The 58,864-nt window shown below is 55.7% G+C and overlaps 1 protein-coding gene across 1 annotated transcript; it reads right to left on the bottom strand.

Annotated features, from left to right (window-relative positions):
- Positions 1 to 314: 314 nt before the first annotated feature.
- CACNG4 (calcium voltage-gated channel auxiliary subunit gamma 4) lies at positions 315 to 58,579 on the bottom strand. Its single transcript, XM_044250210.1, has 4 exons — positions 58,360 to 58,579; positions 10,833 to 10,916; positions 5,344 to 5,484; positions 315 to 1,406 (listed from the first exon to the last, which is right to left on the bottom strand). The coding sequence occupies exons 1-4, from the start codon at positions 58,577 to 58,579 to the stop codon at positions 868 to 870; spliced, it is 984 nt and encodes a 327-aa protein (XP_044106145.1). The 3' UTR covers positions 315 to 867.
- Positions 58,580 to 58,864: the final 285 nt, after the last annotated feature.

Genomic DNA, 58,864 nt, shown 5'->3' with positions numbered 1-58,864 from the left:
GGGAGCAACCTATGGCCACCTTTCCTCAGACCCGTGGAATCTTCCAAACTCTCAAGTACCATCATTGTGTTCTGCCCTTTCCGTGTGAGGCAGAAACTTCTACAAGCGGATAGGAATGCCAGCGACAGGCTCCGGCTTTTACCTCACCACCACCCCCCAGCCGGCGAAGGCCTCCCCCTCTGCAGATTCTTCCACAGGCCTTGGTCTCCTCAGGTTGAGGGAAGCTGGCCCCAGGACAGCACAAAGGCCAAAGCACCAGCTGGCCACAGGGCTTTCTCCTCAGGATTACTGTTATTTCAACAACTGGCCACTGCCAGAGAGAGAGAGAGAGCGAGAGAGAGAGAGAGAGAGAGAGAAAGGGCACTCGATAGACAGGAAGGGGGCAAGCTCTGGCTTCCTTGTTTTCCGCTCACGGACTCGGAAACCTCAGATCAGAAAGCAGCAGACCAATGTCCAAAGGTCCCCGTGTGTCCGGTGAGGCCCTCCCAGTGGCCCAGCACCCAGGCAGGCAGGGCGGTGCAGGGGGGGGGACCCCAAAAGCCCATTCTTCTGGCAAAATTTGTTTCCGAGAGGAGATAATGGCTCAATTTTGTCTTCCCCGGGGGTCGCTCCAGGCCGTGCAGCCTCAGGAGATTTCAGAATCCCGGGGCATCAAACACGCTCTCCGGGGACAAAGTGAGCCTTCCGCCTCCACTTCCCATCTCCCGGGTGGCTTGGCGCCAAACCAGCCCGCGACACCTGCTGGAGACCAGGGAGGGGTGGGTTTGGCTTCCGTCCATCGTTGGTCCGTCTTAAGGGGCAGGTGCCCTCGTGTGGGATCCACACGGCGGTTCTGGGGACAGGCCGGCGCTGAGAGGAAGGGGCAGCTCACACAGGGGTCGTCCGCCGGTTCAGCATGCTGACGTGCAAGCCTTCCTTCAGGTCCTGCTGGAAGAAGTCGTGCACCTGCAGGAAGCTGGCCTCCTGGTCGGGGCTGTAGCTGGCGGCCGTGGTCACCTTCAGGGGCTCCCTGGACAGCGTGTACATGGACAGCTCGCCCATGGGGATGGCCCCGGTGATCTTCAGGCCCACCGGGGACGCCGCCCTGGAGGGAGAGGCCTCGGTGGACCTGGAGCTGGACCTCGAGCGCCGTCGCCGGTACCTGTAGCTCGGCATCCGGGCGTACGGCGACGAGGAGGGAGCCTTGAGGAACTCCCGTCTGGTCTTAAACCTCAACTCCTTATTTTTCTCAATGTAAATGTTCACAGCCAGGACTCCCACGGTCTCGGCCACAATGAAGGACAGGGCTCCAAAGTAAAAAGACCAACCGTAGTTGTAATGGTTTTTTTTGTCTTCGTCGCGCTTGTCGCTCGGGTCGCCGGTGTTGCTGGAAATGTAGACGATGATGCCTATGATGTTGCTGAGGCCTGGAAGAGAAGCAGAAGAGGGGGTGGGAGGGAGGGAGGCAGAGGTTAGACCTGCAGCTGGACCAGCGGAGGAGGAGGGGCTGGTGGCCCCACTTCCCCGGACGGGCGCTGCTTTGTTCCGGTCGGGAACATTTCTTTTAAGTTGTTTGTTTTGAAGGGGTAGTACAGCAAGAGCTCGGAGGAGGGGTGCAAAAAACCAGAGGCACTTAGTGGCCCGGGTCCCCTCCTGAAGGTGGCTACTATTTGTTCGTTCTTTTTTTAAAGATTTTTATTTATTTATTGGAGAGAGAGAGAGTATGAGCAGGGGAAGGGGGAGAGGGAGAAGCAGACTCCGCACTGAGCAGGGAGCCCGATGTGGGGCTCGATCTCAGGACCCTGAAGACTATGAACCGAGCCGAAGGCAGACGCTTAACCGACTGAGCCACCCAGGGGTCCCTGTTTTTCTTTCTTTCTTTCTTTTTTTTTTTTTTAAGATTTTATTTATTTATTTGACAGAGAGAAATCACAAGTAGATGGAGAGGCAGGCAGAGAGAGAGAGAGGGAAGCAGGCTCCCTGCTGAGCAGAGAGCCTGATGCGGGACACGATCCCAGGACCCTGAGATCATGACCTGAGCCAAAGGCAGCGGCTTAACCCACTGAGCCACCCAGGCGCCCGGTCCCTGTTTTTCTATCATTGTTATGTCTAGTCTCTCTTCCTCCTTCCCCCTCTCTTTTACACACACACACACACACATCCATTGTTTCTTTGAACAATACTCTTTGTCCCTTTGCCTTTTTCTGGAACAGTCTACCTGGCAGACTGTTCCACGTCAAGACAGAGAGAGCCGTCCATCTTTCTAAGAGCCCGTGGCAGCCTCTGCACAGACATGTAACCGGGGCTCTGCCACGGATGTCCAGGAAGCGCCTAGTCCTCTGCTGTGACAGAGCTGTCACAGACATCCTTGTGTCCACACACGCACGACTACAACCGTGGGATGTTAAACCTCTGCCTCATCGGATATGTGCTTTTCAAAGCTTAAAAATAAACTTTGGGGACATTAGGCATAGTGAAAAGTTGTGAAGAGAATACAGAGAGGCCCCTTTCTACCTCCTCGCCGGTTTCCCCCGTGAACGGCTGATGTTACCGTGTACGTTTATCACAATCAGGAAACTCCCCGGTATGTTACTACTCACTATTTACTTATTTGAGAGAGAGAGAGAGGGAGAGGGAGAAGCAGATCCCCACTGAGCCCCCCTGTTGGCTGTCTCTGTTTGACTTGATCTTCCGAGAAGAGAGGTTCGGTAGAGCCAGGCTGCCTGGGTTTGAATCCGGTTCTACCAACGACCAGCCATGGAACTTTGGGCAAATAACTCAGCTTCCTGTGTCTCCATATTCTCACGTGCCAGACGGGAGTCCCCGTGGTACGCGCTTCCCGGGGCAGATGTGAGGACTGAAGGGGCTGGTACATGCCCAGTACTTAGCACAGCAGCTGGCACATGGTGAGGCGGCTTTTCTGTTCTCTCATCATCCGCTGTGTTTCACTGGGCAGTGACGTGTCGTCTGGTCTAGGCACCACCGTGCCCTTTGCCTTCCCGCCTCCCGCAGAGATCTGAGTGTGGACAGTGCGCTCCAGGCCCTCCCGGCCTCTGGACCATACCTCTCTCTGGGCTCTGATCACTTCCCGCCTCAAATGGCTTCTGGTCTAAATCACCTCACTGCTGGGGCTGGAGAGGCCTCGAGCTGGGGGCCCCATGTGTGACCCCTGGCCTGCCGTGGCCTTGGTCCATGATCAGAGCTTCCATAAACCAGGGAAAAAACGGGAACGAGTGGAATCATCTTGCTCGTCTGCTGGGACTGCTCTTGTCCCTGCTTCCTCTCCCCTCTGGACCCATGTTTTTAGATGAGTGTCCCCGGGCTCCAGTGACCTGGAGCACTGGGTATGGTTCCTCCTGGGGAGATGGGCAGCTGCAGAGGGCCCCTGACATGGGAGGCTGACAGCGCTGGGCACAGCCTGTGTCTCTACCACCAGATGACCTCAGGGAAGCCACCTGGGCCACCTGATGGCCTCCTCAGAATCTGGGATGCTGTGGTTGTGCTCCCTGGGCACCGGGTACCATGGCCCTACTACTTGGTAGTGGGGGTTGGTGCAATTCTTCTTTCCCTTCCTCGGGGAGAGGAAAGGGGGACAGGACTCAAACCTTATGGCAAGGATTTCTTTAATGGTTCATGCCTTCAAAAAGCTGGGGACTCAAAGGAGGAGAGAGAATTCTTCTCCCATCTCTGCCCGTGGAGGGGACAAGAAGGAAAAGCAGGGGGGCCGGGCCAAGGAGGCTCTACACTCGGGCTCTCCATGCCAACACACACACACGCACACCTGCCCCCTTGACACACACACACAGACACACACACATAGTATCAATTGCCTTGGAAGGACACAGAAGTGGAAGGGATGTCGAGACAGGAGCATTAGAAGCTGGCCGAAAGACTTTAAGCCAGTCTTGACTGCTTTGGCCCGAAGTCACCTTCCTTCTCCCAGAGAAACCACAAGGAGAGGACAAGATGAGGTCAGGCACCGTGAGGCCCTTCCACACCTGTCCCCGCAGCCCCCCCCCACCGTCCTCAGCGAAGGAGACTCGACCACCAAAGACCACCAGCGACCACCGCCATTGCTGGGATTCTCACTGTCCCCCCTCATGGGACTACTGGGCTGTTTCAAGATGCAGAGCCCAGGCCAAGCTAGGGCTGCCTCACCAGAGCGAGGGAAGAAATAAGATGCTTTGAAAGCAAGAACCCTGTTACGGCCTAGCATAGGGAGCTATGATAACCATTTAGGAAAGAACCACTGAATTCAGGGCCACCTGGGCGGTTCAGGTAAGCACCTGCCTTTGGCTCAGGTCATGATCCGAGAGTCCTGGGATCGAGCCCCATGTCGGGTTTTCTGCTCAGTGGGGAGCCTGCGTCTCCTTCTGTTCCCCATTCCTCGTGCTCTCTTTTGTTCTCTCTCAAATAAATAAATAAATAAATAAATAAATAAATAATAAAATCTCTATTAGAAAAAAAAGAATCACTGAGCTTTGTAACACATTTCAAACTTACGTACTAGAAGGCCTAAGACATTAGGCAGGTCCTGGGTCTCCTGACAGGGACCCTTGTTGCAAGTTTATCTGAATCCCACAGGGGCTGCCTGGAGCCTTCAGGATGCCACCGGCCAGTTTCGGCCCCGGCAGGAGCCCCCTCGAGACTTCCCCTGGAGACTAGGGCCAGAAAACCCAGGGTTTGGTCCTGGACTGTGTATGGGCTCCCACTTGCGGTCCAGACTTCTGCCAGGTCTGCCGTGGTAAGACATGAGTCGTGGTGTTCTCCATCAAGAGGAGGGACAGTGTGAAGTCATTTGGGACCAGGTAGGCTGGGGGAGCGTGGCGGTCACCCACGGCTCTGTGGGTTGGTTTTCACTGGGTCGTGGAGGGCGGCTCCGAGGTGCACCCTTACCAGTAACGCACCCCCTTCACCCTGTCCTCACCTGGGCGGCTCCTTCAGGTCCTGGCTTCTGTTGAGCCCCTCTTGGTGCCCCCCGGTCCCCCCCACCAACTCAGCCGGGCTTCCCCATCACAGGCTTCTGAGGCTCCAGCCCTGCCCCTCTGGGGCACTTTGCACACTTGAGCTTATTAATCTTTCTGGTCGAGGTGAAATTCACAGAACATAAATTAACCCTTTAAAGTGCACACATTCATGGCTTAGAATGCCTCTGGTCCAGAACATTGTTCATCACGCCAAGCAGAGACCCCGTGCCCCTTGAGTGAGCAGTTGCTGCCCACTCTCCGCTCCAACCCCCTCCCACTTGGATGCCTGAAATCAATTTCGAGAAATAACTTTACACCTGCCCCCCACATCCCTCCCAGGCCCATGCATGCACCAGGACGCAGACCCGGTGCGGGGAGGACAGAGCTGGCGACTCACCCGCGGCCACAAAGAGGATGCCTGCGCTGAGGACGATGTTGTTCTTGTGGCTGTAGAACCTTCCAGCGCCGATGCAGAGCCCGCCGAGGAGCAGCAGGATGGTACTGAGGATAGGGAAGACGCTGGAGGCGCGCACGATGCCTGGGTCGGGCAGGAGACAGAGGGGAGGGCAGTGAGAGGGGCTGCTGTCCTGGGTGTCGCCATGGGCACCGGCCAGGAGCCCTGAAGCTTGGAGACCTTCCCCTGACCTTGAAGGTTCCCATCAGGCCCTGGAGACCACGGTGGGCTGGGAGCTGGCCGGGTGGGTGCCGCTGGACCAGACTCAAGGGATTGCCCAGGCTTGCTGGTTACTCCCTGCAAGACGCCAGGTGACCTGGAGTCATGTCTGCCTGTGGCTCACTTAGGCTCTCCCTGGGTGTGGGTCACACGTCTGCCAGCCTGCAGGCAGGAGAGCCCCTCAGGGACATCTGGGAGCTGCAATGACATGAAAAGGCTGGTCTGCCTTCCGTTCAGATGAGACCTCACAGTCCACGGAGCCTTTCACGGGCAGCATCTCTAAGAAGCCTCTGGAAGGCTGGGAAGTGGTGTCCACAAGCGGCCGCTCTGATGGGTAGCTGAGAACACAGGCTTTGGCATCAGACGGTCCTGAGTCTGCTGTGCGACATGCTGGCTGTGTGGCTTGGGTCAAATCACTTCACCTAAAACGGAGCTCACCCATTTCCAGAAAGCAGCTCACAGTGGTACCTACACCTGACGGTTGGTTTTGTACGAATAAGGGGCTTAGCACAGGGCCTGGCCGTAGCACACCCTTCCTAGGGGAGCTTCTCTCTCTGGCCTCTTCATCACTGTCCTCAACCCCAGGTGACATGCAGAAGCACGGGACCTCCCGAGGTCACAGAGGATGAGGTAGCTACACAGAGTGGGACACGAGCGGACCCTGCCACCCAGCGGAGCTTGGTCTGCACATTTGCTCTGCCCCCAGTGAGGGGGATGGCCAGGGCCGTGGACTTCTGACAACAGCAGTCCCCTCCTTTATAACCCGGGGAGAGTAGTCATACCTATCTGTGCGGGTTGAATCCTTCCCGCCCCCAGATATGACCACGTCCCACCCACGGGAACCTACAAATGTGACTTTTATTTGGATACAAGCTCTTCGAGGCTGTGATTAAATTAGGGATCTCAAGATGACACCATCCTAGATGAGGGGGTCCCAAATCCAAGGACAAGTACCCTTGTAAGAGGAGGGGGAGAGACAAGCAGAAGACAAGGCGCCTAGGGGAGAAGCCCCGTGAAGATAGAGACAGAAAGGGGTAAAGTGGCCCCAGGTCAAGGACAGCTGGGCGCCGTAGACGCTGGAGAGGCAAGGACAGCTTCTCCCCCAGGGCCCGTGGAGGGAGTGCAGCCAGGCCACCACCCCTTGAAGTCTTCAGCCTCCACACCCATAAGAGTAAATTCCTGTCCTTTGAGGCCACCCAGCTCATGGCACTTTATCCTTGTGGCCCTAGGCAAAGAATGCACTCCCTCCATTTTGGAAGGGCTCTGGGGACCTGGGTCCCTCTTCCTTAGTGTCTGGCTAGGAGGAAGGACAGGAGGAGCCCCGAGCTCAGCCTGCCTGATGCACCTGCCTGATGCACCTCCCAGCCCAGGAGAAATCCTGGCTACAGGGACACTTGGTGGCCCCAGCAGGGGACAGTGAGCCCGGGAGCCCTGGCAGGCATCAACTCCTGAGCCAGCTGAGGGAGTTTGTGGCCTCTCAGCCTCTGAAGGCAGCATTTGTCCCCTTCCTTGTAAGCCCACCAGTGTGTGCCCTGCTTCACAGAGGGGGCTTTGTTGGGGGCATTAAATAAAGCTCTTCTCTCCAGGACCTCCTCCTCCTCCTCCTCTGCTTTCTTGCAGCCACAGGCTCTGGGAGGAGGTTTCCCGTAGGCTTGGGAAACATGCCTCTGAGCCGTGCTGACCAGAAAAATCTGATTTCAGCTCCCCCTAGACATCCTCGTTCTGCAGACAGGTTGGAGGCTGGAGAGGAGGAAGCCTGGTTCCTCCAAGGTCCCTGAGGTCAGACTTGGCTCCGAGCCATCCACCCTGCCCAGGTAAGTCATGTGTATAACTATCCTTTGCCGCATAGGCTCATCCCTGAGTTCTGGCTGTGCGGACACCAGCTGGGGTCGCTGTGGACGGCGGTATGAGTTGGGTCTTGCACAGAGCTGAGGGACAAGTGGGGCTGAGGTCCCGCCCACGCGTCACAGCCAAATCTAGCCAAATCTAGCCCTGTCTGTCTAGAGGATGGCCACCTCCTTCTAACTCCCCCACAGGCACACCATGGCCTCCCAACAGCCCTGTTACCCGCTCTTAAGGCCTGACATGGGTTTAGTACAGAAATCAGCTGCCTGTTGGGAAAATGGGGAGCCTGGAGAAAGGGCACCAGGCACACGGCAGGGTGGATGGGAATCTCTAGGGTTGGTCTAGTGGAGCCGGTGGAAGAGACATGGCAGACAGGGTATGGGGTGGTGACCCACTCCACACCTGCCTATGGGCCTGCCAACCAGTGGGGACACTGCCAGAGCCCCAAGGCTGGGAGGAAGCCCTCTGACGGTTATGCAACTCAATGCACGAGCCCAGTTTCTCTGGAAGACCTCAGAGCACACGGCCTGAAGGTTGACCTTGTTCTTGACTTGTTGAAGACACGGTGTGAGGAGCACATCCTCGGACCTGCTGGGGCTGACACCCCACGCCTGGACAGCTAAGCTGCACCCCAACAGGCTCTCCCACAGGCAGACATCATGGTACCTTCTGTGACCTTCTCAGACCCCCCCTGTTCTCCACTGGAATGTTAGCACCAGGATGACAGAGCTCTGTTGTGTTCACTGCAGTATCCCAAGTGCCTAATACAGTGCCTGGCACATAGGCCCATAACCACTTTTTGTTAAATGGGTGATGAAATGAGCTCTCGTGACCCTTGTCTCTCTCTCTCTCTCCTGTGCGTCTATATGTTTTTGGGATCACAATAGTCTGGGAACCAGAGGACCAAATATTGGGAATCGGGGGGGATGGTCACAGTGACCATAACCTTGGCTTGTCCCCAGGGGTTGCCTCCTTCCTCTGGCTGAAGCTCCCAGGTACCTGCACTCTGAACCTTGTTTCAAGGCCGCTTCCTTGTTTCCGCAGCCTGTTTCCAACAAGGAGGAAAAACACCTTAGGTCCGCCCTCCGCCCCAGTTCCAGCAGCAGCTAGAGCTGCCGGCCCAAAGCCATCACTTCTTCTTGTCCTTGGGCATCTCTGGGCTTGTTAATGAACCCGCTGCTCCCTGCACCGTGTACACCTGAGGAACGCTTTTCCTTCCCAAATGAGCTTTTGTTGACGTTCCATCACCATCAATCTGGGAAAATCACTGCTAGGCCCCTCCTAGTCCTTTCGACCCCCAACCTCAGGTACCCTGGCCGAGTATGAGGACTGCAGGAGCCTGAAGCTGGACGGGAGAGTGGGCAGCACATTCCTGATCTACCCCTTCACATCCTTGTTCCAACCTTTGGCATCCTGCCCTGGGCCCTGGGAAGCACAAGCCATGCACGGAATATGCGGGCTCCCTTGCCTCTGGCTTTGGGAGGAGAGTGCAGGGGAGTGTTCCCCCCTTAGCTTCTTTCCTGCGGACTGCGACGAGGTGGCTGCCTTCCTTCCTAAAAGCCACAACTCCTGCCAGGCAGCCCTGTCTTCAAGCGTCCCCCTTCCTAGCTCCCATACCTGCTTTCCTCACCTGCTCTGCCCAGGAGGGGAAGGGCTTCCCCTAGCTGCTATGCTGGTGGTCTCACCATCCCCGCCAGTTTCCTTTAACCCCGCCCACCCCTTTGTAAACAGTCCCTCACCAGCTCTCCTTCCTCCACCCCATCAGAGCAAACCAGTCTGCTTCCTGCTGGGACCTCAAGCAGCTACATTGTCTGGTCTCTGGGTCCAAAGAGATTGCAGGAGAGGAGACAGGGGCAGGGAAGTAAAGAGAAGAGCCAGCGCCAACGGCCATAACCTCAAGTAAGCTCAAGCGGGAAACAGGAGAGGGGATGCTTTGTTTCTCCAGGCCTCACTCCTCACACCCCCAGTGGGGGCAAATCTGCTCTCAGAGCCTTAAGAACCGCCTGAGTGTCCTAAGTAGGGCAGAGAATGGCAGGTTCTGAGTCGGGCTTGATTTCCAGTTGAGCCATCCCCACCGGGCTGAGCACCAGGGGTCGCCCTGGATGGCTGTGCAGGCCACGCACTGTACAACTCGAAGGGTGTCATTTATGCTACAGTCGATGTACGTGGCATTCCTTGAGCAGTGCGTCAGCTGCACAGCCATTTGCGGCGGCCCTGTGGACTATCATTTGCTTGCTTCCGCGTTTTCCCCCCAAAAGCAGAAAGAAAGGACCGGCAAGAGGAAGAAGAGAAGGTGACAGAGGGAGGTTGGGAGGCAGATCTAGCCCCCAATTTTTTCAGGTTCTGGGCCCGGCCAGAGCCGCCCAGCACTTCCCCAGACCCCATGGGAACCGCACGCTGGACTGTTTCACCGGATGACTCAGAACCCAAATCCTTTCTCTTAGGAAAAACAAAAACCAAAAACGATCCATAAGCAGGTGCAGAGTAGACTGAGCTCTCTCAGAGGACGCTGGTATCGATTCTCCATAACTGAAGCCGGGCCCCGGCCCCCGAGGGGGATGCTGCTGTGAGCCGCTCTGTGTGTGTCTTAGCTAATGGGAAAGGGAAAGTGGCTTCAAAGCGGGCATTTCTTCCATTTCTGGGCCCTTCCCTGGCTGCAGCCTCATCCTTCCTCCCAGGGAGGTATTCATAGGCCCGGCGGGGAGATCCAGCTTTAGGGTGTGGAACGGGGTTTGTCCTTGTCCAACATATGCTGTGACTTCCCATCAGGGGACCAACCCGGCCACAGGGCCTGGGCATAGGCGGGGGCTCCCCCAGCTGGTGTCGTGAGCGTGGACATCAGAGCCGGCTCAGCCACCCCTCCTTGCCTTCTCCCCCAAGCAGCCTGAGGGTGCCGCTTCCTCTGAATTTTCCAGAATAGAATGCTGGGTGTGTGGGGCGGGGGTGGGCAGGCCCAAGGCTGGCAGTGCAATGTATTTAGGCTATCATCCCCCCCCACCCCCGCCCCGGGATGCTTGGCATGGGCAAGCCTTTGTCTAACCTCCTTGCCCCGGGCCCAGCAGCAGCAATTGGTGACTCTGGAACTAGTCATGACCAGCCGCCCTGGGGAGGGGGACGCCCACACCATTACCGGCCTCAGTCTCCCCAGATGTGGGCCTACCCACCAAGGAAGCCCACTGGGAGACTCAGCCCATCACGGCAGTGTCGGACCAAAGTCCATCCTCCGGACTAAGAATTCTGATTCAGAAAGGGAGAGAAAGAGCCTTCGGAGGATGTACCCTCTTTACGCGCACGGGGCCAGGCTTTCCGCCCGTAGCACTCCCCTCTCCCTACACACACCAAGGAAGCGAAAGATTCCGGACACTTACGAAGGAGATACTCGGAGCTGTCGTGGTCATAATCATTGTCCTCTGGGAAGTGATTGATCCGGAAGCAGTGGCCTTTATAGATCCCTGGGGAGAGCAAGAGGGAAAGATCATGGTAAATGTTGCATGGGGCACGGGTTCACGCCGCCGCTCCCTCCAGCCTCGTATACGGCGTGTCTGCCAGGCTCTGGGCAGGCCCGGGGCATGGAGAGAGGAGAGAGGCCCGCTCTGGCATCCCTGGTCTGTGCGGGAGCGGGCACACACACAGAAGGACCACGCAGAGGGACGAGCGCCCGGGACGGGACCCTCTCGGTCATGGTCCACGTCTGGGCACCTGCAAGTGTGAAAGGCCCACCATCAATGACTATGCGGGGACAAGAGCTGAGCTGCTCAGGGCAAGCAGGACGTTCGATCCACCGGATCCCCTGGCCCGTCTGGTCCAAGGTGACTGCAGAGCCATCCCGAAAAATGATAAAGAATTTGCCCCTGGGAACCGTGAGAGGGGTCGTTCCGGGTGGAGGAGGAAGCCGAGAAAAGCAAGGGCTGCGGTCTGAGCCCAGCAAGTGGTGGGAAGTTCCGTGGCTGGACTCTGTAGGACCCCTGTGGGGGAGGGGCTGGGCCATAGTGGGGCAAGGTCTGGGTCTGGGTCTGGGTCTGGGTCTAGCTCAGGGTCCGATGAGTCGGGATGAAATCTTGCCCTGAGATGTCTATGTCTTTCCTCTCTCCTAAACACTCATAAATCCCTCCTAACGTACACTCCGAATCTGCAGTGAGCCGCGTGATTCCGATCCCCTCACTCAGTGTGATGGCGGGAAGATAACACGGAGCTGGAGAACATTCCAGAAAGGCCGAGACCACCTCCTGCCTGCTTTCCCTTCCCGGCTCCAAGAGGGGGCCTCCGCAGAGGGGGAGACAGGACACCCAGGGTAACTGCAGAAGGAGAGGTCAGGCCTTCCTTCCAGAAGCTTCTGCCCTGCTCTCCTGGCCCCTGCTCCCCTGTAGTCTGGGAACGGCCAGCACAGAAGTGGACACGGGTGGAGAGCGGGGCCCCCAGGGTGTCAGGCCCTGCCCTGCCCTGCCCTGCCAGCCCAGCCCCTCATGCCCAGCTCGGCCTCCCTGCTTCGGCAAGGAGCTCGTCTTGACAGCGCCGCTTGGTTGGGGCTGGGGCCATTTCCACCCCGAGGCCAGTTCTTGTTTTGCAGCTGCTGCCAAGCATCCCGCGGGCCTCGCACAGCCCAGCCTGACCTCTCAGTCGGAGGCAGAGTCAGAAGCAGGGCGTGCGCCAGCCCAGCATCCGTCTCTCGGTGCTTCCAATCAAGAGCCGCCCCTGACGCGCTCGGGGCCCGCTGCCCTTCCACCTGTCCCCCAATTAGCCGGCTCGCCGGCGGCCCCCCCACGCTGTCCCCTCTGCCTTAGCTGCTGCTTCCAGAAAGCCGGGGAGCTGGGGGAGGACCCCCGCTTCCCGAAGGCCCTGGGCCCTCGAGGACCCACTGGTAGGTGGGCCGGATTTGGTCAGGGAGCGGTAGGAGGACAGACTGTGGGTCTCAGAGGTCATGCCCTGAGTGGGACAGGGGTTGACAGTGTCCGCTGTGCCGGGCCAAGCAAGAAGGACTCCACGTCCTCATCTGTAGAATGGGAACAACTTCACGCTTTGTCTGCTAGGGAAGTCAGAAGAATCACGAAGGGCAACACTTGAACGGCCCTCAGATGTTCCTGGGTCCCGGCGATGGCTCGGGAAAGGCTCGCTGCCGCGGGCCCCAGAAACCTTCCACCCTTTACTCCGCGGGTCCTGACCCCTCCCTGAGCCCCTGGGTCGGTGGAGAAGCACGAGAGGTCGTGAGTGAGAGGAGAGAGCACAAGGGTGGGCACCCACGGGTCCCACGGAGGCTGGAGGGGACCACCCACACCTTCCCCTCAGGCCGGGCTCTGGGAGCCCAGAGCAGGGGTGTTTGTGGAAACACAGGGTGTTTTCCAGATGGGCGAGGAGGGCCAAACCCTCTACCATTTTTCCCTCTCCCCACTCACCTTGTTTGGGTCATTTTATGGGCCTCAACCAAATCACCAAATCACATGTGCTTGTTGGAAACAAGTCCAATAGTCAGAGGTTGACAACGAAAAAGTAAATAATGTCTCTTCAGACTCGTTTTCTAGAGGCCAACGAGGTGTGTGTCCCCACGTCTTCCTCTCTGTGTGCCCCGGCACGTGTCCACCTACGCGAGTTTCCCCCATTGTTTTTTTTTTTTTTTCCTTTTTTCTTTTTCTTTTTTTATTTTTTCCAATTTATTTATTTTCAGAAAAACAGTATTCATTATTTTTTCACCATACCCAGTGCTCCATGCAAGCCGTGCCCTCTATAATACCCACCACCTGGTACCCCAACCTCCCCCCATTGTTTTTTTTAATTGAACTTTTTGCTTGGAGGTAATGGTAGATTTGCGGGCAGTTGTGAGAGATAATAATACATGTACCCTCCGCCCAGTCTCCCTCAACGGTCACATCTTGCAAAATCGTAGTCTCACAACCAAAATCCTGACATGGCCACAGTCGAGAGAGAGAGAGAGAGAGGGAGGGAGAGAGCGAGCAAGCCAGAGAGAACGTTTCCAGCACCACCTTCCTTCTGCCTTCCCGGCGTCTCCTTGACCCACAGCACCTGCCAAGCTGTTCATTTGCACAGAATTGTCATTTCAAGAACATCCTTTGGTTCTTTTCTCCCAGCATTGTTCTCTTAAGGTTCATCCACATTGTGGATAAACACTTTGTGTATAAATATGTGTATAAACACTTTCTTTTTATTGGCCAGCGCTATGCCACGGTATGGAGGTAACAAGGTTTGGGACATCTGACTGTTCAAAGCGATTACAGCTGTGACGTCCTGCTATTTTAATAATGTTGCCGCAAATGTTCACAGGCGAGTTCTTAGGTGAGCCTAAGTTTTCATTTCTCTGGGATAAATGCCCAGGAGTATGACTGCTGAGTCACATGATAGGTTAGTTTTATTAGGGACTCCTAAAAGTGATTTCGAAGATGCCTATTTTTTTTTTAATTTTATTTTATTTTCTTGACAGACAGAGATCACAAGTAGGCAGAGAGGCAGAGAGAGAGGAGGAAGCAGGTTCCTTGTGGAGCAGAGAGCCTGACGTGGGGCTCGATCCCAGGACCCTGAGCCAAAGGCAGAGGCTTAACCCACTGAGCCACCCAGGTCCCCCTCCTATTTTTTAAAAAAAGATTTTATTTACTTATTTCACAGAGAGATCACAAGTAGGAAGAGAAACATGCAGAGAGAGAGAGAGCAAGGGGGGAAGCAGGCTCCCCGCTGAGCAGAGAGCCTGATGTGGGGCTCGATCCCAGGACCCTGAGATTACGACCTGAGCTGAAGGCAGAGGCTTTAACTTACTGAGCCACCCAGGTGCCCTGAAGATGCCTATTTTTTGGGTGGAATTATGCTTTATGCATCTATCCATAACCTGCATTTCTCATTTAACATATGTACAAACATCCTTCCAGGCCAGTACCTATAGATTTTAACTTCTAGAAAAAACTTTTGTCTATTTTTCATAAAAAATAACAAGTTGATACGAATCCAACAGTTGCTGGAAATCCTAGCCAGAAACCCTAGCATCTAGGCCAGGAAGCTCGCTCCGGCACTGACAGCGTGAAAGGAAAACATGCCCTTGGTAGAAACGAGGAAAGAAATATATTTATATATTCAACCTGAAAACAACACTCGGGTTTTGACCTGTTAGCTTGCATACGGATATCTTTGCTCCAAATGCTCCTGTAGTACGTCTTGCTGCCCTCAACTCTAGATTTAGGAGAGAGAATTAATATTTGATAGAATCTGTACATAGAACTCACACTGTCCAATGTATCAACTTTTTTTTTTAAGATTTTAAAATTTATTTATTTGACAGACAGACATCACAAGCAGGCAGAGAGGCAGGCAGAGAGAGGGAGGAAGCAGGCTCCCTGCTGAGCAAAGAGCCCAATGCGGGGCTTGATACCAGGACCCTGAGATCATGACCTGAGCTGAAGGCAGAGGCTTTAACCCACTGAGCCACCCAGGCGCCCCGTAGCGACGGTTTTTAAAAGCCATTCTTTTTCGTGGTTGCATAGCCACTCACAGTCATGTTTTGTCATTTCAGTTGGCCCACAGAATCCCTTTCTTGGGGCCATGTGCACACACTGGGAATCCTACCATGTCCTATTACGCTCCGAGGGACGTTGAATCCACACGTGCATTGTGCATTGACTCCTTTCTCTTTCCTTTCTTCCTTCCTTCCCTCCTTCCACTTTGAGCCCTTATCCACAGACAGAAGGGATGGGCATTGTTGAGGGTTGAATTATGTCCCCCTGAAAGATGGACTAAAGTCCTAACCCCTGGTACCTGTGAATGTGACTCTGTTTAGAAATAGGATACTTGGGTGGCTCAGTGGGTTAAAGCCTCTGCCTTCGGCTCAGGTCATGATCTCAGGGTCCTGGGATCGATCCCCACATCGGGCTCTCTGCTCAGCGGGGAGCCTGCTTCCTCCTCTCTCTCTCTCTGCCTGCCTCTCTGCCTGCTTGTGATGTCTGTCTGTCAAATAAATAAATAAAATCTTAAAAACAAATAAAAAGAAATAGGGTCTTAAAGACCTAAGCAAGTTAAGATGAGGTCACCCTGAATTCGGGTGGGCCCTAAATTTGGGGACCAGTGTCCTTATTAAAAAAAGAGGGGGGACTGTGGAAAGAGATACATACAAGGGAGAAGGTCATGGGGAGAAAGAGACAGATCCTGGAGTGACATGTCTGTACACCGAGGGATGCCAAGGATTATCCGCCACCACCAAAAGCTAGGGAGAGGCAAGGAAAGATCCTCCCAATGTCTCAGAGGGGCCACGGCCCTGCTGACACCTTGCTTTTAGACTTCCGGCCTGCACCACTGGGAGACAAGACATTTCTGTTGTTCCCAGCCACCCACTTTGTGACAATTCGTCACGCTGGCTCTAGGAGGCTCATACAGGTGTTGTGCTGTGTGGGAGAAAATGCAGCGTGCCTCCCTACAGAAAGGTGAAGGCGCCCTGCTCAAGGTCGTGTTCCATCTTCCTGCTCCTCAGTCAGCTGTGGGAGCCCGAGGGCAAAACTAAGAAGTCAGGTTCCCTGGACACCTCCTTGTTAATTGTGCTGGAATGAAACTCCTGTGGTCTCTCAGGCCCAGGCTTCCAAAGCAACTTGGCCAGTCCCCATCGGGGTCCCAGATCCTCTCCTGATTCTCTTGCTTTTTGGTACCTGCCGGCCATGGGGACCTCATCACCTCCCCAAGGCAATCCATTTTTAAGCAGTTTTAACGTTGAACTTCCTGAAGTTCCTGCCTCCCTCCACTGGTGCTACTCACAAGCTCTAGGAATGAAAGAATCCCTTTGCCATGTTCGGACCTTCGAATCACTGAATGTGTCTGACAGGTTGGAAGTCAAAGCTACTTTTCCAGCTGCCCAGGATTTGCAGGTGAGGCAAAGGATAAGGAGGGCTGTGGAGAAGAAGGCGCCACTTGTCATTGGTGTATGGAGAGTGAAAGAGACTGCTCCCTTCCCCTAGAGTCAAGGATTTGCGTATTTCCCTTAAATGAATGTGACCTCTAGGTCAGACATCTTCAGTTCCTTCAGTCATTTCTTTATTGATGGTTCCAAGAGACATCTCCAGCCTAGCTCCCTTCTTTGGGGCAGCTTCCATCTCTCGGCTCCCACCACCAAACCCAATGTTTCAGAGCACACCAGAGCTGTCCCCTCCTCTCCTTTGGACTCTATGCTTCTGTTAATGGGACCTGGTGTCAACTCGGGCTCTCAGAAGTTTTTCTCAAGAACTGAAACACCTCCCCCACCCCCAACTTGTTTTTGTTGAATGGGATGTTTATTCCTAGGGCCTTCGCATTTATTCCTGTCAAGTTTAATTTTGTTAGTGTTGGCCCAGTGCATCCAATAGGGAGAAAATGAATGGCTGATACAAGAGGTAAGAGAAGACCATTTCCAATCCACTTCACATGTGCTCTCTCTTCATGAACAGATTATTCGCCAAGTTATCTATTAAGTGGGAGGTAAATGACGAGATCCTGGCCAGGTAAATGTCGGGTGGTAAATGATGAGATCCTGGCCAGGCCACATTGCAGGAGCACTGAAACATTCCTGGGGATCCTCTCCTTCCTGGGGTCAGGAAACTACATTGTCACATGGCCCCAGAAGAGTTATTTCTTCATCTACAAAACTCAGGAACTGGGCCAGAGGGAGCCTCTCCTGCTCAAAGATTCTAGAACTGTTTTGTGTAGAAAAAATAGGAGTTCAAGCTCCCTGCTCAGCGGCGAGTCTGCGTCTCCCTCTGCCTGCTGCTCCCTCTGCTTGTGTGCGCTCGGTCTCGTCAAATAAATAAATAAAATCTTTAAAAAAAAAGAAAAGATAAAATTGTGTGCCCAGGTTAACACAGTCATTCATCTACAGACATCTAGACCACTTTTGTTAAAGCACTTTCTAAAGGCATAGGAAACATTTGGAAAGAAATATCCTTGAAAGGTGCAGTGTTTTATCTCTGGGTGATAGAGTTATGAGCGAATTAAAGTTTTCTTTTTTACATTTTTTTTTTTCCCCTGAATTTCCTACAGTGCCAAAACATGAACCGGTAGGGGTTACGGAAAGAAAGAAAAGAAACAGAATCTTTGATTCTTAGTGATGACGGGAGGTTCCTTCCGGAATGACCACAGATCCGATCAGATGTGACCACGAGTGAGTTCGGTGTGGACCGCGGGTGGTGGGACTATGTGGGAGGCATTGAAGCCTCTCCTGGGGGAGCGTCCCCAGCACCGCCCCCCCCACACTGTGCTGATCATCCCGGTGATGCCCCCCCACCAGGCAACCAGGGGATGCAGCCCCCATGACGTGGTGGGGTTGATTATGGGGATGTAGGATTTTCAGTGCAAACCGGGAGGAGACGGTCACTGGACATGTCCTTTCTAGAAGGCCAGCGTCCGACACAAGCTCCGCAACGGGCCACTTCGGAGCTCTGTGGTCACGGGGGAATCCTGGAGTAAAAGACTGGTGAAGGGTGACCACACCGAAGGGGATCATTCCGTACTCCTCCGCCCCGTGCAAAGCATTTCTGTAAGTATGACTTCCTCGAGCCTCACAAACACTGGCAGCAGCCATCACACCCACTGGGTACAGACACCTGTTAACCACCCCCCCCCCAATACTTCTCTTCTGGCTTCTCACTCCAGCCCTTCGTCCATGCAGCAGCCAGCTCCACGTACGGGTCACCTGCAGACACCTCGATTCGGCCGCACTCATCATTTCTGGCTTTTCTCCCAGGGTGCTGGGTAGGTTGTGGGGGTGGGGTGGGGTGGGGAGCTGGACTTCACGCCCATGCATGGAGCTGGAAGACTGACATGGAGGGATGATGACAATCCTTCCCCCTCCCCACCTCGTAACCTTTGTGTAGGAGGATGAGGGTTGCTGGTGGCTAAAATGCCCATCCCCCATCCTGGGGGTCCATGCTGCCTGCTTCTGGGGGCAGGTTCCAAGAGGACCGAGTCTAGTGTTGGTCAACTCAGGGATGCCCCCGGCACTGGCTTGCTTTCCCTCTAATCTGGGTTTTGCTCTCACCGGCGCCCCTGCCCTCCCCATCACCATGCCCATCCCCTTGGACCGCCTCCCAAGAAACACCCCCTGCCTCCAAGCCCCGGGCTCAGGCTATGGTGAAAAAGGTGATGTGCTGAGCATGTGCCATGCACCGGCTCATTTCATCTTTGCAAAACACTCTCTTGAAGATGGAAGAAAGGAGCTAAGAGACACTGGAAGGTCTGCTCCCCAGGCTGCACTGCAGAGGTCCAATTAGGAAAGCCTGGGCGTTCTCCCTTAGCTGCAAAGTCTCCTTTGCTCCATTTTAAAGCAGAGGCTCGGGAAACGCCCGGAGTGCATGCGGCAGAGCGGCAGCGCCTGGAATCCATCTTCTTGACTTCTCATCGCGTGTTCCTCCCTGGCGTGATGTTCTCGAGACCCCTCGGCAAACGTGAGGGGCTTCTCATGGGCTGCTGGTCCTCCTCCCCAGGACGGGTCAGGATGTGCAACCTCATAGCTGCCAAGAGCACCGGGTTAGCCTCCAGGAAACGGTCTCCTGACATTGAAGCCAGAGGCAAAGTCATGTCCAGGCCTTGGAAAAGGCAGTTGTGGGTGAGCGGGGATGGCTGGAGGCTCAGAGAAGGCGGCCGGACACAGCAGCGCCCCTTTGGCTCGAGGACAGGATGAGTGTGAGCATAGAGTGCAAAGGGCCCAGTGGAAGGAGGTGCTGAGCTGGGTTTTTCCTGCCTCGGTCATCCCCCAACAGGATTTTCACTCTCATGTGCCAAGCGTGGCCCAGGTGCTGGAGCTTCGGGTCTGAGTGAGGCCCCGTCCTCGCCCTCACGGAGCGAGCTCTCGGCTGGGGGCACCCACAACACGAGACACTCAGAGAAATCACCGTGAGTATCATCCCGGGGGGTGATCGGGGGCCGGGAGGCAGGGGAAGGCATCAGAGGTGTCTTAGATGGTAGGTTCTCATCCTGAAGTTCAGGCTGAGCTCAAAGCTGAGGTCCGGGGCGGGGGTGGGGCTCAGGGAAACAGCCCAGATCTGGGAACCGACGCCTCTGCAGAAGCTGCTCGAACCCACGACAGTAGATCAGCCCCAGCCCCAGCCCTCCTCACCATCCCCAGCCAATCTGAGGACTGGAAAAGCCCAGAGGAGGCCCAGCTGCTGACGAGGAGGTGACGGTGAGTCCCACCCGTGGGCCAGCACATCCCAGCAGACCCGTCTAAATCAGCTTATGCGTTGGAAACTAGTTGAACAGCACTTATTTTCCTCCATGGACAATAATCTGGGATGCTGTCTCCTAACGAGTCCAGATTAAGGACAGGTGGCTGGACTGTGCTTTGAGAGTTGGGCCATCACATGCTGGTCCCGGCCCTGGTCCAAGGGCCAAGTGGCATGGGACATGTGGGAGGAGCTCAGAGGGAGCCTGTGTCTCCCGGTCCCGGCGCCGATGACCCACCAGGACTGCTTCCCCTGCAGGGTCTTTCCAGAGCTGCGTATCTGACAGCTGGTCCCCAACCCTAACCCTGACTTCCTGTGGGAAGAGCGTGAGCAGCTTGGAGGTCTGGAGGGCTGTACATTTCCAGGAGGATATAGACCTTTCTAGAAAGGACCCAGGACTTGTGGGGGAAGTGGAGAACGAAGAGGCAGCCAGGCTTTGGCCAGGCTAATGGGGGGCGGGGAGGTGGGGACGAATATTATCCTTGTGGCAAGAAGACCAGCAAGGATTTACTTAGCACCTACTATGTGCCAGGCTCTCTGGGGAGCACCTGTCACTTATTCGCTCACTTCACCTTCCTACTAAGTCTCTGAGCTAGATAGGACAACAAATTTCATTTGCTACTAAGTGTCCTAGCCAGGATCCGAACCAGGCCACCCGGCTTCAGCAGCCAGGCCTTTATCTCCCTCACTTTGGAGGCAGAAGGACGCGGGGCAATCTCAGAGCTACAAGGAGTTCTGATTGGTTGGAACGTGACGCAGACCTTGGGTCCCTGACACTCTTTAGTGGCGGGAAAACTTGTTTTCCGGGACTCTTGGGCAAAGGGGCAGTGGCCGAGGGGCGTGGCTGGATGAGCTTTTCGGCAGAAGGTGGGGTGCTCGAGCTGGAGGCAGGGCCATCCAGGGTCCCATTCAAGACAGCGGTAATGGGGGAGGGAGAGCTTGAGGGCAGAGCTTGGCTGAGGCTAGGACTTGGAGGGGCGCCGATGCGTACATGGGTGGGCAGCACAAGCAAAGGGCAGGGGTCGAGGGGGCGAAAGGGCACAGGTCGGCCCGCCGTGTGTTCTGGAACCACGGAGCGCGGTATGGGTGGAGAGTAGCAGAGGGGTTTGAAGAGGTTGGGCCGGGTGTGGGGGTCTCACGGGGTAAGCGGGGAGATGGGGCTTTACTGCACAGTCTTCACAGGGGGTGACTTGAGGTTGGAAGGCCCCGGCGGGAGGTGTGTGGGGTGAGGGTCATGAGGGGTGTAGGGACAAGAAAGGCAGCACAGGGCTGTGTGAGAGGGGCCCTTTGTGTGGGGAGACCCTGTGTCCTGTCCTTCGACGTGTTTGCAGATGAGGGACTAGAGGCGAGGCTGGAAGGGACCTGGGCAAGATGGTTTCAGCACGGACAGGCAGCCTGTACTCCTTTCCGGGGTTGCTGTCACGAAGTATCCCACACTGCGTGGCCAGGCCCACAGAATTTCTCGGTTTCTCACTGCTGGAGGCCAGAGGCCAAGATAGGGGAGGGCAGGGCTGGTTCCTCCGAGGGCTTTGAGGGGAATCCACTCCCGTAGCGGTGGCCGTTTGCCCGAAATCTTGGCTTCCCGCGGCCTCTGAGGCCTTGCCTTGATTTCTGCCTTCTGCCTCACACAGTGTTTTCCCTCTGTGTGTGTGTGTCCGTCTCCACATTTCCCTTTTGCACGAGGACAGCGGCGGTCCTACAGTTTGAGGTTGCCCTAAGCACCTCATTTTAACTTGATTATCTCTGTAAAGACCCAAGCTCCAAATAAGGTCACATTCTGAGGTACTGGGGTTACGACTTCAACATGACAGTCTGAGGAGGGGGGGCTCATAACATAGGGTGAGGGACACGTGGCCAGGTGTCCAGGCCTGGACCCCAAAGTCTCCACACGTCTCCCACCTCTCCAGCTTCTGCTCCCGTAATCCCCCCTCAGGGTTCTCCTCATGATTCCTCCCCCTCTACGCCTATCTCCAGAGAAACTTCCCAGTAACTGTGATTTCCCACTTGGCACACTCTGGTGTCCTCTTCCAAGCTCGTTTCTCTCCAGCAGCAGTGAGGCAGGCAGTTGGGGAACTACTCTCTGGGCTGCCATAGAGAAATGTTAACTGGAAAGCTCGGGGATGGTGCTAACCACTCGAGTCCCTTCCTTACTGAGACGCAGGGCCGCCATGTTTGCTGTTAGATGAGGCACAGTGACGGAGGTGGTGAATGGAGTGTGAGTGGAGGTGATGTGTGCTCTTTCTGGACAACGCTCTGGAGAAATGGGTGCGCCCCTCCAACTCCATGGCACAGGGACCCACGTGACAGAAAGGACCAAAGTCCCTGGATCCAACTATGAGGGAAAGCTGCCCATGAAGAGGGCTATCCACTTTGAAATGTTCCATGAGCCATCAATCCACTTCTAGGAAGTTGAACACATTACACGTTTTAGTGTGTCTCTGTTCCAGTAATAATGATACAAGAAGAGAACAAGGCAGATGTGGCCTCTGCCATTCCGGAGCTTTCCAGTTACAGAGTCAATTACGGCTGAGGGGAGAGGTCTGAAGGAGGAGGCCGGAGTTTCAGAGAGCACTTCATGGAGGACCTGACCTGGGTTGCTGAGCGGAAGTCAGGAAAGCTTCTCCTCGTCTGGAAAATGGAGAAATATTTTTACGATCTTTCAGAGCCAAAGGGAGGCCCAATGAGCCCCACGTTGGTTGGAGCACTTTGAGAAGAGTATAAATCCTGAGGATGTTGTGAGGGTGAATATATAGTTTCTTGGAGATGCCTTCAGACCAGACCAGAGCCCTCCATGTCCTCTCCATGGGGATTCAGAGCCTGTGCGGCCTCCTTGGGCGTCACTGGCCACCAGTGGCTGGGACGTGTTTCATATGTGCTCTTCCCTTCTCTGCGTAGCCCTAGGTTAGTCACTGAGGTGCCTCGAGGATTTGGGGGGGTTCATCCCTTTGACCTTTACCCTTCCTTCCTTCCTTTTTAAAAAATTTATTTATTTATTTTATAGAAGAGGGGGAAGCCAGAGGGAGAGAGAATCCCAAGCAGACTCCATGCCAAGTGGGGAGCCTGATGCGGGGCTCGATCTTATGACCCTGTGATTGTGACCAGAGCCCAGACCAAGAGTCGGACGCTTCACGGACGGAGCCACCCAGACGCCCCACACTCATCCTTTCTTTTACTTCAGTATTCATTGGTAGATGCCAGGCCCTGTGGGAGCCCAAAGACATTGGTCCTGCTGGCAGGAACCTGCAGCCCATTTGGGGACATGAACATATCCCCATCACCTTAAAGCAAGTGAGCCAGTGACACGTGCCTTGAGGGAAGTACGGGGTTCGCGGAGTCTCCAAGAACGAGCGAGAAGGGCTGGGTGGGGTGTTTGGGACCGCTCCAGGGAGTGCGTTTTGGAAGAAAGCATGCCTGGCGAGGAGGAACAGAGGCTGAGAAAGGTCTGTGGGCTGCTGTCACGGGCATGCCTGCGTCACCCTACAAGGGGACTGGATGTCATGCATTGGCTCCGAGGTGCCGCCGTGAGATTTTGTGCGACTGGAATGGAACGGTCTCCTCATGACTAATGCAGGGAGCCCTCGACCCCCGAGGCTCCGCATGGCTACGATTCTATTCCCAGCCCGGCCGGGTGTCGGTTGACCTGTTAGGGCTGTGGCCCTGCCTGGGGGGGTCCCTTGGGGGTCTTGTTTTCATCCCGGAGGAACCCAGCTGCCCAGGAGATGGCAGGATCCGCTCCCCCAGGATTAACAAGCTCCCTTCATTGCTCCCCTCTCACAGAAGCGCCTTGTGAGGAGGGGACGCACTGACACCCTGGTCCAGAGTCACAGCTTCCTGCAGCTGCCAGACGACCACGGCCGCTCAGTGTGGCCGCTGCCAGGAGCGCGGGGCGGGGAGGCCAGCGGGGGACCCAGGACTCAGCCTGGCTCACGCCCGCCCACCGTCATTCACAAGGAGGGAGCCACGTTGAGGAGTGACGGGTGCCAACAGAGAAGAATGGATTCCACGGCAACTTGGACCCCAGGCCTCCTCCCTCTGGTCTTGTCTGCATAACCAGACGGCGGCTGGCAGCATGGGGCTCCAGCTCCAAGACGCCTCCTCCCTCTAGCAGTGCAGGTGAGCTACTGGGTAGGTGCAAAAGGATGTCTCTCTTGACTGGGAGAGCCCTAGCGGAGCATCTGTGACAGGTCACTCTTGTCATCAGCCACCGAAGGAGGACGGCACCTGTTTCCAAGGGGGCTAGACTCCAGCTCAGTGTCTGCTGGGGTTCTGGTTCAAGCCCCAACCCCCAGGTAGTGGGATTCCCAGAGAGAACTCTATTTCTGCCCTCAAACTCTGTCTCTATGAACCCGGGAGCGAAGTTGCTCTGGTAAACTGAGACAGCTTTCCAGGACCGGATTCTAAGGCTCGTGGGCTTGCCCAGAGGAGCGGAAGATGGGGAGAGGCCGTGTACCTGGTGCTAAGCCCATCCGAGGATCTAAGGTACCTCTGGAGTGTACCCGTGCGGAACCCCTTTCTCTGGGAATGGGTCCCTCACGTGGATTTCTCGCCGGTGGCCACTTTGGATGACCCTGCCCCAGCCAGGAATCCTGGACGCACAGCTGGACCAGCCAGAAGCTCTCTTGGGGGTTTGGATTTTGGATCAGAAGCAGAGGGGACCTAGGGGCCAAGGGACACTGGGGAGCTCACGAACGGGGTGTTCTGCCAAACTTCTGCTGCCAACCTTCCTCAATCCCTGGGACCCTCCACATCCGAAAAAGTCCTCTTCTGGGATCCAGCCGGAAGAAGCTGGTTTCTGTGCGCCAGGGGAAAGAGATTCCCACCCAGTCTGGGCGGGCTCCGAAGCCCGGCCCCTATGTCATTTCCTCAGGACACGTGTACGACGCTTTGACAAGAGACAAAGATGAGCGTAGGCTCCGGGGCGACCAGAGAGCCTGTGGCACAGGAGGGATGTTGCGTCTGCAGACAGGAACGCTGAACATCTGTCCCTGTGCTGCCGGGTGGAAGCCGTGTGTCCTGCGAACTTTGTCTCTCAAGGTCTCAGTCCCCTGGGAAAAGCCCTCATCCGGCCAGTCCGTTAATTATACACCATAATAATTATACAATTATGTATGTCTCTGCTTCTTCATCTATAAAGAGGGGATACCCATGCGCCCCCTTATTCCATGAGGAATAAGGTAATGACACCCCTTGAGGCCAGCATGGAGAAGTTTCCCCATAAATGGTGGCTTCTCCTCCATCCCAATATAAAAGTCCTTCCTACCTGCTGGCGGCTAGTAAACCAGGTCCTTGGACCAAGTCTCCTCCCCCATAAGCCTGCTGTGAGGACCTCAGAGATGGCTCTGGCCGCCGCCTGCCCCAGGGCCCATCCTCACGGCCCTGCTCCTGCCCACGCACCCCGGCCCTTGGGCAAGAGATGGGAGCCTGGCCTCCTCGCCATCCCAAATCCCTCACGTCCCTCGGTGAGTCCTTCAAGAACTCCCAGCGCCAGCCTCACTCCAACACTTCGGTACTAGGTGGGCCGGGATTTTTCCAGGCTTCCTGCCGAGATTCATAATTGAACAGAGCCGGGGAGACGTCCCCAACCAATAGCTCCTTTTTCCTCCTAACGCAGGGAAATGGGGGTTCAGTGATGGTGGTTTTTTTCTACTTGTATCTGCTTGGGAACCGCTGCTTGGATGAAATCTCCGTTTCGAGGTTCTGGTTTTTGTTCTTTGTCTCTCTCTCCCTCTTTCTTTCTTTTCGTGAGGAGCAAATCCAGAGCTCCGAGAGGGTGAAACAGCTCTCGGCAGATTCCGGGCTTCTCTGCTGGTTTGCCTCTGCAGATCTCCGGAAAGTTATGCTCCAATAACCCGAGAGTTTTAATTGAAGGGCCTGGGCGAGGGAAGGAGAATCACAGTGTGGAATCATAAACTTCTAGAAGGGAGTCTTGGGACCATCCCTTTGATCCCATTCACGTTACACATTAAGAACCTGAAGCCGGGGCCGTTTCCATGGTGATGGGCTGGTTGGCGCCAGGCAAGCCTAGAACTCAGGTCTCCTGACTCTGAATTCAGTGCTCTTCTCCCCCATCTCCCGCTGCCTGCTCCAGTTAAGGGGTCTCGACCAGGGGTGACTGTCTCCCAGGAGACACTGTCTGGAGAGCATCTTAATTGTCAGAACTCAGTGCTCCTGGCGACTGGTGGGGGCAGGCTGTGCGAGGTTCAGAGCAGCCCCTACACCAAGAATTACTTATTTATTTGAGTTATTTATTTATTTAAAGGTTTATTGATTTGAGAGAGAGAGGGAGAGCTCATGCACTCAGGCACACACACTAGTTGGGGGAAGGGCAGAGGAAGAGATCCCAAGCAGACTCCCCACTGAGCACAGAGCCCAATGAGAGGGGCTCCTGCTAGGACGTCCGTGATGCCAAGACTCACGATGAGTAGGTGGCGGGCACAGAGCTGAGTCCTCTCGTCTCAAGGCCACAGCAGACATTGCTAATCCATCACAGTACTTTCCTCCCCTCCACCCCCTCTGCAGGGCCTCTGAGTCAAGGTGATGCCCACTGATCTTGATCATCTCGTGGCCAGATACCACATGGCTGGGAGGTTACGAAATTATGCTGCTTGGGTTTTTGTCCCGGCTCTGTCGCACAGCTGTGTGACTGTGGGTCCCCATCAACCTCTCTGTGCCTCACTTTTTATCATCTGTGAAAGGGGACCATCCATGGGAGACTCTTCAGGGGGCTGTTTGGGAGGTTAAACAAGTTAATGCCGTCTTCAGATGTCACGGTGCCCGGGACACTGTGAGTGTTTAAGACAGGTAAGCTGTTCTCATAATCAACTCCGTTCTAGTGTCAGAGACACAGCTGGTCCTATTAGGAGAAGGGAGCAGGCCAGGTTTGTTCTGGATCGGGACCGACACAGATTTTTCCTTGTCTTTATATAGTTGTGATATTGCCGCTTTCAAGAGAGCAAAACCTTCCCGAGTCTTGGGACTTCACTTTCCTTAGCCTCATTGCCCAGGGACTAATCAGGGCTGGCTGCGGTCGAGCACAGACCTCCTGCAAAGCCCTGTGCTAAGCTCCTCCCGTTTCCTCACGAAAGCCTTGAAGTAACCCCAGAAGCAGAAAAGCGCCTAGGAACCCATTTTACAGATGAGGAAACCTAGACTCTCGGAGGGCAAGTAACTGCCGGAGGTAATCGAGCCCCCAGCAGCCGAGCCAGGATTCTGTTCCTGTCGGACCCTGGCACCGGACTCTCACCGCTGTGCCTCTCTGCCTCCTTCTTCTATTTGAGAACAGGACAAGGGAGAGAGAGGAAAGATGGGAGGCAGGGAGACCCGGCGTCTTGGGGGGCGCACACCTGCCAGGTCACCGGCATGGTCTGTTGGCGTGGATGGGCTGGTCTGTGGGGCCCAGACTCCCTCTCAGAGCACCCTGGGTGCTGGAGGGAAGAGCTCCCCCTGGGCAGCCGGAAGCCAGAGGCAAACCCAGCTTTTAAGATCCCTCTTCCTGGGACGCCTGAGTGCCTCCCTCGGTCTGGCGTCCAGCTCTTAACTGGGACTCAGGGCATGACGTCAGGGTCATGCTGGGCAGCGGGCACCATGCTAGGCGTGGAGTCTGCTGAATAGTCTCTCCCTCTCCGTCTGCCCCTCCCCCAAGTCTTGTGCATGCTTGCTCTCTCTCTTTCTCAAATAAATTAATATATAAATTAAAAAAAAAAAGATCCCTTTCACCACTGCCAGCACCTGAGGTCCAGAGCACCAATTAAAACTCTCTCTCACCTGCTGGGACCCTGGTGCTTCTGGGTGACTCGGTGAGGAGCCCCCAATCATGGGCTTAGATTGGACTCAGGGCACCTGGGCTGACCAGCCACCCCTGGTGACCTGTCCCTTCGTCCCCAGCCCACAGAGCACCCGATGGTCCTGCCTGGCAGCTCTCCAGAAAGGGCTTTTCTATTTTTGGTCCCTGGACCTTCCACTCCTCTTTGGAGTCAGACAGCATGTCAGTTCCATGCCCCCTCCCAGGGCCCCACAGCCTGGTGTCACCACCACCCGGGCCTCCTGGATTCAGGTCATCACCCGCGTCCCCACGACCTGCCATATGCCAGGCACTGGCCTGGGTCCTGGGCTACGGCGGGCAGGCAGGCAGCCTCTCTCAACTTGGAGTGGGCACCAAGGGGGCTGGAGGGAAGGGAAGCGGCCCGTGGAACCAACACGGCCACTGAGCCCAGAAGGAGGAAGACAAGGCAGACATCGCAGACCAGGGACACTCCACCACCAAGGCCCATCCACAGAGGTACAAGGAGGCCCTTGCATGCATGCGGCTGGAGGTCGAGGGTTGTGGGGAGAAGCTCGCAGGGCCTCGGGGCTCCAGGGAACCATGGGAAAGTGTTAAACCCGCTCTTGGATGTGATCAGATGGCTTTATAGGGAGTCTGTTCCTCTTTAGGGTGGGGGGCAGAGTGGAGGCAGGGAGGTCAGCTGGAATCCAGGCTCTGGGACAGGAGCCTCCCTCAAGGTCATCTGCCAACTTGGGGCAGAGAGGAAGGGTTCCCCAAGGCTCATCTCTGCCCCCGTCTTTATCATCCATCCCCTCTGGAAAACAGACCTGGCATAGAGAGACCAACACCCTCTCCAAGTGGCCTTCCCGGGTCCCAGACGCAGGACCTGGGAGACCTGCCCCTCGCCTTCACTTGTCCTCCCTAGCTGGCCCCAGAGGCCATGCTCACGCCCCTCTAGAGCAGCCGTCCTACAACCTTGGCCCTCCTGGCTCCAAGCCCTGTACTCCTGGGCTCAGCTCAACAGGCCTCGGCTTCCTCCAGGAGATTGGGAGGTCGGCCTGGGGCTTTCGCTTGCATGGGGGCGAAAAATATAAAAGCCAGCTTCCCTCCTTCCAAGGCACAGCAGGGCCCACGAGCAGGGCGTTGGTGGGCTGGGACATGGCAGCTCCAAGCTGGCTGTGAGCTAGTGTCGCTGGCTATGACGGAGAAATCCCCAGGAAGGGAGCAGAACAACTCATTGTGACTCAAGCAGACCGTTTATGGGGAGGATAAAAGTTAATGGGAAGCCATATCCCAGCTTCTCACCATTAAGCAAGAGAAATGCTGGTGGAAGACACAAAGCCGGAGAAGAGAGGCCCCGCATGCAACAGGGTTCTGCGCATAGGGAGCCCAGGAGGAGGCCAGGCGGGGTCCGCAAGAAGCGCGTCCCCAGGAGCCACATTCGTCACCTAATTAGGAAGGCAATCAGTGTCTGCCCATCACCGATTTCATATCATCTCCATGGGCTTCCACATCTGGGACCCCCATCCTTTCCCAGGCCCACTGTAAGTCAGTTGGGGTGGAGGGGCCTGTCCTCTCCCTAATTCATCTAAACAAAGCCTGCTGTCCGGAGCCCACCCAGCTGGGCAGCCTGAATTTGCAGCCTCCTCTATCCTGATCGCGTGCAGGTGCGGTGCCCTGGTTTCTTGCCAGTCCTCGGAGATGAGCGAGGGATGCAGGACCAAAGCCTGCAGAAGGGAGCCACTCGGGGCAGGAGCAGGCGCTCCCACGCTGATACCACCACTGCTACAAGGACCACCACCAGAAGCAGCTAACACGTGCCGAGGCTCGCCCCCGTCCTAAGCGATTTATGTTTTAACTCCCTGAGTCCTCCTATGATCCGCTCTTGTGGGTTCTGTGTTTATCATCAACCCCATTTTCCAGATGGGAAAACTGAGGCCCAGAGGGGTTAAGTGACTTGCCCAGGGCTGCCCAAACCCTAAGTGCAGAGCTGGAATTAGAACCCAGGCAAGCATCCTTCAGAGCCTGGGTGCCTAAACACTCAGCTCTACTACCAGCTCGGATGCTATTGAAATACGTCAGGGGTTACACAGGCACTTGCTGGCAGTGCAAGGGCTGGGGGGGTGGGGGTATCCTTACCCATCTGCCGGAATGTTCCGTGAGCTACCTGGACCATCTCAGGAGCACCTCCCTCTCACCAGCTTCTGTATGTCCCGGGCCGGGGACCCAAGTGGACCCACCAAGAGGATGACCGTGTGTCCTTGGAAATGTGTGCCGAAGGGCTCTGCCGAAAGGTGAGGGAGAAGGACGGGCGGAGCGCCCGCAGTTGAAACGGATTTGGAAATGGAGCCTGAGGCAGGCAGCGGTACTGGGGGGCCGATCCCTGCTACTGAAAAAGAGCTGCCTGCCTGGCAGTTGGGGGGGGCACTCCTAATTTCCCTCCGCTGGTTCTCACTCTCTCCAGGTCTCCTCCTGCCTCCACCTGCCAGGGCTGTCCACTTCCCTTCTGCCTGCAAGTCCTGTCTGCACACCCCGGGCAGGTGCCCTGGTTTCTTGCCAGTCTGCGGAGCGAACTCCCTCCTCCACAGCTTCTCTGACACCCCCACCTGGATGGCATGGCTCACACCTACATTCTCCTCCCACTCCTGGTTACCCTCCACCTCCTCCCGCTGTGGTTTTGCCTTACCCTCTGGGGGGTCTTCACTGAAGGCGTCCCGTCTCCTCCTTCTTTGTCTCCCTGCCCATCCCCCATCCACCAGCCGATCTTGCAACGTGACCCCTTCGCGATACCCCAGGCCCGTCACTCCCCTCCACCCACACCCCCCACCCTCTCCTGGGTTTGCGTGGCCTTTCTCTTAACTGGTATTCTTGTCACTGCCTCCTTCAGAATCACCTGCTGCAGTGGTCGGGTGACACGGGGCTGGCCACGGCACCATCGGTGACTTCCTACCTCTTGTGGGACCAAATCCGGGCATGCCGGCCATCACGGGCTGGTTCCTGTTGACCGCAGGTCTCCTGCCTGGCCCCGTCCTCCAGGAACACTGAGCCGTACGCGGCATCCCTCCCTCGAGGTGTGCTCTTCTGAGCCGTCTTCTGGTTCTGGCTTTCCCTCTCATCTGGAGCTATCCTCCTTATGAAGACTTCCAAAAGTCTTCAGGGCAGGTGCTGCCCCTTCCAAGAAGCCTTCCTCGACCCGCCTCCACCTTCTGCTTTGGGGTCACAAAATGCTCGGCGCACACCCCTATCCCTGCACCTTCCTGCCTTGTATTTACACCCTGTCTCCTCCCTGAGCCAGACGACCAGGTTCTGCACTTGCCTTTGAATCCTGAGCTCCTATTCTGGTCTGCTCAATCAGTTGGATTGCAATGAACTTTCTCCAAAGGGAGGTTCTACGGGACTGGGGACATGGAGGTGGGTGGGTCACTCTTCCCTCCCGGCCCCCTAGTTCCACATCCACATGGGAAGAAAGATGCTCTGCGCTTCCAACTGTCTTGCCCACCAGTGGGTGAAAATTTCCAGAAAAGGCACAGAATTTCTACTCGCAAAGCCCGAAGGCATTGGCAGGTCAAGCCCAGCTTCTGTTCACAAGATGCCAACGGACGCACTGCTTGTCATCAACCCTCCTAAGTCAACAAATCCTGAAAGCATGAGCCGATTGTAATATGATAAATACGACCGATCTAGAGGCGAATCCTTGGGCGGCCCGGCCGGGGACCCAGGGTGATCGGCTGTCACCCAATCTCCATTTTAACCAACTCTGAAACCAGAGTAAAAACTGCCACCTTGTAAATAGGGAGGGACAAAAGGGAAAAAGGAAAAACCCACAAGCCTTTCTGGATCCCACCTTTTTTTTTTTAAAAAAATATTTATTTATTTAACAGAGAGAGAGAGAGAGAGATCACTAGTAGGCAGAGAGGCAGGCAGAGAGAGAGGGGGAAGCAAGTTCCCCACTGAGCAGAGAGTCCCATGTGGGGCTCGATCCCAGGACCCTGAGATCGTGACCTGAGCCAAAGGCAGAGGCTTAACCCACTGAGCCACCCAGGCGCCCCTGGATCCCATTTTCAAGACAGCATACGTTGCCGTAAACTCGTCTTGATGTCTCAGGAGACAGGTTGGCCCACCCAGAGAAGACACCGACAAATGGGAGGGGTGGGCTCCTGAGTCCCTGGTGGGGTCGACACCTGGGAGAGCCTGAGCCAGCCATCTGTCTGCCCCCACACGTTTCTCAGCCAGAGCTCAGAAGCCTGCACTTCCTCGGGTGCCCCAAGAAGCCGCTGCCGAGTGATGGTAAGGCTTTCATTATTCAGTAAGCCATTTTTCCTCCCGATTGAAATCCTGAAATCCGGATCCGGACATAGGAATAGCACAGCCTTCAGTTCCCCGGCCGGACCCCTCCCTGCCTGCGGACGGAAGCTCAGGACGCCCGTCTCCAGCACTTCATAGTCCCAGCCAGGGGAACGAGGCTCGCGGAGGTGCGGTGACCTGGGTCAGCGGCGCCACGGTGGCCGGGAGCCAGCACCGTGCCCGGGGAGGGCTGAATATGTTACCTCTAATGGCTCTGAGTTAGAGGCTTTATACCTTGAGATACCAGAATAAACCTGATTTGAGACTGGCCCAGGGGAAATTTGTTAAAGAGAAATAAAGATGTTGGACGGAGTCTTCTGCACGTTGCAAGGTGGCTTTCTCCACCCCTGCTCCCAAGGCCATGGATTTCTGGGTGATCCAGGCTCCCACCCTGCTCGTACCAAAGCCGTGGCTCCCCCATTCCTCACCCCTACTCCCATCCTGGAGCTGCCACTCTTTCGCTCGTGACCTGCCCACCAGTCAGCCTCCAAGAAGGAAGTGCGGGGGGCGGGGCATGGAGAGTGACTTTGTGGGGGCGCCCAGCCACATAGCCCTTAGATTTACCGCCTCCTCCCCATTTTACAGAGAAGGAAACTGAGACCCCAAGAAGCAGCAGAGAAGGGTGCCTGGGTGGCTCAGGGGGTTAAGCCACTGCCTTCGGGTCAGGTCATGATCTCAGGGTCCTGGGATGGAGCCCCACATCGGGCTCTCTGCTCGGCGGAGAGCCTGCTTCCTCCTCTCTCTCTCTTTGCCTGCCTCTCTGCCTACTTGTGATCTTTCTCTGTCAAATAAATAAATTCTTAAAAAAAAAAAAAAAAAAAAAGAAGCAGCAGAGAGGTCAAACTTTAAACTCTGCTCCCTGGTTCCAAAGTGGACAATTTTTACTTAGGCGACTCCCAGCTGAGTTGTCACCAGGACTGGGACACGTGGGGACCAATCGGGGAGTCAGCTGAGTCCACAGGAGCTGTTCCTATGTGGTGAGTTTCTTAAACCCTCTGTGCCTCATTTTCCGGCTTCGAGCAGCCAGGATAGCCGCGGGACCTGCCTCCGCCGGGAGGATTAGGTAAAGCACGAGAGGTCCTTGGCCCTGTGCCTGATGTGTCTTCTCCACGTGTGTCTGCCCACCCTCGAGACACCGCTGTCGCTGAATGACGGGATGTGTCATCCCGTGCAGGAGTGGACAGGCACGTGGGTAGGACGGTGATGGGGGAGAAGGTAGACGGACGGGTGTGCACCTGTCCCGGGCACCGAGACCAGCCGCCGCAGGGGTGAGAAGCTGCCTTCTGCCCCCAAACGCATGTGCTTGACTTCGAGAAGACAAGTCCTTTGGGGTGTCACCGTGGCAGATGCCAAAGCCCTGGAAGCCAACAGCCTTGCCTGCCAGCCTCTCAGAGCCCCCCGGCTCCAACCGAGCCCTAATTCACAGGGTTGCTGCCAACGCTCATTAATAAATGAGCGAGAACCTCTCAGCAAATGTCGGACCCCGACATGGTGCTCACAGTCCCCGCTGCGAGCCTCGGGCCCAGCCGGCCTCCGGGTGAGTGAGGCGGGAGGGCAGCCTGCAGAGCACCTCGGGGACAGCCATGAGGTCCCTTACAGCCAATCGGAGCCTGGGGTGGGGGTGGGGGCAATGTCTATTTCCGGGGTGGGTGTTCTGTCTGGGATTCCCTTTGGGGAACTCAGAGGCAGCCGGGTTTGGAGGGCCCTGACATGGATTGGGACCGCTGGCTGGACGCTGAAAGTTCAGATTGATGAGTGTGTTTTCCAGCTGCCTGGGGAGCTAGAGAGTAGAGTAAGGAAAGGAAACATAACTCACGATCCTTCCCGGGGTGGGGGGGGGATGCGTACCTGGCCTGGGGAGAGTGAGGTTCCAGGAGCAACAGGCTGGTTTTAGCCAGCGGGGACCCCCAGTTCTAACCCTGGAGACTGGCTCTGTTTCAGGGCCAGAAGCCCACTGTCTCTGCCCCCAGACTGCTTGATTTAGGGAGACCTGCTGGAGGAAAGTGGGCTCCCCCCAGAGGAGTGCATTCACATTCGGGGACCCAGTACCTTCTTTCATAAAGGGTCTCTCAGTGTCCCCACGGACAGGGACCCGCCACCTTCCTGGGATGTCCTGCTTGGGTGATGTTTTTATCTACAGCCCTATCAGGAACAGATCTAGATTTTGTTGGGCCCCGAGTTTGTGCAATTAGGCCCTTCTAAAGAAAAAGAACACACAAAATTAGGCCTAAAAAGTTCCTGTGCAAGGGAGGGAACTGATGCTTCTTAAGCATCCCACTAAGTCCATCTTTGGGCTAACCCAGGCCGGGGACCCAGGCCCCAGGCTGAGCTTGCTCAGGGAAAGCCGTGCAAACACCACACGGAAGGTGGAAGCCCCCTTCCACTCTGTTATCTTTCCAAGAAGCCCCCCACCCCGCCATCAGACCAAAGGTCTCTACATCAGGCTCCAGGCTAGGTTGAATGAATGGATGGATGGATGGATGGATGGATGGTTGGATGGATGGATGGATGGATGGATGGATGGATGGTTGTATGGATGGATGGATGGATGGATGGATGGATGGATGGTTGGATGGATGGATGGATGGATGGTTGGATGGATGGATGGATGGATGGATGGATGGATGGTTGGATGGATGGATGGATGGGTGGATGGATGGATGGATGGTTGGATGGATGGATGGATGGATGGTTGGATGGATGGATGAGGTTAACGTTTCATGGGAAAAACCACCTCTGAGATGACTCTTGAAGGATGGACAGAGCTGGGTGGGCGATGGCTCCCCCTGGGGACAGTACCACAGCATCCAGACGGCGTGGTGGGAGGTGGGTCTGGAAAGCAGAGTAGACAGTGGAATTCCACTGTCCCAAGAAGGGGCAAGAAAGCCCAGCCTGCAGATCTGTGATTTATGTACTCTTCAATGTCAGGGCCAGATTATGCCTTAAACTTCCAAGGTTTCTCGTGGTTGGCTGGTAAGACACCTGCCAGATTCTTCACATGCCCCAGAACCATCCACACGTGCTTGGGAGGGGACAGGCCACACCCAGGACTAGTACACGGGGGCTGTGTGGGGAGGGGCAGTCCCTGAGTGAGAACTCGCTGAAGGTGCCAAAGGGACCAACAAGGGATCTCACAGGAAGAAAGACATCGGCCCCCCACCCGCACGCCACCACCCCCGCTGCTCAGCTCAGCACCAGGAGGGGCCCGGTCCTTTCCTATGGGATCTGGCTTCTGGGCACAGGGGAACTGCGCCTCATGCTATATGGGGAGGAAGATATTTCCCAAGCATTTTGTCCGTTTGCTTGTCTGGGGGACCTTATTTCATCCCCACTTTTCACCAGGCAAAGCTGCAGGGATGCTTACCTTTCAGGAGAAGGGGAAGGGGCAGTAACAACTGTGGGACAGCTAAGCCCTGCCTGAGAAGGGGTGGGGGGCTAAGCCACACCTTCGGGCTCCAGGGCTAGGTGCACCATCCATCCCAGTTTTCCTCTGGGAGGGAAGCAGGCTTGCAAAGGGGGGGAGGGAGCTGCTGATTCCTGAGCTCCTAGCAACTGCCCTGCTTGCCTGTCTAACCGATCTAATCCCCCACACAGCGCCCTGGGTCTGGTAGGATGGCCCATCCTTGATAAATAAGGAGACTCGGATTTAAAGGGCGTGCAAGGAATTCGCCAGGGTCACCCCCTGAAGTCAGGGACGCAGCCAGGACTCTGAGTCAAGCTCCGCTGAACCTGGTAGGCAGAATCCTAACACAGTTTCTGAAATCCCCCTCACCCCCACCCCCACCCGGCGTGCTCCCCTGGAGAGTGGGAGGAACCCGCGAATTTGATGAGATCACATTATATAAGACCCCACTGTGGCAGGCTGGAGGGGGCGAAGTCAGAGACATGTTCCTCCTGGCCTGGAAGGAAGCACATGGCCAGGTTGTGAACCGCCAATGGGGCCGTGTGGCAGGGAGCTGTGGGCACCCCTGGGGGCTGAGAAGCCCCAGGCTGATGGCTAGCAAGAGCATAGGGCCTCGTCATGCACAGAAACCAATTCTGCCAGCAACCAGTGAGCTCAGAAGAGAACCCCAGTCTCCGGAAAGGAATGCAGCCCGGCTGACACCTTGAGCGCCGCCTGGGGACACCCCCACGAGCAGGGCATCCAGCCAGGCTGTCCCCAACTCCCGATCCACGGAAACTGTGAGGTCATAAGTCTGTGCTGTTGCAAGCCGCCAAGCCTGTGATACTTAGCCGAGAAAAGCCTTGCGAACGAATAGGTTTCTCATCTTAACCAGTCCCTGTAGCCTTTAGTAGCTCAGTCCAGTCCTGTGAAAATAGCCATTGACCCAGAAAGAAATAAAAATATTCACGTTGCCTTGGAAAAATTATTTCAGCTCTCTGCGAATCAGTTTCCTCAATTGTAAACGAGGACAATGACGGTCCCGACGTCAGAGGGCCGGTGGGAGGGTTCGAGGAGGGGATGCGGACTCGTTCTCAGCACAAAAAGCACGCTCTCGAGGCGCGGTGGCTAACAGTCACATTTCCTTCATTTCAGGTTACCCTCGGGAGGCTGGCTCATTCGGTGGTTATTGGCGACGTCGAATTAATTTCCCTGGATTGGTTTCCCAGGCTCTGTCACAAAGCACAGCAAACGAGGAGGACTTAGAACAAAGGAGACTGATGCTCTCCTAGTTCTGGAGGCCAGAAGCCCACAGTTGAAGTGTCAACAGGGCTCTGCCTTCTCTGAAAGACCAAGGGAAGAATCTGTCCCAGGCCTTTCTCTTTGCTTCTGGCGTTCCCCGGCATGCCTTGGCTTGTAGCTACGACCCTTCCATTTCGGCCTCCACCTGCTCAAGACCGTCTCCCTGTGTGTGTCTCTCATCTTCTTCCAAGGACCCCGTCCGCAGAGTGGAACGTCATCTTGACTTGAATATATCTGAAAAGACCCCCATTTCTACATAAGGTCCCTTTTACAGATACCAGGGTGAGGATTTCGGCACATCTTTGTGGGGGTCGCAATCCAATTCACATCACACCCCGGTGCTCAAGACCCTCGCCTTCCTCTCCTCTTACCCAACTCTCCTGCTGTTTCCATGCCTTGCCTAGGATGGAACCAGAAATGGGAAGCCTCTGCTGGTGGATTTCTGCAGTGTTCTGGCCTTAGGGAGGCAGCCCCGCAACGATGTCCTGTGTCCTCCAGGCCTTCTGGAGAGCAGCGGAGAGCTCAGGTACCGTCTTAGTGGCAAGGTGCAAGAGCCTAGCGAATGACTGAGGTGACGGGAGACCCGGGGGCAGGTGCTGGAGGCCGCCCAGGAGGAGGCGGGGCATTGTGTGGAGTCCACAGGCGTTGCCGCGAGATCCCTAAGGATGTGGCTGGATTTCTCAGTAAAAGCTGCTTCCTTCCTTCAGAGAAAAGCTGGTGCTGTAGATTCTGGGGCCTTTTTTATTGCCATCTCCTCTATCCTCTCTCTCACTGAGGGCAGTGGGGGAGGTAGGTGCATCTGCCCAGTGGTCCAGCTGAGCAGACCGGCTGAGTCACTCGGAGCCCTGATGCTTGGGATCCCTCGTGGGTCTTCCACCACGGCAACAGGAAGGGACAGGCAGCAGGCAGATGCTGCTGCAGAGACTTCCAGTCACGGGTGCATGGGGACTTGTGCAGCCAGCTGTGTCCTTTTGGATGGGCGACCCACAGTAGCCATACTGTGTGGGCCTGCACGCATGTGTGCACAAAAGGGCTGTGTAGCTACAGGCACACACAGCCATGGAGTGCAACTCTACTTTCTCCCTTAGTGCACACCCAGGAGCATGTTGGAGCACAGCGGGCAGGGGTCATACGTGAGCCGACACACACAGACCAACACGCCTCACCACCCACAGGGGCAGCAGAGGGTACCCCTGTATCCCAGGAAACTACATTTCCCAGGCTCCCTTGCTCCTGGCTTCTGGGCAGTTTTGGCCAATAGGAGGCTCTGATGGAACATGAGAAGGTATAAGAAAGGGAGAAGTCAGGGTATTTCTCCCTCTGTTCCTTGGGCAGTGTTGGTGGCGGCTACTGCATCTCCTCTAGGGGTCCAGTTCCTTCCGGAAGGTCCCTCCCTTTGTAGTCCCTGCTTCTTGCGTGATCCAAGCACTTGCTGGACGGACTGGCCTCTGGCAAAGGCACTTCTTATTCTCATTTCAAATGCCTGGGTGGAAGGGGCTTCCTCTTGTGGCTCACGTCTGGGTGCCTCATGATTCCCCTGTTTGGCTTTTCAGCTCTTCTCTCACCTGGGAAATCAACTCCCTTTACTACATTTCCTCAGTCTGAATGACAGAGAGAGGACTTCGTTTTTCAGGGATGGACCCGGACTGTTAAGAGTAATGACAGCGACCATTTATTAAGTATGTAGAAGGTGCCAGTGATTCTTTCATGCATTATCTCCCTGAATTCTCCCATGCGGAGACACAGAGGTGGACCTGTTGATTCCACTTTGTAGACAAAGAAGAAGAAGTTCAGAGAACACAGCCAACTTACCCAAGGAGAAACCTCCATTCCAACCCAGTTGTAATTGAAGGAACACTAAGCTTTGGTGCAAACCTCATTTCAACCCCTTGGTAGCTATATGGGCTCGGGCAAGTTACCTAGTCTTTCTCAACCCATTTCTTAGTTCTAGAACGTTTTTATTTATTTTTAAAAATTATTTATTTATTTATTTGACAGAGAGAGAGAGAGATCACAAGTAGGCAGAGAGGCAGGCAGAGAGAGAGGAGGAAGCAGGCTCCCTGCTGAGCAGAGAGCCCGATGCGGGACTCGATCCCAGGACCCTGAGATCATGACCTGAGCCGAAGGCAGAGGCTTTAATCCACTGAGCCACCCAGGCGCCCCCTAGAACATTTTCATTACCCTAAATGGAAACCCCGTACCCATTAAGAAGTTGCTCCCATTCTCTCCCCTGAGCCCTTGGCAACCTTTAACCTGCTTCCTGTTTCCATGAGTATATGGCACGCTTCGTATAAACGGAATGATACAGTGCGAAGCTGTAAAGAGTTGAACCGTGTCCCCCCACTTCATATGGGGGGGACATATAACAAATTCATATGTTGAAGTTCTAATCCTCCAGGACCTCAGAATGTGACATTGTTTGGAAAGAGTCACTGCAGGCAAAGTTAAGAAGGCCATCAAGGTGGGCCCCATGAGGGTGGGCCCTGATTTGATACGACTGACGTCTTTATAGGAAGGAAAGACACACAGACACATGTGCACAGGGAGAATGCCATGAGAAGATGAAGACAGAGATATATGAGCCAAGGAACACCACCGGCCTCCAGCAGAAGCTGGGGGAGAAGCACGGAACAGATTCTCCCTCACGTGGGCAGAAGGAACCAATTCTGCCCCGACCTTGATCTTGGACTCTGGCCCCCAGCACCGTGAGACAATGAATTTTGGCATTTAAGCCTGCCAGTGCGTGACACTTCATTATGGCGGCCCTAGCTTTTATTTCACTTAGCGAGTTTTTGAGACTCTCTGCTACAGGGAGGGAGACGTGACTAGGGTTGGGGATGGGCAGCTGCCACAGGTGAGCCTTCTAGGAAACAGAGCTGGGGTCACACCTACAGGATCCTGGGGTGCAGAGCTACCCATGTCTTGCTGACAAACATGTACCAGGCTATGTGGCTCCTCTCACCGCCCCGAGAAGTTCCCGGCTCTCCCCTGCCTCCAGGGGCTGGGGACCTCCCTAAGCTTGCCTCTCAGTGTGGGGGTCAGGAACATGATACCCAGAGCCAGACTGCCTCTGGGCGAATCCCAGGGCCAGCTCTGCCACTTGCACGCCCTGCTGCTTGGGACACTCACTGCAACTCGCTATACCTTGGTCCCCCCATCTGCAAAATGGGAAGAAATAAATAGTAAAGAGATGAGATAAGACATAAGAGCTTTGTAGAGTCTGATCCAACCTAAAGTCCCTGCTGTTCCCTGCATGCACCTGGCTCTGGCCTGTGAGCTCCACTCACAAAGCCTGCTGCTCCTCCCAGGTGTCCTGTTTTGCTTGTTGACACACTCCTCCCGGGATGGGTTCCCCTCTGCATCCCTACGGCCAGTCTGTCTCCAAGGCGGATCCCATAGCCACCTTCTCTCTCTGCTCCTAATCCAGGGTCCCTCACCCCGGTCAGGCCTTCTCCAGTACTTTCCTAGCAGGTCTCTGTGCCTCCAGCCTTGCTCCGTCTTCTGTAGGAGAGCCTCAGTGAGCTCTCAAGACACGAATCAAAACCTGGCTGCCACCCCCAGTGGAGCCCTTCACTAGCAGCCCTTGCCATGAGGGCCAAATGCAGGCTCCTGCGCACAGTGTGAAGATTCATCTCTCAAAATGGGCTCAGATGACCTATTGCCTAGAAAGATCCCTATGCCCACACCTTGTGCCTCCGAGGGCCTCCCTCTCCCCACCCTGCAGGACTCCAGCTCCTGGAAGGTGCATTTATCATCACAAATCCATAAGGAATTACAATGGATTTGGCTGTCAGGCACTAATTTCCTCTAGGAATAGAGCAGGATTCTCTTTTTCACCCAGGTAGCTCAGCAAAATGTTTGCTGAGGAGTGAATGAATGGGTGAATGAACGAAGGCATATGCCTCTGTACGGTCAGTTTCCCCTGACTGCAGACTCCTATGCATTCTGCAAGACACAGCCAATGTCACCACCTCTGGGCAGCCCTCCCTGATTTCCTCTGGCTGACAGAGGTCAGGATAGACCATGACAAGGATCCCTGCAGAGCCTGCCTCCCCATTTCAGAGCAAGCCAAGCACAGCCCCCACATTATTCAACATGGTAGCCATTACTATCTTGTTAGAACCGAGGTGAGAGCCTATCAGGCTTTGGCCCCAAGCTCTCCAGTGCCTCTTCCAAGTCCTTACTGGTGGCCACAGTCAGCGCGCTCTCTGACCGATATCTCCTGCTCCCTGCCCTAGCCACTCAGGCCTCAGACAAGCTCAAATAGAGCTGTGATGCTTACTTTCCCCTCTGCCCCACACAACTGTCCCCAAGACCTCCCCAAAGCTCACCTCCTCCGGCCTACTCAAATACCTCCCCGCAACGGGGCCCTCCCTGGCCACTCTCCTGATTTTTCTTGCTTATTGTCCTCTGAGACCATATAATCATTATGTGAATCACTGTTTTCCTCGCTGCTATGAAGGAAACTTCCCCCGCCATCTAGAACACCGCTTGGTTCAGTAGCAGGCCCTCGGTAAACATTTGCTGAATGAATGAATGACCCGAGTGCCCGGGACTCAGTCTGGGGTCTGATTTTTAAATTCTCTGTAAGTATTTGAGGGATTTGAATCGAGATTCAGAAATGCTGGTGGGGATTGGGGGGTGGGTACAGGGGGTGCGGTGAGGGCTGAAGGTACTGGCTTCCCCAGGCAGGGTAACGACAGGGCTCGGAGAGTCACAGTTGCCTGGCTGAGACCAAGAACGGTTTCAGAAAAATAAGGTCATTCTTGGCCTTGAGGCCAGACCCCCTTCACCCAAAACACGTTATGCTTCTGCTACACCTAGGGCGGGCCCTTCCTCAGCCGGTGTGCTGGGCTCAAGTGATCATCTCCATAAGGACGAGGCCTGTGTGGGGTGGGGGGAGACGGGCACTCAGCTCGTGGCCTGCCCAGTAACCAGAGCAGCCCCAGGGTGGGCTCAGACTCTGCTCAGAGGAGGTGGATACGGCATCGTGACCAGAACAGGGCCCCAACGCAAGTTCAAGTCAGACTCTGCCTTCCCGGCTCTACCGCCTTGAGGCCGATAGAGCCCACGTCCCCGTAGGGTGGCGAGAGTCCCATGAGAGACCACAGACCGGGAGACACTGCAAGGGGGGGGATCTCGTCAGCTCCCACTCACGCCGTTCACGGACACAGGAACGTCCGTCTCCTCCAGCCGGCCAAGCAGCCTCCCCAAAAGGCTGGATGCAAAAATCATAGCTGAGTGGAAGAACAGATGAGCCAAATCACTGAGTCCTTAGAATTCGGCACACGCTAGGGGCCCACATTGCCAACGAGCATTTGTGGGATTGACTAGAATTGAAGAAAATACCAGCCAGCTGGTGAGGATCGATGACAGCAAGTGAGGGCCGGTGACAGGCCACCCAGGGGTCTTTGTCACCTCAGATTTGTATTGGTCTGTTTTTAAGTTTGTTTGTTTGTTTGTTTTTAAGATTTATTGATTTATTAGAGAGAAAGTGTGAGCATGAGTACAGGAGAGGGGCAGAGGCAGAGGGAAAGAGAGAATCCCAAGCCGACTCAGCGCTGAGCACAGAGCCCGACGTGGGGCTTGATCCCATGATCCTGAGATCACCACCTGAGCCCAAGCCAAGACTCAGACGCTCAGCTGACTAAGCCACCCAGGTGCCCCTGTCTGTTTTTAATTTTTATGGATGATAGCACACAGAGAGCAATCCTGAGGGCAGCTCGATGGACATATGTCTCCCATGTCTACACTGATGCAAATACCAACCAGGTCAGGATCTGGAATGTGGTCACGCACATGCCGGGGGGCCCCCTCTCGCCCCCTTCCGGTCGGTTCTCTGCAAAGGCGAGCCATGCTACTGACTCCCATCGCATTTGGAATTGGACGGGTCCTGCGGGCACCTGAACTTGATATGAGAGGAAGCACGGAGTACAAGCAGACTCTGTGCTTCTGTCTGCTTTTGGTGAGCTGGGTGTGAGCACGTGAATGCCAGCCGCCGGAATCTGGGTGTGAAAATGCGCTGGCAGGTGGCATCCCCTGCAAAACGTGGGTTCTGGGGGTTTGAAGTGTGTGGTTAATGCCTCCTTCAAGGAGCTGTCTCCAGCAGAATGCTTTTTACCTTCTCTACCGAGAACATCCAATCTAAAGAGCCGCCTTCGGTCTGACAGCAGAATCTTTCCTCTCCGGGCTGCATGAGTCAGACTCCGAGCCCAGCATCGTGTGCTGTTCTGGTCACGACTCTGTGCCCACCTCTTCCGAGAAGCCTGCCGTGCCAGCCTGGCCTGCGGCCAGCAGCTTGCCAACCTGCGGAGCTGCATCTGTGGGACACGTCCTGCTCTCTCTTAACATCCAGCCCTCCTCCCCACCAGCAGCACAGGAGCCCAGCAGCCTGCATTTTGGCCCCTAGGTTCCTGGTGTCCCTATGGACCGTTCTGGAAATGTGTAGGACTCAGAGCCGCCCGACCACCGCTCCTCAGGGCGACTGAGGCTGCTTCTCTTTCTTGATAGGCATAGGGTAGTTTTTCCCACGGGGCTGTAGAAAGAGCTCAAGTAAGTTTCCGAGGCAGACGCCTGGGTGCACATGTTGGCCTGTGTCCAGGAGGGTGAGCCTCCCTTAGCATCTCCGCCTCCCACAAGGGAAGTGCTACCCGTGTGGTTCCGTAAAGAGGAGGGGAGCGAGCCAAGCGCCAGCACATGAGCGAGTCCCACAAATTGTAGCCATCGCTATCGTAGCTCGGCAACCAAGAGGAGGCGATGTGAAGCTAGACAGCCCGAGTCTGAAGTCTGCTGTCACCCCTTGTTGGCTCTGGAACTTCGGGCAAGTCACTGAATATATCCATGCCTCAGTTTCCCCATCTCTACAGTAGAAGCAGTGACAGTACCCACTCAGATGAGGACCAGCTAAATCCATACCTAAAGTGCTTGGGACAGTTCCTGGCACGTAGTAAGCATGATGTAAGAGTTAGCTCGCTCTCTCTCCCTTTCCCTCTGAAATATACGTGAGGAACCGATAGTTCATTAAATAACTACTTAAGTAGCATTACATCATAGCTGTTATAATGATGAGAGACCATACGGAAAGTTCTGGAAATAATACATTCAGTACCTGGTACACAGTGAGCACTCACTAGATACTCACTCTTTAAAAAAAAAAAAAATTCGTGGGTGCCTGGGTGGCTCAGTGGGTTAAGCCGCTGCCTTTGGCTCAGGTCATGATCTCAGGGTCCTGGGATCGAGTCCTGCATCGGGCTCTCTGCTCAGCGGGGAGCCTGCTTCCTTCTCTCTCTCTCTCTGCCTGCCTTGTGCTCTCTCTCTGTCAAATAAATAAATAAAATCTTAAAAAAAAAATTCGTAGTCTGGATCCTAAGCAAAGAAGTGGGCAGGGGTGTGGGGGATGGATAAGCAGGTGAGGCAGGAGGGGAACAAGGGCACCATCAGGCAGGACGGGGCTGGCCTGGGCACCTACCTGCTAGTGGGCCGCTCAACAACCCGCCTCTGAGAAGTGGGGAGGGTCTCCTCCTGCTCCGCCCACCGCCCCCAGCCCAGGGCGCTTTGCACCAGTGGGCACCCCACAGAGGCTTGTTGACCGAAAGCCAGAAATGGTCTAGAGAAAACAACCAGGTTTAAGAACAAACAAAACAAAACAAAACAAAGACGGGTAAATTTCCTTCCCGATCCTTCCGAGATGGGAGAACTAAGAGAAGACATAAGCACCGCTTCCGAGAACATGAAGGGCTTTTAAGGGCGAAGATGAGTGCTTTGTTTTGGCTTTGGGAAGGACTGAACGAGGAGGAAGAAACACACCATCAGAGGCCCAGCGATTTTTACGGAAATCAAGCCTTCTAGTCTAAGGCTGGGCATCGCAGCCACAGCCACCCGGCTGGGACCTCATGTCTGCCTCTGCAGGGCGGCTCGCACGGCTGTCTTTGCTAAGAGCACCACTACCCGCTAAAGCAGCTCTAACAAGCAAGCGTCTGGCCTCAGGAACCCCTGGGCGTTGACAGCCCAGCATCGCTGGGCATTTGAAGAATCAACTGACTCACTGCCCCGAAAAGCAGAGTGGGGTTGGTACAGGTCACAGTGGGAACTACCTTTCCTCCAGCATTTGCCATGCAAAGCCTTTTTGCAAAGAATTTACACAAATGGAATTGGCAATGGAAAAAATCTGAGACCCAAGAATGCTTTATTTGAGGGGTGTTTTTTGTTTTTTTGTTTTTTGTTTTTGTTTTTGTTTTGTGCTACGAAGCATGCGTAAACTTGCCACAGGGAGATTTTTCAGAAGAGAGAAGGGAAAAAAAAGGAAAGAAAATTCTGCTCAAACTTCACTGGATTCCTATTTCGAGAAATGTGGGCCAGTCTGGCTCAGGCAGAAAAATTCCCCCAAAGGAACATTTCATGATGCAGCTTTTATACGAAGTGCTTAGCTTTACATATGGGAGAAAAGTGTGTAGGAGCGTCTATCTGGGGTTTTATTTCTTTTTCATTTACTTTTGTGGTCAGTTTGGGTACTTTGATGGCATGAGATAGATTTCTAGGAATGCAAAGCCAGTGTGCAAATTGTGCTTGCAGGAAACAAAAATTCGCCTGTGGATAGCTCACAGAGGCTTTCATCCAGGAATCAATTTGGTTATAAGTCAGGGATGGCCTGTAATAAAACACTGACAAAAGGTGACTGGGCGTGATGCCGGGGAGCATGCTCCTGGAGGCATTTAAGAATAAAGAGAAAAAACACCATTAACACTGAATGAACCTACACACCCATTCATCTCTCTGAGGATGAGAGATGGGCCCTGGTGCTTTTTATTTACGTACTTATTTTTAAAGATTTTATTTACTTCAGAGAAAGAGAGAGGGATTACAGAAGGAGAGGAAGAAGCAGACTCCCTGTTGAGCAGAGAGCCTGATGGGGGGCTTGATCCCAGGACCTTGAATATGACCTGAGCTAAAGGGAGATACTTAACTGACTAAACCACCTAGGCGACCCCCTGGTGCTTTTTAAATTTAAATATCAGGTTTCTAAATCCCAACTCCCCAGTATAAGAGAAAATCTGAAAAAGATAGAAGGGGAGTAAAGAAATCATGCATAGTACCCACGACCACCATTTTAACATGTTGGTGAATTTCCTTCCAATTTTTTTTTCCTTTTTTTTCTGGCCGCATAGAATAATCATACCATATTCCCATCTATTTTGTACCAGATGACCTTTAGAGGTTCCACATCTATGGGTTTTTGACTCACTCAATTTGCTACTTAATAGAATTCTTCCCATGTTTAATAAACCTTCTAATAATCACAGACTTAAGATAATACATTTTTATCTCGTAAGTGCCTCAAGAACTTTCAAAAGTCTGCCTTGAAGAAGATGCAGGAGAGGGTCTGTGTGATTTGAATATGGCACACTGCAAAGGGAAAGGGGAAGAGATGGGGTATGAGGCAGAAAGCGAGAGAGGGAGGGAGGTTGGGGGGGAGGGAAGGAGGAGGGAAGATGGCGGGAGGGGAGGAAGAACAAGACACGCTGGTTGGGTAGGAAGCTCATGGAAGGAGACCTAGTGGTTGGCTGGGTGGGTTGTGGTGATGTGGGACAGTGGGAGTTGGTCTCAACCCCAACCAGGACCCTTGGGACACAGCCACCCAGTGGGGAGAGGAACTGACCAGTGTGAAGGTGGGAGACAGGCCAGGGGCCAGAAGACAACTCTTGGAAAGACTGAACCTCAGGGGCCACGGGCCACAAAGGGCCACCAAGGCGGAAGAAGGGGGACCCCGCACATGGCTAAGCAAACGGGACTCTTCACCCACCAGGCATCTGGCCTTGACTCCCACGCAGGAATCCGTGGGCAGAAAGACAACAAAAGCTATTTTTCAGGCAAGAGGAGTTGGACATCAGGAAAAATCAGAGCCCCTTTGTATGACATGCCAAATTGCTGAAGCGAGAAAACGTCTCGGGCGAGGGCTCAGATGCGAGCCGGGAAGAGCGCGCTCGCCCAGGGGAACCCGGCCGTCAATGTGCGCTTGTTATCGGGGCTTTTCAGAGCGAGGGCCGGAAGCAAGCGCGGGCCGTCCTCCCCCCTCCGTGTGGCAGAGATGAGCTGGTGACACGGCCTTGGCCGGACTGTCTGGCCCCTGGAAGGGAGCCTGGGTGTCCTGAAATGTCCCCTGGGAGCCTTCAGGGATCTGGGCGCTCTCCGTTGCTTGTGGTTTGGGCTGGGGGCTCGCCAGAGACTCCCTTCCTCTGAGACCCATCCTTCCAGGTGGGACCCCTTCCCGCTGCCCCCACGTGCTGGGCATTCTCTGGGTTAGTAAAGGACAGTAACTCCAGGGCACTGGACCCTTTATTCAGAGCAGAAGGACACTTGGGAGAGGTTATGCTGTTTACGGGATCCAATGCAAAGTGGAAATACAGATCCTCTTGTTCAAAAATGATTAAGAATTATAAGATGGTGAAAGCAGAACACCCAACACTCAGGGGTCCTAACTGCACACGCCCCCAGCCCGTCAATACAGTGACAAGAGTCACTTTGCAGCCTTTGCACATGGCCTGTGACTGGGGTCTGGATTTTTCTAGGATGGTTTTGATTTTAAATTGTCTGATCTCTCCCCTGCCCTGCCACTTCCTCAAACAAACTGTGCATGGCAACATTTCAGGATCCCAGTAACGTCTCCTATATTACCTCTTATACCTTCTACAACAATAGAAAACCTGTTGTTTTTTTTGTCTGGTTTTGGTTCAGAAAGTACAAATGCCACAGGGCCATTGGTCCCGTCGGGGAACTGAAGGCACTCGGGTTCATGTTCATGACCTGACACGTCATCACAAGGGGAAACTGTTTTCATCCATCTGGCAGATGACTCCCGCACCTGTGTCCCCAGGTCTGCCCTGCCTCCTCCCTTAGCGAGGGGTGGTCCCCCCACCCTATGCACTCAGCCCACCCGAAGTCCAGCTCTCCTATCTCCAGTCCCCCTAGACCACTCCCGCTTGGTGCTGTGTCTTGGGGAATGGCTCCCTGGGGGTGTCTATCATGCTATCCCATTTTACAGATGAGAAAACTGAGCCTCAGAGCAGCTGGGGGAGTTTGCCCAAGCTCGCAGGGAAAGCAGGGTAGAGCAGGATTCAAATGCACGTCTCTTTGTCCAGGCCTCATGCTATCAACCATCACATGGGCTTGGTTCAGATACATCTTCCCTGACACTTTTTCTGGAAAATGAAACGTCTGATGGGAGAGATCAGAGAGGTGTGTGGGGCCCCATCTGCAGGGTTTCGTAGACCAGGGAGTGGGCCTGACTTGATCACAGACAGGTTGTGGTCCCACTGAAATCTGTCAAGCTGGGGAGTGATGTCATCTGATTATATATATTTTTTCTTAAACATTTTATTTATTTATTTGACAGACAGAGATCACAAGTAGGCAGAAAGGCAGACGGGGGCAGGGGGGGGGAGTAGGCTCCCTGCTGAGTGGAGAACCCGATGTGGGGCTTGATCCCAGGACCATGAGATCATGACCTGAGCTGAAAGCAGAGGCTTTAACCCACTGAGCCACCCAGGTGTCCCCTGATTATATTTTTATAAGAACTTTCTGGCTATGAGTGAAGGGCTGGCATGGGGTGGGGGGCAGGAGAGAAATCAGGGACATGGGTCAGGACCCTGCTTGGGGCATCAGGGCAAGAGATGGCAGAGGCTGGGAGCCAGGTGGGGAGAAGGGGCAGGGAAGCAGCGGGTGTGTTCTGGGGGGCGGAAAGCTGGCAGGGTTAGGGGAGCTCCCGCAGGAAAGCGGCTCTCGTCTGGCCTCTGTGGTGGCCAGCACGGTGCTGGACCCAGAGCAGGCTCACAGTGTTTGCTGGAGGTTGAGCTAAGCACCCAGTGGGTGGGAGAGGAGTCGTGACCGATTGTCCTGAGGAGAGACCACGCTGGCCAGCAGCAGCTCATGTGATATGGGAGGCTGCTGCCCACATACGCTTCCTTGCTAAGGTGTAGGTGCAAAGGTCCTGTCCCCTCTGCAGTGCCTCCGTGGGAGCGGCCATGGCCTTGCCAGCACCTTCCCACTGCATAGTCCCATAACCCCAGTGGGGGACAGTGGACAAAAGGAGGATGCAGGGAAGAGGAAAGGAGTAAGGAGGGAGAGAGGAGGGATGGAGAGGGAGAGAGAGAGAGGAGGGGTGAGGAGATAAAGGGATGGAGGACAGAGGCAAGGAGGGAGGGAAGGGCAGGTACCACTTGCCAATTGGCCAAACAAGCAAACCGAGGCTCTGCGAGGTCGAGGGACAAGCAGAAGGCGGTTCAGATAGTCAGTGGCAGGGTTGGGATCAGGCCATAGGTCTCCTGACCCCCGTTCTGACGTTTCCACAGCCCAGCATCCGGTCCTCCTCTGTCACAGCCCAGATCCCGTCACACAGGAGTTCACAGCGACAGCCTCAGTGCCAGGAAATGTGATGCAGGGACTCTCAGCCCGGGTGGCTGCCATCGCCGCTCTGGGCACTGCCTTGGTGCTAGACCTTATTTCAACTCCTAATGGAGAGCCCTTGGGTTCTGATTTTATGGTTCACAGAAGCCACTCGAGAAGTTCTGCCTCAAGAAGTGATGACACGGGGACTCCTGGGTGGCTCAGTTGGTTAAGCCACTGCCTTCAGCTCGGGTCATGATCCCAGGGTCCTGGGGTCGAGTCCCACATCGGGCTCCTCGGTGGGGAGCCTGCTTCTCTCTCTGCCTCTGCCTACTTGTGCACTGTCTTTCTCTCTCTCTCTGACAAATAAATAAATAAATAAAATATTAAAAAAAAAAAAAAAAAAAAGAGGTGATGACACGGCACCATGTTCTCCACTGGCCCGAACATCCCCGGAGAAGCTCCCGGTCTTCCTGTCCCAGACGCTGGGGGCCAGTGAGCTGACCCGGGGCCCCGCTCAAGCCCGCTGCAAACGCGGAACAACTTCGTTCTTCTGGGGAAATTTCCAAGGTTCCGGGAACATGGAACCAGGGAGAAGGTAATCCTGCCTTGAATATACCTACAAGATGCCAGGCGCCTCGGAGGTAATTTTGCACAAAACCCTTTGCATATAACCGTGAGGTTTTCTCACAAAACCTTCCCAGCGACCCCAGGGGCTATCCCACCGTGAAGGGACTGGTGTTTGGCCGGGGGTTAGGTACCTTGATGAGTGCCCGTCCGGACTCAAGCCCACGTCTGTACGACTTCAGGGCTGGGTGTACGGTGCTTCCCTGTGGGCTAGTGGGGGCTGGGAGAGTGAGCTGCCGTGGGCATCTAGTCCTGCCGTGCTCCCCTGGGGCCAGTGGGTGACGGAGACAGCGAGGGCAGATGAGCCGGGGAAGCTGACTGGCCTTAGCTAATGGGTTTTCTCCCAGGCTCTGGAGCTGGGCTTGGGTCAAAAAGTCCCTGTGGTCTTTCCACACTCTCAGAGACGGGACAATGGCCAGGGAGGAGGAGGGACACCTAACCAGCTCTTGGGAGGACCTCTGCCTCTGTGGGCTTGGGGTGGTGGGAGGCACAGAAGGGTGGATGTCGGCAGGAAGGATCTGGCTTCGGGTGTGCAATCCTTGGAAGTGGGGGAGGGGCGGGAGAGGCAGGGGAAGGGTGAGGGCAGCTCCGGGTTACAAGCTTTGCTGGCTGGTTGGCTGGTTTCTTAGGGGAGGTTGGCTTGAAGGACCTTGGAGGTCGGGGAGAGGGGTGGAAGTGAGGTGACAGATCCTGATGTTTAGGGGAGCAAAATAATCAGATTACTCTTCGGACCCAGCATCCCCAACAGGGTGGCTCCCAGGCCCCATCCCGGCTCCAGGAAAGCGGGAGGGTAGGGGGAACCAACGTCAGGCATGGCTGAGTATGGTGTCACAGTCTGTCATCTCTGAGCTGGCAGAGTCCTCCAGGGGCAGGACCGTCTGCTTTGCAAAAACCCCGGAGCTTCCCTTGGAGGGTCATCGGGCCGCAGCCCTGTCCTGCCACTGCAGAGAAATCACAGAGCGCGTGAAATGCAAAGGGGCATTTCTACACCCGGGAACCTGCTGGGAAACTCCTGAGTCCTCCCCAGGGTTGTCCTAACAAGCATTCCGTTTGGGGAGCACTGGGCACGTTCACATTTGTTGCTTCATTATCTTATTTTCCAGGTAACCTGCCCCAAGCAGCACAGTTACCTGGGAAAGCCGGGATTTGAACTGAAAACCTGGCCTCCTGCCTCGCCACCCCCCCAACCCCCACCATGTTGCCTTTTCAACAGAGTCTTCTTTAATGTGATAAAAGGAGGCAGGGAATACTTTGCTCCCAGGCCTCCGTATCAGAGACTTCTCTCCAGCAGAGATCTCCTCTACCATGTGCATACTGGCCACCCCATGTTTGGTCTTGCTCTCCTTCTGTCCCCAGCCCCGGGAAGCTCAGGGACCAGCGGTGGCCCAGCTCCAGCAACACGGCCAGCCTTTGCGGCGTGCTTTTTGTGTGCTAATCGGACTCAACCATCCCCTTATTTTCCTGCTCTTGTTTCTACTTCTGACCCAATGTCTCCTCCACTTTTTTTTTTTTTAGATCGGGTCCCTTTCTTCCTTTCTCTCTTTTTTGGTTGGAGGGAGAAGAACTAAAGAAGTAAAATCGTATGATATCATTTTCACAGCTTTGAAAGGTTTTCACCTAAAGAAATTGTTATGTTTGAAAAGGAATGTCCTTCGTCTGGTACCACGTCCTGACTCTCAGTTCAGAAGAGACAGTCTCATCCGTACCCTCTGAGCGCCAGGGGGGTAAAGAGAAGGATTGCGAGGGGTATGGAGCGGGGGTCTTGGGCATGGCCCTGGGGTTAGAACCAGCGTGTTCTCTTACTGACCCCGATTTCAGGGATCTGGCCAGTGCTCACGTGTCCTTACCGGAGGCCAGGGGCTGCTGCTCTGAGTGTGTGTTTGTGGGTTAATTGTGATGGAGCTGATGAGCTGTGGCAGAGGAAGGCCCAGAGGGAGTGAGTTCCCTTCATCTCCCTGCGTTTCTTGCTGCCTAGTGCCCAGCCTCTGCCCCCATGCCCGCCTGAGGGAAGGCTATGCCCAGCGAGCCCTAACCAGGCAGTTCCCACACCCCCTTCTGCCCCAGGTCTTTACCAACAAGCCATGTGACCTTGGACGAGTCACTTTGCCTCCTTGGCCTTGGGTTTCCTTTGCTTGCAGAGTGTGAGGCTCGGGCCCCATGGGCAGGTCCCATCTCTAGTGTGGACACACGCTGGGGTGTCACAGGCAGGGGTGAGCTGGGTCCCCTGTAAGTCATTACTCTTAAGAAGGGAATAGAAGTGACCCCTTCTGCCACCAGTCACCTAAAGCAGATGCCACCTCATTCTATCTGTACATATGGTTTCTTGAAGGAATGAGACAAGAGTGGGGATCCTACCAGCTGCCAGGAACCAGGTCCGCCCCAGCCCCCAACCTAAAGGCTGACTCCCTTAGAGCAGTGGTTCTCCACAGGGGCTTGATTTCGCCTTCCCCACTCTGCCCCCCACCCCACCATGCCCAGGGGACACTGGGCAACGTCTGGGAGTATTTTGGTTATCAGAACTGGGCAGCAGAGGGATGCTCCTGGCTTCTGGTGGGGAGAAGCCAGAGACGCCATTGAACTGCCTACAGCCTACAGGACAGTCCCCGCCATCAAGAAGGACCCAGCCCCAAATGTCGCTGTCCTGACGTCGAGAAACCCTGTCCCGGGTGACGGGCAATTGATGATGAATCCAAACACTCGGGCCCGTGATGCCATAGCGTGGTCCTCCTGAGTTACCCTCCTCGGGACTTCCCAGCATGACTTCCAGTGGAGGGCATGTTGGGTGGTCGCGCCAAACCCTGGAACCCCCATGGGTACATGCTTGATTTCCCTTCCTGTTCCTGCTCCTTCCTCCGTGTTCCCCACTCGGCCATGGCCGTGCCGTCTCGCAGCTGCCATAGCTCCAGATCCAGGAGTCAATCCAGGCAGTCAGCCTTGACTCCTCACCTCCCCTTGCCCATCCTTCTCTCCACTTCTCCCCACCTCTGCTGCCACCAGTTAGCCCCAAGACTCCATTCGGGTCCCCGGCAGTGAGGACCAGACTGGTGGCCTCCCTTGCCTTCCAGAGTCTCCACTCCCCATGTGCAGCTGAAGACTCTTCTAAAACCATAAGTCAGGTCAATTTACTCCCCAGCCCCAAACTCCTCAAAGCATCGATCTTGATCCTGACCTCCAGAAGCCTCTCGAGGACCCCCACGCGGTGCTGGAGCCCTGCCCGGCCTTTCCTGCCTCAGAGCCTCAGCCTGCCTTTTCCTCTTCCTGGAAGGTTTTCCTTCTTCCTCCGGACCTCTGGCAGCTCTTCCCTGTCCCCTTGACCGATGGCAACCCTCCCCAGCCTCTCCCAGGACACCCCCACTCTGCGTCCATCCTAACCCTCATCGATGCCTGGAAGCATCAGCTACCCCATGAGAATGTTGGCTCCGGGAGAGCAGGGACCGAGTCTGTCCCGTCCGCCGTGTGACGGAGAGCCTCACGCGCCTGACACAGAGCAGGTACTCGGCGAGCGTGTGTGGAATGAGAATAAGTGAATGGATTGGATGAATGAATGAATAAAAAGAAGCAGGCCCGGCAGATTGGTGCCTTAGAGCCTTTCTGCGTGTGTGTCTTAGCCGAAAAAAAGGTCAAGAGTCACTGAACCAAGTAATCTCAGAGGTTCTTCTGACCAGAGGAGCCCTGCCCCCCATCCCCCTGCTGGCCCGTGTGTGGAAGCCTCATGAACCTGATTCAACCTGGAGGCTGGGGGCAGGGGGCTCTCTGGGGCTTGTATAGCTGAAAGCCAGAAATGGGAGGAAAGTTCCAGACCAGCTAGGCCCCTCCCTTCAGGCCCACCAGGCCCTCTTCCGCAGTTCTGGTTTGGCTCTGCCGTTCTTTGCCTCCCTCGCCTTCTGAGACTCTGGGTTTGATGACCCGAGGTCTCTTCTGCTGCATTTCTGTGACTACAGCCCCAAAATCTCGAGTCTCTGCATCTGAAGAGACTGACCCAGGAGATTTATTTTAAAGAGTTTCTGCACTCCCACTGAGCCTCTCTGAAGCCCCTCACAGGGGGGGTTCCTCCAAAGCCGGCTCTGTGGTGAGGTCCTTAAATCAGACCCCGGGGATCCCCAGCCTCTCCTCACTAAGTCAGCGGGTCCAGTTCAAAGGAGCTGGTTTTTTCTTACAAGAAGAGAGAAAGCAGCAAAGAACAAAGCAGGACATTAAGGGAAGGTAGACAGGAGAAGGGGCTGCCAGGGCCCCTTCCTGAGTGGCTAGAGAGTGAGCCCCGGTGAGGAAGCAGGCACAGGAAGGGAGAACAGCCCTCTACCAGACCGAATGCTGGTGTCCTTCTGAAATTCCTATATGTTGACAAAATTTGTATAGGTTGACGCTCTAACCCCCTGGGGTACTTGGCAGTGGGGCTCTGGAGGTGGTGACTAGGTTTAGATGAGGTCTGAGGTGGTGGTCGGGGTGTGGGGGTTCCTCATGATGGGATTAATGCCCTTATAAGGAGAGAGCAGAGAGCTCACACTCCTCCCTGTGAGGACGCGGTGAGAAGGGGGCTACCTGCAAGCCAAGAGCCAAATTGGCTGGCACTTGATCTTGGCTTTCCAGCCTCCAGAACTCTAAGAAATAAATGTTGCTTAAGCCAACGGGATAAGACAACACCCTCACTCGCCCCTTCCCAAATCTGTGTGGTTCAAATAAAAGACATCCTCTGGTTGGTGGAAAGCGGGCTCATCTTTTCAGACAGAAGACATTCTACAGCACTCAAGAGCTCTGACCATCGGAAGCCTCATCTTCCACATCTATGAAAGGCAGGTAATTAATATTTGCCTTGAACTATGGTTGACAATTACAGAAACTTACGGAGTCCTGCACGGAGGTCTTCACCAAGTGATGGCCATCTTCATCAACACCAGAGGGCAAAGGAGAGCCGGTGGGTGAGGTGACTAGCTGAGGGAGACCTGCTCTGGCTACTGTCCCCCACCCGGGCTTGACTGGACAGGCTGCCTGTGAGTTTTCGCAAGAGAAAATGAAAGCAAACACAGACAGGAAAAGTTCCCAGCGCAGTGCCTGGGAGTGGAGTGGGTGTGGAACGGACGTTATTTGAATCAAAACGTCTCTGAATGGTCCTATGTTGGGAGTGTGGTAAGGCAGAGCTTCCCAGCACCTGCCTGGAAAGGGTTCCTAGTGTCCTGGAGGAGGAAGCCCCGCCCCTCCCGCAACTGGGCGGGGCCTGGGCGGGCTGAAGCCCCTGGCTAGTCCCCGAGAGTTGTCTTCTCGCTCCCCTGGCCCCGGGGTGCAGTACTAACAGTTTCTTTTTCTTTGTGTTCCATAACGTGAATGAAGTTTGGGTTTACTGGGTGAGAGGCTTTGCTCGGGTGAGGGAGGTGGGTCCCTCACGGACCCTGACCTCCAGCGGCCCCCGCGGACACTCCGGAACTAAGAGCAGGCGTGGGGACTTTCCCAGGACACAGTGCACGCTCCCTAATGCTTGCTTACATTCCATACCTTGCCTAATTGCAAGACGCATTAGAGATTGAGCAAATGCTGGTTGGTGATACCTACGAGGGAAAAGTCCACAAAGATTTAGGACTTCTTTCCCGTGTCCCCAGCATTGGGCTGAGTGTCACCAAAGACACAAAGAAAGAATGAGGTGGGCTTGGGAAGGAAGGGAGCAGGAGGCCGATAGTGATGGGGATGGTCTAGTCCAGAACGTGGTAGAAGAAGAGAGAGACAGAAACAGAGACAGAGGCAGAAATAGACAAAGAGAGAAGAGAAGGGGAGGGGAGGAGAGAGGGGAGAGGGGAGGGAAGGGGAGGGGAGGGGAGGGGAGAAAGAGTATGTTATGCAATTTGGGCATCACTTGTACATTCTCACTTCTGAATGCCTTCATGCTGCTGTCAGCCCAACCTCAGAGCTAGGCTCCACTGGGTAGTCAAGTACTTGGTTCTATTTTTAATGGCAACCCAGAAGCTGTTTGGGAAAGGGCAGGATGACATGGTGGGAAGAGCTTTGTAGTGAGACAAAGGCTCAAATCTGGCCCAGCAGCCTCCTACCTGGGTGCCTCCGGGCAAGTGCCTCACCCTCTCTGAGCCTCTGTACCCTCAGCTGCCTGCGGGGATGCAGACAGCATCCTCTTGGGGCTGTTGTGAACGTGCTGTGGGCTAACATGCACAGGCTCCAAGCGCTTGTCCGGTAGAGAGGATCTGGGGGGGGGGGTGTGTGCAGAAAGAGGCTGGGGTGACGACAGCACTGCCTGGCTGGGGGCGGGCCTGTCCGACTGCTGGGATGCCTTCAGTAAGCAGAGGGCTCGGCTCTCCGGTCCCCGCTGCATCATTGACGGGAGACAACCAGGAAATGGAATCACTGTCGCCAGCAAACCCTCAGTCACAACCAGTGTTTTGTTAGTGGCCCTGCTCCAATATTTCTCTAGGTTCAGCCCAGAGGCTTGATCTTTTCTTTTCTCTCCGCGCCCCCCCCCCCATGTAAAGCTTTGGGAGCACTTGGCTAGAGAACAGGTGGAAATCATGCCTTTTACACACAAAGCCAACACTGGGGGGGGGCAGGTCCCCAGGGAGGGGCATGGGATGGCTGTGCTGCCTGGGTCCCCGCCTGGACCCTCTCTAGCAGGTGGAGGCCTCACAGATGTCAGGTGATTGTGCTTCCCCGAGGTGAGCCAGCAGTTTCCACCCAGGTCCAGGGAAGGATGATACTAGCCACAACAAGGAATCCTGAACCAGCTCTCCTGGTCCTGGGTTGGTCTGAGGGTGGTCCAGCCCTTGGATGTGGCCTGGTTTGGCCCTCAGAACCCCTGAGCTCATGGGTGGGTGGGTGGGTGGGGAATGACAGAGGCAGCTCAGTTCTTATGGTGAAGTCCCCCAGATGGCAATTCCCCACCCTCCCTCCGCCAGCGGAGCCAGCTGCCCAGATCGGCTTGGGGCTCTCTTGATGAACACCGAGTGCAAACGGCTCGAGGCAGCTGGCAAGATGCTAAGTGCAGCATCAATCCTAATTAGGATGAGGAATTAATAAAGGAGGCATTCGAGCCGCTCTGCAGAGGCCGGGCTCGCCGCTGTGGAGGAGTTAGTTCCGATTCCCACTGGGAAACTGGGAGGCTTGGGGTCCACGGGTGCCTTTGGGTGATGACAGCGGCATGACTTACTGTGCCCCCCAGAGCCTCTGTGAGGGAGAACATGGGGGCTCTGCGGCCCCTGTTCTGTGTCTAATTCAGGTGCCGTGGCAGGTAGTGACGTGGGTACATTCTCCAGATGAGAAGAGTAGGTGTTTGTGATCTGAGCAATTGCACACCAGAAATGATGTTTTTCAAAAGAAAAGAGGAGGGTGTGATCGTGGGCCCACTGATCCTTTGTGTGGCTTGCTTCCCAAACGACTGATTGCACCTATGCCCGCTCCTCCAAGACTCCACTTAGCCCTGGCACTAAACTCCAAATTGCAAAGGGCAAGGCAGCCGCGTCTGGGAGAGGGTGTGGGGGGCAGAGGTGGGCAGGATTCCCGCGAGGGCAGGTCTAGGAGGAGGGGAAAGGGAGCAAGTTCAGCCTCCCCGAGCCGACCCAGCTCTACAAAGCCTCTTTTTATATGACTCCAAATGCGGCCAGAAAAAGGGCCATCTCTTTAAGAGCTTCCTACCAACCTCCACCAAGCTCCAAACCCGCTAAACTATTTGCAGGGGCTGTAACTGCAGTAAGGAAGGCTGGGTGTGTGGGAGAACTCCCCGAACGACGGAAGGGCGGAGTTAACACACGGGAAAAGGTTACAGAAAAAGAAAGAGGAAACTCTGTCCAAGGATATCGGAAAGGAACGCTCCGCCAACTTCCCCCATCCCTTTTCTGATCTGAAAGCCAAGACCAAAGCGGCAGTCCCCGTTCACAACCTGGCTGGGACCAGACCGCCCTTCCACAGCCACCTGTTAGTTCCCGTTCCGCAGCGGGGCGGGCGGGAGGCGCTGAAGTCGGGCGCATTTTGCCATTGGAGGCGTCCGGGCCCCTCCCGCAGAGGGAGCGGTCCCCTTGGTCCCGGGACACCCAATCCCGGCCCCCAGCGGCATTCCAACCTTGCAACACCTACTTCACGCCCCCCTCGCGCATCCGTGGGGCGCCGCGCCCGCCCCTCTTGCACCGACGGGGCGGCCACGCCCCTCCCAGGCAGTTGTTGGTCCGCGGGTAGCCCCTGCGCACTCTGGCGTGCTGCCGAGGTCTCCCGCAGCCTCCCTGCCGAGGGACCGCGACGAACGACTTGCTCCCCTAGTCTGGGGTGGGGGGCAGCCTCGGTGACGCACCCCTCCCTCCCCACCGAGCAGGGAGCAGCGGGCCGGGGCCCCGTGGAGGAGTAGGCGGCGGAGCAGGGTCTGGGCGGCGTCAGGCTCCGGCGACCCAGGCCGCCCAGAGCCGCTCGGAGCACAGCCCCCACCCCCACCCCTCGGTCCGGGCCTGGAGCTAGCGAGGAGCGGCCCCAGCGCTCCCCGCCCCCGGCCGGCCCCGCCCCAGGATGGCCAGTTCCCATAGCAATCGCACAGACACCGGTTGCCAAGCAACCCCTCCCCCTCCTCCCTCCCCTCCTCTCTGGTCCTCTCCCCCCAACTCCAGCCTCCTCCCGCCCCCACGCCATCCTCCACCTCCCCCGGGGGCTCCGGCGCGGCCCCTCGGGATCGCTCCGGTCTCGGGCTGCACGCGCGCCCGTGTGAGTTTCCGTGTGTTTCATTGTGTCTGTGTGCGAGGGGGTGTGCTTGTGCGTGGAGTTTGTGGGATCGGCTTGAGGGACCCCGAGCTGGTGCACAGCTGGCCGCGAGGGGACCCGCCCGCTCGCTCCGGCTCCTTTGTGTGTCGCGCGGAGCCAGTGCCGCGCCCACCCCCTTCCCGGCCGGCACCCCGCGCAGGGTGTGCGTGTGCGTGTGTGTGTGTCGGGAGGTGGGTGGGTGCCGCGGCCGGCCGTACCTTCGATGCAGCACACCCGCCACAGCCCCGAGTGGGTGAGGTCGCCGCGGGCGCGGCGGGGCGCGGGCCCGTCGTCCATGGTCAGGTTGGTGCCGTTGCAGATGTGCGCGCTGGAGTAGAGCCAGTAGTCGGTGCCGATGGCGATGGCCATGAGCGAGAAGGCGGCGAAGGCTCCGGCCGTGGTCAGCAGCATCTGCAGCCCGCGGTCGCATCGCACCATGGTGGGCGCCTCATAGTCCGCCGCCCGCCGGCCCGGCCCGCCGCGCCCGCCCGCCCTCCTCCCTCCGCGCGCCGCTCCGGGGGCGCCCGGGCTGGGGGGCCGAGGGCCGGGGGGCGGCGCCGCGCAGCGCGCTCCGACCCCGCGCCCCGGGCGTGCCTGCGCTGGGGCCCCGCCGGGGCTCAAACTCCGAGGCGCGGCGGCGAGTGAGGGCTGCGCGGGCCGCCGGGCGGGCTGGCGGCGGAGGCCGGGGGCTCCTCCCTCTCGGCCCGCCCTCCCGGCTCGGCC

Source organism: Neovison vison, chromosome 5 (assembly GCF_020171115.1).
Source record: "Neovison vison isolate M4711 chromosome 5, ASM_NN_V1, whole genome shotgun sequence".
NCBI lineage: Eukaryota > Metazoa > Chordata > Mammalia > Carnivora > Mustelidae > Neogale > Neogale vison.
The sequence above is the reverse complement of the archived record's forward strand: the minus strand, read 5'-3'. Positions and strand labels throughout refer to the sequence as shown.

Coding starts and splice junctions, on each gene's coding strand:
- CACNG4 (XM_044250210.1), bottom strand. CDS start 58,579: ATGGTGCGATGCGACCGCGGGCTGCAGATGCTGCTGACCACGGCCGGA. Junction 10,917..58,359: donor GCGGGTGTGCTGCATCGAAG/GTACGGCCGGCC, acceptor TGCTCTCCCCAG/GGATCTATAAAGGCCACTGC. Junction 1,407..5,343: donor CATCCTCTTTGTGGCCGCGG/GTGAGTCGCCAG, acceptor CTTCTCTTCCAG/GCCTCAGCAACATCATAGGC.